Below are 65,968 nucleotides of genomic sequence, written 5' to 3'. Positions count from 1 at the left end.
CATAGAAAATTCAGGGTCTGAGGGTCTGCAGTCCCCAACAGGCAGGCTACAGAGAGATGCTCAGGAAAAGTACAGAGAGGAGCCAGCCTCACCCCAGAGGCCTTCTAGCTCCTGCCTGACAGCTGCCATTTCTGCAGCAGCTCCCCCGGGAAACCCGACTCTTACACAGCACCTCTCAAAGATGAAACTAGCCAGCACCCTGGCCGTAGGCTCTCCCTTTGTGTTTGCGAAGCTGGGGCATGAAGACCCCAAGTCTGCTGAGGTGCAGTGCAATGACTAGTTTTATGTCAACTTGGCACACGTTAGAGTCATTTTTAAAAGAGGATGCCACAACTGAGAAAATGCCCCACCAGACCGACCCGTGGATAATCCTCTGGCACCTTTTCTTGTTTGATTAGGGAGGGCGCAGGGCACTACGGCAGGGCCATCTGTGGGCTGGCGATCCTAGGTGCTGTAAGGAAACAGGCTGAGCAAGCCATGAGGCGCATCAGTTTCTGCTTCCAATTCCTGCCCTGCTTGAGTTCCTATCCTGACTTCCCTCGGTGAAGGACTCTGATGTGGAACTGTAGGCTTAAATAAACCCTTTCCTCTCCAAGTTGCTTTTGGTCATGGTGTCTTATTGTCAGAGTAGAAAGTCTAAGACATAATAATCACAAGATGTCATAATAGACAGCCTGGCTCTAAGTTAAAAGGGCCATGGCTATAGCTCTGTGGTAGAGCACTAGCCTGGAATGAATAGGTCCTGGGTTCCATTCCCAGTACCCATAGTAAACAATAAATCTTTGCCAACACAAACCCCAAAGCTGGCTTTTCCTCCTCAGGCTTTGAGATATGTTTCTGAACTATTTAAGCCAACAGAATAATGCCTGAACAGTGAGGGGTTGCATTAAATATGTCCTGGTTTTCCATCAGGAAGAAGATGGCATTAAGGAAACAAGGCCTGTGTGGTGCTATTTTACGCCCAGAAGGTCACGGGTAAAAGTTACCATTACAGAATATGGGAAGTTCCTAGCCTTGAGGTAGTCAAGAGGGAGAGAAAACACCCCCAGTTCCTTATTCCCGAATTTTAACTGAGAGCATCCAGCGCGAACATTGTTGCTGAGCTGGGGTCTAGAGGAAAACACCTGACAGTTAACATGCAAACATAATAAAAGTCCCCCCCCTTCTGAGGGGGAAGTAGCCAGGAAGAGTCAGCTGCAGCCAGGCTGGGTGTGGCGCCTGAGTCAAAAAGGAAGGCCTAAGATAGTCATTAAATCACTGCAACCATTCAAATAAGCTAAACACCGCTTCAAGCTGTATGCTCAGACAAAGAACTGTGGGGCGGGGGGAGGCTAGGGAGGAAAGAGGAAGAGAAAGCATGCACCATACAGACCAAACCTGAGTCTTGGCTAACTTCTGTCTACCAAGGGGCAAATGCTGTGGAATCCCCAGAATGGTCAAAACACAAAGGCACAGCTACATTCAAATTAAAGGTTGGGAAGTGAACTGGGGTTTCACTTGGCTCTTTATAAAAGAATAAATCCAGGGAGCATTTAGCAGTTGGCATTTCTGGAGGGTCATTCAGCAACACTTCCATTCTGGTGCTCAAGGGCTTAGCAATTTGGTATTCTAGTGGTCTGTGCAGTCTCTCCACGCAAAGGATCCTACTGGGCCTACAGAACAGCCTTTAAATTCAGGAATCAATGGAGTTGAGGCCCAATCAGTTCAGCACAAGAGCCAGGAAAACTGGTTTTCTTTTCAGAATAAAGTTTCATGGCTTTTCTGGTTTGAAAAAAAAAAAAATCTCCCTTGTCACAGATTTATAGACGCTATAAGCTAGCTGGGAAATGACAGGATAAAGAAACACAAAAAATGCCAAGTACACAGCAATGTTCAAGCTAAAACCCCAGAGCTGCAGAGGAGCTGGGCTGTAAGCCTTTGTTCCTGGTCCGAGCATTCTGACCCGTTGTCTTCCTTTTCCTGCTTTTCTGAGTCTCCCAAGTTCTTGGCCAGGATTCCATCCCTCATCCCTCCTGTTAAAGAAAAATCACGGACAACCATTGTTTGAGACTCGGCACTAGGGCCAATAGATCAAAATGGAATCACCTATATACCACATTCAATGACATCAAACAAATTGTTAAAGTTACAGAGAAATTGGAACAACCAAATTGCTGGGGGGGGGGAGTGTCATTCTCCTCCCCACCTCCTTATCACGTCTTCAGGAGAATCAGCTTTACTGAGGGAGAATCTCCAAGGCCATGTGATTGACAGGTCCAGTTGGATAACATTTAAGAAGGGATCAGGCAATAATGTTCCAATCTTTAAGGCATACTAAAATCCATGGCTCCACTCTGGTCATAAGTAGAACTCAGAGTACAATTTTTGTGTTGTTGTTTTGCTTTGCTTTTTTGAGACAGGGTTTTTCTGTGTAGTTCTGGCTGTCCTGGAACTCAGAGATCCACCTGCCTCTGTCTCCCAAGTGCTGGGATTAAAGGTGTTTGCCACCATGCCTGGCTCCAGATTCCAACCTTTCAATCAAAAAAACAAGTCGTTTTCCTTTTAAGGGGCCTAAACAAAACTCTGATGCCCCGCCTTTGCCTTGCGGTATTTCACATTTGATTTGTCACATTTGAAGGACAATTGCGAAGCTTCACTTTCTTAAAATTGGTGTACCCAGGGAAATGGGAGGTGGGGTCCCAAGCTGAGCACAAGGAGGGGGTCATCCTCCATGACCTGCAGGTCTCTCTGGCCAGCACACTAAATGTCCCCAACAGGCCAGTTTGCTCAGCATGAAGTTCCGTCCCTGTTTGACTCACTGTGACATCTTCCCTGTTTCAATCCTTACAACAGAAAACAACCACATTACCCAGTTTTCTTTGTGCTCTCTTCCCCAGCCACACAGGGTAGGGAAGCAGCTTTGAAGTGGGTAGTCTGGTGTGTTGTGTTCTTTTCCACCTGCGAGCCAACCTCTGCTCCACTCATAGACTACCACTCTGCTTCGTACAACAGTGTTGCCTGATTATCTAGGACCTCGGAGACAATTAAGTTCTTCATATGGGCTGTAACTGTGCTTTTTGACACTCCCTGCCCATCACTGCCCCTGTTCCAGGACGGTGTGGAATTACCTCATCATTTCCAGACGTTTCTGCCCCCCCCCCCCATTTGCCGTCCCCTCCACCCCAACCCCTGGTGGGTTCTCTAGGTTTAGCAGGGCAAACTCCAAAGTCTACCAAGACAGCCATACCAGGGCACATCATCTTCAGCTTGCTAGAAAGGTCCACTCCTGTCTGTGGAGTAAGGAAAAATGAGGATGAGGATGGAACAGGGGAGCAGCCCGAGGAAAGACCCTTCCAGCAGCTTATTAACCTCCAAGTCCTTGAGAGCGCTTCGACCGTTTTACCTGGCAACATTTCACTTTCATCCTGACAGGTGTGTTAGGCCAGAGTATCATTAGAAAGTTTTTTATTGAGGAGGAAAAGGGATCAACAGTCACCCCACACCCCACCCCACCCCTAGGAAATCTGGTGGCGGCTCCCTTGCTTTTATCTCTAGTGGCAATTCTGAGTCCCAAGCACCCCCACCCACTCCCACCCCCAAGTCTTGCTTCTAATGTTGGCTTACGGGCTCATAAGAACCTGTAAGGACGAAAGTACTGTAAGTTTTTTGTTTGTTTGTTTGTTTGTTTTCCTGTAAGAATCTTAAGGGAAAGGATCCCGGACAGTGGGAGGGAGAATGAGGACATAGGATAGGGATATGTTCAACGCAGAGGTAAATATACTCACATACATGTATGTGTGTGTGCATGTATATGAAATTGTGAATGACTGTTTAATTTTTACCTAGTATTACTATTGTGGAATTGTGGAGTTGCCTCGCCACCTTTACATGGGTTCAGGGACTCGAACTCGAGTCCCAAGTTTACCCACAGAGCCATCTCTAAAGTCCTAAATAATACATTTTAAAAAGCAGCGTAGGCTCAGCATCTGCATTATAAAAAAAATGAAATCAAGGATGGCGATGCAATTCCACACCACCCAGGGGCAGGGGCAGTGGTAGGGGGTTGTGGTAAGAAGGCAACATTACACCTGCTGCCCAGCGTGGGGACGGGGACCGGCCAGTGGGCTCCTAAAAACATCACCGATGCGCTCAAAAGGCTGATGCCTTCCTCCTGCGCCTGGGTTGCGAGAGTCACCCCCAAATCCACGTTCATTCATCTACACAGTAAGGGGTTTATTTTCACTTCTCGCCTTCGTTTACAAAACCTAACCGACCGGAGGCCGGTGCGTGTGCGGACGAGGCCGGCACGGACGTCTCTAGTCGGCGGCCCGCGTGCGGTCCAGCACGAGCAGCGGGATCTCCTCCAGGCCCTCGGGCCGCTCCCCTCGCCGCAGGTAGCGGCGCCGCCACTTCGCCAGCCTCTGCAGCAGCCTCTGCAGGCCCGGAGGTCCCCACACGCCGCGCTCCGGGGCGGCCGCACCCGGCCGTGGGAATTTGCTCTTCCTCCGGCGCGCCCCCCGGGCTCCGCGCGCGAACAGCCGCCGCCAGCACCAGAAGCCCAAGCCTGAGCCGCTGTCGCCCGCCGCTCTGCGCGCCGCCACCTCGGGCTCCGCGCCCCGCCGCAGGCGCGCCACCTTCTCCAGCAGCTCGTGCTTCACGCCACTGCGCCGCAGCCCCCACGCTTCCGCCATGGGCTGGCCCGGAGCGGACGATTCGGGAAATCACTGGCCGCTCAGCTCTGCGGTGACCCCCCAGGACACCTAAGGACCTGCGTCCCTCCGCGGCCTTCAGGGGCTGTGTGCCCGCAGTCGCCCCACCTCCGTTTAGGTTGCCAAGGAAACGTGGAGGGTGACTCCACAATGCCAGCCTAGCTCTGGAGGAAACCCTAGGATCCAGAGACCCCCTAAGCATCCTGAGGTCCAGGAGTCAGGGCGCCAAAAGTCAGGCACAGTGGCATCGTGTGTAATCCCAGCACTCGGGGGTTCCAGGTCAGCCTGGGATATCATGAGCCCCTGTGTCAACCAAAAGAAGTAGGAGGGGTGCAGGGACTGAGCTCTTTCCTTACGGAGTGACTTCAGCCATAATGAAGAAGGATCCTGAGGGCCTGCTCTGCCTCACTATTAAGCAACATTAGGACAGGGCCCTGGGTCTCTGGCTGCAATGGTCTGGAGATTTAGTCCTTATGGATTTGTCGATATATTGTAAAATATATTTATAATTTAGCTTATGCTTGGCAAAGGCAAATGTACTATGAATAGATTGCTACATAATCCTGACAGGAAATGATTCCCGGGTGAAGTAAGAGTTGTTTTTCCTGGTTGATTAAACGGAAAGGAGAGGATAAACCATCGATTTGGGACAATATCGCATGTAGGTGATGAAGAACCGAAGTTCCTCCATTTTGTCCTCTGCCTCCATCTTGTGCCTTGTGTAAGCTATTTTCCACAAAACATCCCCGTCCTCAGAAATGGCTAGGGGCAAAAGTAACAGGGTAGCCGGTAGAAAGTACAGTTAACCGCAGAACATCCCCACCCGAAGGTCAGCCGATAAGAAACTTGATAAGCAACAGGTGAGGTTTCAGAATTCTGAAAAGTCCCTAGAGGTGCGCAATCGGGACTGAACCCGTCACCCCACACTCTGCTAATGTAACTTTTTTGGGGTTTGCCTATAAACCATGCCCTCAAGAAGAGCGCGCTGACAAGATCCCTGCCGGCTTGTAATGTGCACACAATACACTTGCATTTGCGTGAGTCAGTCTCCCTGGTGGTCTTTTGGGATCCCCATCGATTGGGCATAACAGGTGAAGGGGTTCAGAAAGTGTCATCCCCAAATATGCCCCTTGGACAAGTTGAACGTTTAGAACTAAAAGAACCAGCTACTTGGGAAAGCCTCTAACTTTGCCTCAGTTGCCCAAGGTGAAGAACGAGCCTCTTATTCTGTGGTGTAAGGTACTATTTAGGCCACTTCTCGAAGGAAGGTAAAGCCTCCTAGAGACTCGCTCCCCACCTCACCCTGCTGTAATTACCAAAATGAACACCACCTAGATCAGAGTGCAAACTGAAGGCAATTTAAGGTTGTAAAAGTGAAAAGGTGGTTTGTATGATGATACGCGTCTCTGATTCCCACACTGCAGAAGCTAAGGCAGGAGAATCATGAGTCCACGAACACCCAGGGCTACACAGCAAGACCCTGCCCAAAAGAGAAGAAAACGTGAGAACACAGACTGTAACTACATCCATCTTCTGGATGGAGACATGGTAAACATGCCATCCACAACCAAGAGCCCCTGCTGTAGTCATATGTTTCTGTGCAACACCAGGTACAACTGTAATTAAAATAGTTTTTCTCCTGTTAGTCTGTCTTATGTCAATTTAACTCAGAGCAGCTAAGAACCCCAAGCCTAGAAAGCACTTTCTCTTCTGCCACCTCGGACCCCATATTCTTTGAACCCCAGAACAGTACATTTCTGTGCTTGCTGTTGTGCATTTAGCTTCTCCCTCCGCCTTTCCGTGTCTCCTAGTGAACCTGTTTTCCCTAGATGCTCACAGCACACCATGCTGGAAGCCATCTCATGCTCCAAAAACAAACGAAGACGATAGGAAGAAGCTGTAGTTCCTCATCCTTTCCAAGGGCAAGCCCAACACCTCCCATCAGGTCCCACCACCTCCCCCTACTACCACTGAGGGTGGGGGTGGGGAGTATCCAAACCATAGGTGTAACCAGCCTTTCTCTGTACCAACAGCCAGCTCCCAAATAACGACACAGAAACTTATTTTTAAAGATGAAAGCTCGGCCTTAGCTTAGGCTTGTCCCAGTAGCTCTTATAATTTAAATTAGCCTGCTTTTATTAATCTGTGTTTTACCATGTGGCTTTTTACCTTTCTTGTATGTCTGAATTCCTCCATGTCTCATTGAGTACCGTCTGTGCCTGCACCCCAATAATCTCCTACTTCCTCTCTCTCTGCCCATACCAGGAGGTATACAACCTAAACCTCCTGCCTAGCTATTGGCCAGTTCTTTATTAAACCAATCAGAGCAATGAACCAATCCTTTCTGGGGGTACAAATATCCAACAACAATAGGAGCCCTGCACATTTCTTTTAAGAAAGCAATATAAATCCCTGCCCACTCTTTCTCCTCTTTCCTTCCTCTCTCTCTCTCTCTCTCTCTCTCTCTCTCTCTCTCTCTCTCTCTCTCTCGTTGCTTTTGTTGTTGTTGTTGTTTTAGGAGATAGGATTCCTCTGTGTAGCCCTGGATGTCCTGGAACTTGCTCTTTAGACCAGGCTAGCCTCAGATTCATAGAGATCCATCTACCTCTACCTTGTGAGTACTGGGATCCAAAGCATGTGCCACCACTGCCCAGCTACAGTGTATATTCTTTTTCTAGAGCTTCTCCTGTGCTGGTTTTTCCAAAATAAACAGTTCAAGCTAATCCTCATGCAAAAGAGTCGTATTTAGGAGCGGCGTATTTCATCTGTGGTCATTTGAGCCGCACCGGTTCAGTTCCAGCCTCCTCTGACTGAGCACATGCTGGCTGTCCTTGCTTATCCCTCACCTTGGTGTGACTTCACCTGCCTCTACCTCCCCAGTGCTGGGATTGAAGGCACGCTCCACCTTGCCTCACCTTCACCACCATAATGCTACAGCATGGGCTTAGACGAGGCTGGAATTGAAACCCAAAGATGATTTAAAATACATGGGAGGCCCATCAAAATTCTAGCAAAATTCTTCAAAGACCTCAAAAGAACGGTACTCAACTTCATTTGGAAAAGCAAAAAACCCAGGATAGCCAAAACAATCCTGGGCAATAAAAGAACATCTGGAGCCATCACAATCCCTGACTTCAAACTCTACTACAGAGCCAAAGTACTGAAAACAGCCTGGTACTGGCATAAGAACAGACAGGAGGACCAGTGGAACTGAATGGAAGACCCGGATATCAATCCACACATCTTCGAACACCTGATATTTGATAAAGAAGCAAAAAATATCAAATGAAAAAAAGCATATTTAACAAGTGGTGCTGGCATAACTGGATATCAGCATGTAGAAAAATGAAAATAGACCCATATTTATCACCATGCACAAAACTCACATCCAAATGAATCAAAGACCTCAACATAAAGCCAGCCACACTGAACCTCACAGAAGAGAAAGTGGGAAGTACACTTGAACACATTGGCACAGGGAACCTCTTCCTAAATAGAACCCCAGCAGCACAGACACTGAGAGAAACAATTAATAAATGGGACCTCCTGAAACTGAAAAGCTTCTGTAAAGTAAAGGATACAGTCAACAAGATAAAATGACAGCCTACAGAATGGAAAAAGATCTTCACTAACCCCACATCAGACAGAGGTCTGATCTCCAAAATATACAAAGAACTCAAGAAATGAGACACTAAAAGATTACATAATCCAATAAAAAAAATGGAGTATAGACCTAAACAGAGAACTCTCAACAGAGGAATCTAAAATGACTGAAAGACACTTAAGGAAATGTTCAACGTCTTTAGTCATTGGAGAAATGCAAATCAAAACAACTCTGAGATTACATCTTACACCTGTAAGAATGGCCAACATCAAAAACTCTGATGACAACTTATGCTGAAGAGGTTGTGGGGAAAAGGGAACACTCCTGCATTTCTGGTGGAAATGCAAGCTGGTACAACCCCTCTGGATGTGGCGATTTCTCAGAAAATTAGGGAACAACCTTCCTCAAGACCCAGTAATACCAATTTTAGGTATATATCCAAAGGATGCTCAATTGTGCCACAAAGACATGTGCTCAACTATGTTCATAGCAGCTTTGTTGTCACAGCCAGAACCTGGAAACAACCTAAATGCCCCTCGACTGAAGAATGGATAAAAAAAAAAAAAATGTGGTACATTTACACAATGGAGTACTATACAGCAGAAAAAAAAATAACGACAGCTTGAATTTTGCAGGAAAATGGATGGAGCTAGAAAACATTATTTTGAGTGACGTAACCCAGACACAGAAAGACAATTATCACATGTACCCACTCATAGGTGGTTTTTAAACATAAAGCAAAGAAAACCAGCCTACAAACCACAATCCCAGAGAACTTAGACAACAATGAGGACCCTAACAGAGACTTACATAGATCTAATCTACATGGGAAGTAGAAATTATAAAAAGACAAGATCTCCTGAGTAAATTGGGAGCATGGGGACCTTGGGGGAGGGTTGAAGGGGGCAAGGAAGAGGCAGGGAGGGGAGCAGAGAAAAATGTAGAGCTCAATAAATATCAAAAAAAAGTACATGGGAGAATTGAATAGATTGTAGACAAATAAGACCAATGTATTTATGGCTTTAGAATTCACAGACTCTGACTCATATAAAGAGGGGTCCTGGAACCAATTCCCCCATGGATACTGAGGGACGACTGTGTCTAGTGACAATCACTGAGATCATGTGAGTTAAAATGTCTGATGGCGCTAAGTGACAAACATCCACGCACCAGAAAGATCTAGTGGGTCAGCAGAAAGTCACCCTTCCTAGAACTCACAGTATCCAACCAACCTTCTAAATTATCGTATTTTACCTGATGAATGTTATTTCCATCTCTATTTTTAGCATTACATTCCTTCAAACGCATTTGCAAGAACAGAAAAACACATTGTCTTGGAATCTATTAAGCATGACCTACTCTCCTGACATGTTAGAGACAAAACAGTATAATTTCTCGGATTGCTCCTTTTTAAATATAGAACTTCTGGGAAGCAATCAATCTAAATGGATTTTAAATTATTTGCTCACTTATTTTGAGATGGGGTCTCCTGTAGCCCCAAATTGACCTTGAATAAGACCTTGAATTTACACGATCCTCTTGCCTCCGCCTCCTGAGTGCTGGGATTACAGGAGTGCACCACCATGTCTGGTCTACAAGGTGTTGGATATTGAATCCAGGGCTACCTGTGTGCCAGGCCAGTGCTCTGTGTATTTAGACACACTCCTGCCCTAGGCTTCACTTCTTTATAGTAAAAGCCTTAACACTTTGTAACTGGAACATTCCAGTGTGTGAATTAAGTTATTAGTACTTAGTCTTTTTTTCAAGCATGAAGTTGAGGTGCTGAAAAAATAGGATATGGTTTTCCTGGACAACCAAATTCAAAAAGCATGGGAGGATCAAGTTTGCAACAAAGTATCAAGTTGGCAGCTCGGCTTTCTACAGGGAAAGCACCTTATTTACATTCCAACTTCCATGTAAGTGATAGGCTCCATTTTAGAAGGAAACAGGTCACCTGTGAGTCCCCTTTAGACCCAACACGGCCCAAGCTCCCCTCTGGCAATATTAGCACAGACATCCCATCTACAAAAGTCAGTCAGTGAGGTGTCAAGATTTAGGAAAATGAAAACCCCACTTAGGAAGTCCAATGCAAAGCAAAAGGAATTGAGGGAGTGAGTTAAGTCAGCTTCTTATACTATAACAAAATACCCAAGAAAAATCAACTTACAAACAGGAAAGGTCTATTTTGACTCGTAGTTAAGTGGGATTATTATAATATCTACAATCAGCGGTCCTGCGGCTCTGGACCTGTGGTGGGAGCATGAGGAGTAATTTGGCCTCGTGGCTAGGAAGGAAAAGAACAGGATACCGCAGTTCCCGGACAGGCTCCAAAGCTAGAGGAACCCTGTCTTGAAAAACCATTAAAAAAAAAAAAAAGACACCAGGTCCATAATTCCCTTCAAAGACACGCCTTCCAGTGACCTAAGATTTGTCACTAACCCCACCTCCTAACGGTTCCTCCATCTCCCTGTGGGGCTGCCCTAGGGAGCCATATTTTAATGCACAGGTCTTTGGGGGACATTCAAAATTCACACCACAGCACTCATGTGCCATGTTTTCTCCTGACAGGACCCAGAAATGTGTGTCTTCCACCATAAGGGACCTTTCTGGAGACCAGGGCTGCCTCCCCAGACCCCGAGGCGTCAGTGGCCACTGGTCTAGGACAGAAATTTCAAAGGACATGCCAAGGTTTTCTTCCTGCAGAGGTTATGATGTAGGCCATTTTCAGAAAAGCATGGGAGAGCACCTCATTAGTATCCCTGGAGCCCCAGATGATGGCTGCTACTATCACTTCTGTCTCTGGGCCACTCAGGGGAACTGGAGCCAGGGCGAGAAGGCCACAGGAGATCTCCAGCTCCTGACCGCTCCAGCAGGTCTCCTGACCGCTCCATCAGGTCTCCTGACCGCTCCAGCAGGTCTCCTGACCGCTCCATCAGGTCTGCTGCTAGTCACAGGGGGCATAGGTCAGAGGAGCAGAGGGGTGGAACCCTCCCTCTTCCATAGCGCCACACAGGTTCACAGAAACAGCCTCAGAGGTAGTGTCTTCAAGCCCTCATGCATTGTGGATTATAAATTACTGTGACCCATGAGCCAAGGGCAAGATCCTCCCTTTCTGAGCCTTCAGTCTCTTCGGTCATAAGACTGGGATTGTTATAACATCAGTTTCAAAGGCACAGAGATTAAATGGGAAGTAGGAAAGGGCTTGGTAGGTGCTATGAAAAGTGAGATGGTAGTGAATTTGTGGGGAGCCTTGCACGTGCTGGCTAGCTTTAGGTCAGCGACACAAGCTAGAGTCATCAGAGAGGAGAAAACTGTAATTGAGAAAATGCCTCCGTGAGGTCCAGCCTGTGGGACATTTTCTTAATTAATGCTCAACGGGTGAGGGCTCAGCCCATTGTGGGTTGTGTCCTAGATTCTAGAAGAAAACAGTCTGAGCAAACCATAAGGAGTAAGCCAGTGAACAGCACCCCTCCAGGGTCTCTGCATCAGTTCCTGCCTCCAGGTTCCTGCCCTGCTTGAGTTCCTGTTCTGGCTCCCTTCAATGATGAACAGTGATATGGAGTGTAAGCCAAATAAACCCTTTCCTGCCCAAGTTGTTTGGACATGGTGTTTCATCCCAGCAATAGTAACCCTAAGACACTGTGTGACATTTTAATGTCCAGCAGAGAGGCATCATGCAGAAAGTACTTAGCAAGCATATGAGGATCAGGAGGTGAGTACAATCATTCCAGAAGGTGCTGTTCCCCTCCCTCCCTCTAGCTTCTGTGGGCATAGCTATGTGACAGAGGTTTACTTCACATGCAGAGACCCTAGGTTTGATCCTCAGCATTGCAAAAACTTCAAATTTCTAATTACATGTATATGGTGGTAGCGGTGGTGGTGGAGGAGGAGGAGGTGGTGTGGAGGAGGTGATGGAGGTGGTGGTGGTCGTGGAGGTAGTGGTGGGAGTGGAGGTGCTGGTCGTGGTGGTGGTGGTGGTGGTGGTGATGGTGGAGGTGGTGGTTGTGGAGGTTGTGGTGCTGGAGGTTGTGGTGCTGGAGGAGGTAGTGGTAGTAGTGGTGGTCATGGGGGTGGTGGTGATGGTGGTGGAGGAGGTGGTGGAGGTAGTGGGGGTTGCCATGATGGTGATGGGGTGGAGTTAGTGGAGATTGTGGTCATGGGGTTGTGGTGGTGGTGATGGTGGTATTATGTGTAGGTGATTGCAGGTGCCCATAGAGTCATGAGGGCACCAGATTCCCTGGAGCTGGAGTTACAGCAGGTAACTGAACTCTGGTCCTCTGCAAGAGCAGTATGTGCTCTTAGCCTTCTCTCTAGTCCTAGATCTTTTTAAGGTATTAATGAGAGCAAGTAAACCATCTCCAACCTTCTTTCCTTGTTTTAAAAGAAGTAACCGTGACATTGAGCTTTCGTTTCCCAGCAACCATGCTCCACTGAGTCTCCAGTGTTTTGACAATCCTTTGATGTGTGAGTCATATTAACGGTGTACTGTAAAAACTTCCTGCAAAAAAATGCAGCTTTGGAACGAATCAATGGTATCTTAGTGCCTTGCTTAACGTTCCTTGGCAGATGGGTGATGTCTTCAGATCTATTTGTTTTCGAACAGGATCGCCTGATGTTGCTAGGCTCCTGGGCTCAAGCGATCCTCCTGCTCCAGCCTCTAAATAGCTCAGGGGGCTACAATTATGCATCACCACACCTGCTATGCACCTCTGCTAGGAGAGTGCTTTTATGTGTTTGGTTGTGAGCCTACTGTGAGCCATCTCTCCGGGCCAGAACAATGCTTTTGTATGCTTCTCAAAAATAAAATAAGCCGGGCGGTGGTGGCGCAAGTCTTTAATCCCAGTACCTGGGAGGCAGGGTAGGTGGAGCTCTGTGAGTTTAAGGCCAGCCTAGTCTACAAGAGCTGGTTTCCAGAACAGGCTCCAAAGCTACAGAGAAACCCTGTCTCGAAAAACCAACATAAATAAATAAATAAATAAATAAATAGAATGCAGGCCTCTGGAAGCAGCTCAGTGGGAGGGCACAGGGAACTCTAGTTCAGTTCCAGCACTGAGAAGAAAATACTTAAAATCGTAAAAGAAACAAGTCACATCAAATGTTGTGAATATTTTGTCCTACTTTATTATATTTGAGGATCTATTTTAAACTGGGCGTAGTGGCCCATGTCTTTAATCCCAGCACTCAGGAGGCAAGAGGCAGGCAGATCTCTGTAAATTCAAGGCTAGCCTGGTCTACAGAGTAAGTTCCAGGATAGCCAGAGCTACATAGTGAAAGCATGTCTTTAAAACAAACAAAACAAATGTATTTAAAATCATGTGTATATATGTGTATCTCTGTGTGGGGATGTACCTGTGTGTGCAGGTGCCCATGGGCAGAGGCATCAGAACCCCTGATGAAGCTGGAGTTACAAGTGGTTGTGAACCACTAGACCTGGGTGCTGGGGACCAACTCAGGTTCTCTGCAAGAGCAGTGCCAGCTGCTAACCTCGTGATCTCTCTAGACTATGCTTTTGAAATTATGCATTTGTGATGGATGGTGGTGGTGCACGCCTTTAACTCAGCACTTAAAGGCAGAGTCAAGGAGGCAGAGTCAAGCGGATGTCTGAGTTCAAGGTCAGCCTGGTCTCCAGGGTGAGTTCCAGAACAGCCAGGGCTACACAGAGAAGCCCTGTCTCAAAAAGAAAAAAAAAAAAAAAAAAGAGCAGGCAGTATCATCCCACAGCCTGGGATAAATAAATAAAAAGGAGAAGGCAGAAGGCAGATAAGCTGAACACCCGAGCACCGGCCTGGAGAATGAGTGTGCCCAGCTGCAGCCCGCCACCGTGGTGGACTGTGCCCTTAAACCTCCCCCCAAAGTCAACCCTCCCTCTCTTCCTAATTTGTTTTCTCAGATGTTTTGTACAGTGATGAAAAAAATAACCGACTCGGTATAAAGGAGTGTTAGCTCCCGGGAGGCTACCTAGCCTCTCTCGGGTTTAGGGTCATTGGTCTGGAGATTACCAAAGCATTCAAACCAGATGTTTACAAAGGTGCTTTGTAAACTGTAAAGCTCTACAGCGTGGTCCTGCTTTAACGTTGCAGAGATAGCAGAGGCGCCAGCAAAGAGAGAATGAATTGTGTCCTGAACGGGAGACTAAGTAATCCACGCCATTCTTCAAGCAGGCAGCCTTCCTGGAGCAGACGCCCATAAAACTGAGCTGAGACAAGAGAGATAAACAAATAACGTTCAAGTTCACCACTGGAAAACCATGTGTTTTGTATTGGGTTTGGGGTGGGGGTTCTCGGGCTCACACCGGCGGGCGAGAAGTGGACTGTAACTCAGCCGCCCCCATCCGAGCCTTTGAACTTGCTGCTCGGATTCCTGAGCTGTGTGTGACGCACATTTCCGACCCTTACCAACGCCTCACTAAATCGTAATTCTTTTAAGATGAGATGAAATGAGGCTGAGAAGCGACAGAGTTCTCTTCAGCTTAGACTGCCGGGAGCGGGGAACACGGTCTTGCTGTGTTGCCCTGGTTGGCCTTGACCTCGTGGGCTGAAGTCATTCCTCTCAGCATCCTAAGTTGCTGGACCGCAACTGAGGATAGGATTCTAAAGCTAGAGGAAGTGCAGGTCGGTTGCGAGTTTAGGTGGGGAATTTACAAATGTCCAACTAAACCTGAACATCTTCCCACTGTGAGGCCAGGCCACACCCCACAGTGGCAAAGTCAGGCCCTGTGATTTTGTCACCAACAGATGCCTATCCACTCTCTGCACATGTACAAGAGTGTGGGTAGCCATATTTTTTTTTTTTTTTTTTAGCCAGCAAACCCCAAAGAACACTTTGCTTTGTCTCCTCGGCTTTGTGGTTCCAAACACACGCCCCCATGGCTGGTTTTTTAAGACACAGGTTCTGGGTCTTGAACTCGGAACCTCATGGTTGCACAGCAGCTCGCTGAGCCGCCTCACCGCCCCACCACAGGTGCTTCTGTATGGTATGGCGGCTGCTTCACCTGTTGCATCACTGCCTAAGGCTGTCTGTAGTTATATTATTGTTATAATAAGGAAGTATATTATATTATTATACTCACAGTCTAGTCTTGTTATGGAATGGGAATCAATCATATATCTAAAAAATATGATGGTATAATAGATATGCTACATAGATGTTGCAGCGGTGGGGAGCACAGGCTGCTCTTGCAGAGGACCTGAGTTTGGTTCCCAGCATGCACATCAGGCAGCTCACAGCCACCTGTAACTCCAGCTGCAGGCATCCGATGCCTTCTTCTGGCCTTCAAGAACAGTTGCATTCATGTGCACACAGACACATATGCATATACATAATTTGGGAGGGGTTGAGACAGAGTTTCTCTGTATAACAGCCTTGGCTGTCCTGGAACTCACTCTGGAGACCAGGCTGGTCTTGAACTCAGAGATCTGCCTGTCTCTGCCTCCTAAGTGCTGGGTTTAAAGGTCTGTGCCATCATGCCCGATTGATACTGCCCACTCTGTAGAGTGGGTCTTCCCTCTCAGGGAAACCCTGCTGGGAATGCTCTCACAGGCATGCGCAGAGGCAGGTCTTCCTGGTATCTAAATCCTGTCAGGTTGGTAACCAAGCTCAACCACCACACAGGTCAAGGACAGCAAATTCCATGAGGGCATGTTGGGCACTGGCCTGCAGGAGTGACACACTGGAAAGTGAAGTGACAGATGAAAACATGGGAACAGACACAGGGACAGCACGGAGGACTTCTTTTATGGCAAAGAACACAGAAACGTGCCAATATTTGCATCACGCAGGGTCATAGCTCAACACCAGGCAGTTGAGAGCTAGCTGTGTGAGGTAAGCAGGTCTTTAGGGAGGGACACCCTTGGAGAGGAAATTAGGATTCCAGTGGACATAGAACCCATTCTCAGATGATGAGGGGGGATGGAGTTATCATCGCTGACCCTTCATAATAGCCACACGCACGCATGCGCACGTACACACACACACACACACACACACACACACACACACACGCACGCACACATGCACACACTCACATGTGCACATCCTCCTACCTCTCCTGCCCACCTTGGAACAAATTCCTGCCTGCTTCATTTCTCCCACCTGCATGCGGTAGTACTAAACAAATTCCTACAAAACCATTGGCCAAGTGTGGTCACCAGGCAGAGTCCCTCTGCAATCCCACGGCCAGCACAGCTACGGATTCAAGACTGCACGTTTGCATCAGGGGTGAGGAGGCCCATCCTGGGGATCGTCCAGCCTCTCAAGTCATTCACCTGTTGCTGATGCTTACCCCGTGGGAGACACAGGTGAGCAGCTAAAAGACCACAAGTCACGTGCTCATGGTTGAAAACCTTTCCCTTTTCTCCGCCCGGGTCTTTGCTGCATGGCCTCCACGCTCCCGTGGGCCACTCCACAGCAAAGCTGCTGGGCCTGTATCCAATTATCATGATGCTCACTGGAGGCCCCCTGGAAATGAAGGGTTCTGCCAAAGCTGTCACTGGCTTGGCCACAGCTTGGCTTCCATAGTTGGGGACCCCAGGGATGCTCCTTAAGCCCCTGAAGCTCAGCATCCATCCTAGAGCCCAGAGCTCGGCACTCACAGCCTCATTTGACCTGTGACCCTAAAATGCCCTGTAGACCTGTTCACACAAGGGTTCTGTTGTTTTGGTTTTGGTTTTGGTTTTGTTTTTCAATCTACACAGAAGACTAGCAGAACCTGTCTGCACCCTCTCTCAGGACTCTCTTCAGAATTAAACACACACACTCTAGTAATCCACAGGCATTGTCTAACAGATCTTATCTTTGTTTTTTGAGACGGTGTCTCACTGTGTTGTCCTAGCTGGCTTGGAACTCTACACAGCAGACCAGGCTGACCTTGACTGAACTCATAGTGATTCTCCTGCCTCTTCCTCCTTAGTGTTGGGATTAAAGTAGTGTGCCATTACATTTGGCCTTAAAATTTCAAACCAATAACATCTGAAAATCAGGATAGAGCCTCTGGCAGAAGGGTCGTAGCAAAGAAAACTACACATCTTCCTGACACGTTTAAGGAGCCACGCAAGGCAGCAGAGAATCCCCTCCCTGGGGTTCCTATCTCAGGGGTTTTCTTAGGCCTCCCTCTGCACCTGGTTAATGTTTTTATTTATTTTCTTTTAATCTTCATTATAGTCTCTGGGATATTTTGGGTGCATGACACAACTAAATACCAAGTTTTTTATTTGTTTGTTTTGAAGCAACTGAACTTACAGCATTTAGTGAATCAGGAACTCGCCAATGGAGAAAGCATGGGCGGGTGTGCCGTGGCGACACCTGGTGGCGAAACAGACAAAACCGAGGAGCCTCCCTGAACAGAAGTGACTTCTATTACGATTTTTTTCTGCAACAAAATTAAATAATATAAAAAATAGACGAGGGAGCGGAGAGAGTAAATAAATCCTAAGGGTGGATGAAAAGTCCCTGTGCGCCTGGGAGGCAGAGGCAGGCAGATTCCTGGGAGTGTGAGGCCAGCCAGGGTTACAGACTGAGACCTATACCAAAAGAAAAATTAAAAAAGACAATAGCAACCAACTCCAAGGAAAGGCCCTATGGAATCCTACTACTTTGTAAAATAATTTAAATATACAACTTTAAAAATATTTAAATTAAATAATTAAAAATATTAAAATTTGGTGTGGGTGGTGGCTAATGCCTTTAATCCCAGCATTCTGCAGAGGCAGAAAGATCTCAGAGAGTTCAAGGCCAGCATGGTCTACACAGCAAGTTCCTGGATAGCGAGGACTACATAGAGAGCCCTTGTTTAAAAAAAAAAAACCAAAAACAAAAACAAAACAAAAACAAAAAAAAAACAAATACCCTGCACGTGTGGACAATGACACCCCCATTGCCACCACCCCACCCCAGGATAAGATATGGGATGTTAAATGGAATCTCTGTATCAGGTGTGGGATCCCTCCCTGTGAGTGACTGACCAGTGAGGCCTCAAAAGTCTCTATAGCAACACAGGTGCTGTTCTTGGTTACCCACCAGACCCGGAAGATAAGACCCCATTGCTAAAGATACAACATATTTTGGTTGCAGGACATGAAGAAATCAAGCTGAATGAAACGGACCTATAAACATCCTCCCTGATGCCTAGTTTTTATGATCCCAGAAGGCGTTGTGCAGGATGCTGGGGGAATAAAAGACATCAGTGGTAACCCTGCAATCAGTACTGACCCACCCACCGAGCAACAGGTGCCTACTGGTGCAATAGTGGCATGGAGGTTAGGGCGGTAACTAATGACATTTGGACTTGAGGGCTGTTCCACAGGAAGGAATTCAGGCCCGGTGTTGTAAATCTGGTTAAAGCCCATGGCTTGGACTGGAGACATGGCTCAGCCGTTCAGAGGTACACTTGCAGAAGACCCGAGTTCGGTTCCCAGCACCATGTCGAGTAGCTCACAACTACCTATAACTCCAGTTCCTCTGGCTTCCTTGGACCCTGCACACATATTCATAATTAAAAATAGTAATCTTTTTCTGTCTTAATCCCAAGGCTAGAGAGGTCGCGGGCCCTGGGGAGGAACCTCCTACTACTGTTTTACTAAATGCCGTGTTGTCGAATTACCTCATATAGACTAGGGCTCTCCTCAGCTCGGTCAGTGGTCAGGAGTTATTGCAAGACTCATAAGTGGTCAAAGTTAAGAAGAAGACTATTGAGCGCTCATCCATAAATGGAACATCTATATCAAAACACACGCCCTCCCCACCCCCTGACCTGGAAACGTCTCTGAAAAGGGAGCAGAAGCGTCTAAGAGCCGGAGAAAGGGTAGGAGTGCTTTCTTCCAGGCATAGCGTAGACTTACTGTGACTGTCACCCACACAAAACAAGGTGAAGAGAGCGTTCAGCATTCCAACTGGCTGCACTAACTGGACTCAGTGGGCTATTATTTTTAAAAAGTTTAAAAAGAGAGGAAAAGAAGGGGGAAGGAACAATTGGGGGTATTTGGGAGACATGGATGAGGTGAGGGTCCCAGGCAGGGTTGGGAGGAGGGAGTTTGAGGTGCACACAATTGAAATGCATCTTTTACCTGTATGAACTTATCAAAGAATAAATAAGAGCTTTGCTATTAAAAATATTAAGTATTAAATAACCCATGTTTGGGAGTCAGAGGACAACTTTCTGGGTTCTCATTTTTCACCCTGGGGATCCTGGGGAGTGAACTCAGTCATCAGGCTTGGTAGTGAGGGTCCTCACCTGCTGAGTCATCTCACCAGCCAACATGAAATTTTTTGATTATTTAAAAAAAAAAAGTTAACAGGAGCGGTGGTGGTACTTGCCTTTAATCCCAGCACTCAGGAGGAAGAGGCAGGCAGATCTCTGTGAGTTCGAGGCCAACGTGGTCTACAAGAGCTAGTTCCAGGACAAGCTCCAAAGCTACAGAGAAACCCTGCCTCGGAAAAAACAAAACAAAACAAAACAAAAACACCATAATTTAGTTACTTTTTGCTGCTATGATAGACACTATGGCCAAGGCAGCCTATAGGAGGAAGGGTTGACTTGGCCTTATGCTTCCCGAGGGACCAGAGCTGCTCCCCATCACAGTGAGGAAGCGGTCGTGCTGGAGCATACTGAGCCTCAAGCAGAAGGCCGGGAAGGCAAATGAAGAGCAGGGAGAGGCCACCCCCAGGGACACACGTCCTCCAGAAAGGTGACACAAGCCTCAGCCTCCCCGAAAAACACCACTATCTGGGACCAAGCATTCAAGTCACACTGAGCCCCTGGGAGACATTCTCATTCAAACCACAGCGAGAGAAATGGTAGGTGTGCACTTTTTAAATTGACTTTTAATAGGAAATCGCTGACTTAAGCCTAGTGTGTGCAGTTTTTGGCTGTTGGTGTTGTTTGTTGTTTTGTTTTGTTTTCCCACATTCATGTCTGTGTGAAGGTGCCAGGTCCTCCAGAACTGAAGTCACAGACAGGTGTGAGCTGCCTTGTGGGTGCTGGGAATTGAACTCGGGTCCTCTTGAAGAGCAGCCCATGCTCTTAACCTCTGAGCCATCTCTCTAACCCAGTGTGTGCAATTTTTAAGAAAAGTAATCGTTTTCTATGTACCATTTTTTGGTGGTTTTGTTTTGTTTTATTTTTAAAGTAATTCATGCTACTAAAAGAAATCCCTGGGGGGCTGGAGCGCTGGCTCAGCACTTAAGCCAACTGGCTACTTTTGCAGAGGACCCAGGTTTGATTCCCAACACCCATGGCAGCTCACAACCACCTGCAACTCCAGTTCCAGAGAATCTGATGTCCTCTTCTGGCCTCTGTGTGTGCGTGCGTGCACACACAGACACACAGACACACACACGAAATTAAACTTCCTTGCCTTATGCAGAATTCTGGGACCTAAATATTAAAAGGTGGCTTCAGATAAACCCGGTTTAGAAAACAGCATCTTGAACCTTCAAATCCTATAGTAATTCTGTACCTCTGATGTATGCCCCCCTTCCCCTTCCTTCCTCCTTCCCCTACTTCTGGAATTAAAGGCATATGCCATCACCCCTGGCTTAAATCTTATTTTGAAATTATAGGTTTACCTAAAATTTCCCAAGACCTAAAACTTGGGGCTCTTAAGAACACAACACTGAGAAGAACGGTTATATTTTTTAGGAAGGAACATCCAGGGGTCGGGGAGATGGCTCAGGCAGTAGGGTGCTTGCCTGAATGATGAAGGATGAAGATCTCGGTTCCACCCTCAAGTGGGGCAGCAGCACCAAGCCTGTAATCCAGTCCTGGGGAGGCGGACAATAAGATGCAGGCTTGCTGGCCAGCCAGCCTAGCCGATTTGGTGAGCTCCAGGTTCAATGAGAAGTTCTCTCTCAAAAACCAAGATGGAAAGGAATCAAGACAAACAACCAGTGTCAGACTGTGGTATACACACACACACACACACACACACACACACACACACACACACAAATGTATGACACACACACATGTACACACAGTTTTCCCCCTCACATGGTTCCCTAGTAACCTACAAGATGAAGGCTAAGGGAAAGCCAGTAATAAAAGTAGCCAAGTGTTTTCTTAGTTGTAACCCTTCCTATGTTTGCTCCAGAGGAAGAGGAAGCCACACCCTGTACAAGACTGCCTAGATAACAGGCTTTTGCACAATCTGCACTTGATACCCACAAAGCTCCTTGTTCTTCTTGGTGCCAAAGCTGACCTGGGCATGGATGGTTTAACAGGAGCAGTGGGGCATTTAGTATGAACCCAAAATCGGTAGCCTTCTCAGTGTGTAAATTTCTCCAAATTCAAGCCGAGTTTGGGCATTGTGTTATAGCATTTGTTGAATGCTGAGTGTTGCAGGTAGCTGGGCTTGGGTAATTCCTGAAAGCAGTCTGTATTAGTTACCATTCTGTTGTTATGATAACGCCATGACCAACTTAGAGAAAAGTTTATTTTGCTGTACAGTTCCGGAATGGGGTTAGACCCATAATGGTGGGGACAGCAGGACAGCAAGCATCTGGATCAGGAAGCTGAGAGATGACAGCTTGAGCCTCAAGCAGAAAGCAGAGAGTGTGAGCTGGAAGTGGGACAAGGCCATGAATTCTCAAAGCCTGCCACGAATGATGCGCTTCCTCCAGCAAGACCGTACCGCCTCCCCAAATGTTGCTTCTGACCCCGGAACAAGTGCTTATAGGTGTCCCGGGCAAATCACCACACAGTCAGCCTCCTTAGCATGACCTTATCATTTAAGCTGAGGTGGACAAAGCTGGGGCATCCTCTAAGGAAGGCCGAGGCATCTGAATTCTGGTTATGCTTTCGGTGGCCACTGAGATCCAGCTGTGAGATGCTCCCTGTGTTCTCTGATAGCGCTGTAGCACAGGTGAGGTTCAGCCTGTCCAGTCTGAAGCAGCAGCTTATCGAGGCCTTTAAGGCGAATCAGAAAACAGAACACTCAGGTTTAGCAGCACAACATTGCCGTTCTGTGCTGGATTATTGACGATGGAATCCGAAAGCTGCAGGTCCCCCAGGCTTAGAAGCGCCTGCGACTTGGAAAACTACGATAATGTGGTGAAGGATTGGCACATTTACAAGTCAGTTCTTTCTGTACATGCAAGGAGCTGAAAATGTTTAATCAAGGCAAACAGTCTTATCTGGGTGAGATCTAAGGTCTGACAGACACTCACCAAACTTAAGGCATTCCCTCCAAACCTCCCAGACTCTCAGAAGCCTTGCGGGGGAAATGGGCAGGAGAAATACTCCTGATGAACAGCTCTTCCCAGCGTCTCGGACAACATTCACAAAGTTCTCTCCAGGGAGCAGAGCATAGGCCTGCGGGTGATCACCCAGTCTGAGGTTTGGCAGCAGTTCCTAGGGGGATGTTCTCACTGCCCTCCTCCTCTTCCACACCCCACCCCCCAGCCCATGCCTGGCAGCAGTTCAGAAGTTGCTAGAGCCCCACCATCACAAAGCTGTTGGGGACATCTAGTCCTGAGCCCAGGGGGTGTTCACAGTGTGCAGTGTCCAGTCTCAAGAACATTTCATTAACTGCGTGGCTGCCTCTCTGTGCTTGAATGGGGCTCACGTCCTCTTAGACTGAGGCTGGCGAGGTGTATTTCTTGGCCCGGGATGTTTTCCTTAAGAGGAGGATCCACTGAGCTAAACATTTGATTTTGTGCAATTTTCTGCACCTGTGTTTTATTTAAAAAAAAAGAAACTTAAAACCATACTCGACAAAAATTTACAGAGTTAGTGGGATATCTAAGTCGGTAAAGAATCTGGCTGCCGAGCCTGACATCTTGAGTTCTATCCTTGGGACCCACAAGGAGGGAGAGAACTGTCTCAAATCGTTCTGACCTCCGCCTTAGCGCCCTGACACTACACGCACACGCACGCACACACGTACAAACATTTAATTGTAGAATGTTTTGGTAACATACTCAGTGGAGCTTTTGTAACTGGTTTTGCCTTTCTTTCCCAATGAACAATATCTGTAATAAAAACATTGGCCACTAGGCTGCGCAATTTACCGCCCATTGCGTCTGTGCTCACAAGTAAGGGGGATTTTCAATGCTTGCGATCCCTCTTGCGTATCAGGAAAAGGCAAGGTTAAGGTTATGTATGACCCTTTGATAATCTACGGAAGTCAGTGGCGATGCTGGCAAGTGGAACAAAAATTCTGTAGCTTTCCCCTCCTTCAAGCTTGGAGTCTGTGGTTGTAGCTGAGAGTGTACGTGATCAGCCTGGGTTTGAGTGTCTGCATCGAAAGACACAGGATAAAATAGACTGGTATTTGTTTTTTAGAAAGACTGTCATATAGTACAGGCTGGCCTCAAACTCACTGTGCAGTTGAGGATGACCTTGGATTTCTGAATATCTTGCCTCTGCTCTCAAGTGCTGGGATTTCAGGCGGGCACCAGCATGCCCTGCATTGGTGCTGGAGATGAAACCACGGCCTCTTGCATGCTGTGCAAGCACTCTACCCACCAAGTGAGTTCCATCTCCAGCCTGGGCTGTAGATCATTTAATAAGTTACTACAACAAAACCTCCTAAGCCTTCCCAATCAAACCTCAGGACTGAACAAGTGGAGACTGGGAGGAAAAGGGCTTAGGGAGCAAACAAACAAACAAATGCAATTTTTAAGAAAGGCAAAATAAGGGCTGAGGGAACAGCTCTTGCGCCGCATGCGCATGCATTCATGTTGAGATAACCTTGCTCCGTCATCCCAAAGCCTCACTACTTGCTAGCTTCATAGTAACCCCAGTCCTCCATTATGACTCCAGTTAATAAATGTGGGAGGGATGGAGGAAGCTACAAATGAAGTCACAGTTTAAGCTGAATTTCTCAACAGCTGCTAGGAACACCGGTACTGAGAGGGTCATGCTGACCCCAGGGGTCTTCAAAGGCTACAGCCCCACCCTGACCCCCCATCTTTGAAAGTGAAAGACAAGAAGCCCATGGCACCATTCTGGAGCAGTCTCACCAACACAGTTAAACCTGAACGCAGAGAAGCTGCCAATGCTGCGGCCTCACAGGAATAAGGAGACGAAGGAGCAACTTGGAACCAGTCAGCCATCCCCAACAGAGAGGAAATGATAGGGGAAAGTTGTCTGCTTTCCTCTTCGAATAAATGGCTAGTGGGAAAAGGCAGGCAAGAGGGGTGGCAAAAATATCCTGAAAGAGTGAAGCCAAAGATAACTGGGCCATGATTTGAAGAAAGAATTGTTTGCTCAGAAGTCAAGTAAGGGCAAATGCAAACTGATCCAGCTACAGTATTGGCAATTTATTAGTAGGAATAATCCATTGAAGCTATCTATTTATAACACTTCTACCATCTAGCAGGAACTGAGCATGAAGGCCACATCTACAACCCTAATACTTAGAAGGCAGAGCCAGGAGGAGGTCAGTCTGGCCGGGGTAATGAGTTCCAAGCCAGCCTAAGCTACTGAGTAAGACCCTGTCTCAGTAACAAGAAAACGGAAAGGAAAAGGAAAATATTTAGCAAAAATTAAATGGGGAACTGAGATGGTTCTGCAGTTAAATCCCTTCATTCACAGACATCAGGCACCCACAAAACCCACAGAAATGCCAGGTAGACATGTGACTGATCCACCTGTAATTCCAGCACTCAGAGGTTGAGATGGGATTCCCAAGGCAAGTTGGCTGGACAAACCAGCTGTCAGCAAGCTGCATTGTGTGATGCCATTCTGGGAGAGACGCGAATTGTCCCTTCACCCAGATAAGGAACTGATGATAGACCAAAGTAATGATCCCAAGTCCAGCCTGGGAAACCAACGAGTTTACTGGGGTTGTTACAGGAACAGGGATGGCTGCATCACTGAAAGCCCACCCCAACATGGGTGACAACTCATGACAGCTGGAACCCTGGAGTTCTGCATGACGTACAGGCAGACTGTCAGGTGGAGAGCCTCCTCTGCTCAAGGCTCCTTACTGCTCATGTCACCTTGGGAAGGGAAGTCTTGCGATTCAGGTTAGTTTAGGGGACTTCCAGACACTTCTGAGTCAGTTATTTCCCAGGTCTTCAGGTCGGTCCTTCCAGAATGGAATGTTTCAATTCAGACACAAATGCTACACAACTGCTCAGGGAGTAAGGTGGGGAGAGATCAATGAACTCCCCCATTCAAACCTAGGTCTCCATATGCGCATGCACTCATGTAGGAAGCACTGAGGTCTTTGTGTTCACAAATAAGCACTGGGGAAACCTGGAATATTAAACACACAGAGAGCTCTTTCAAGGGAAGGGATGCATCACCTGTTACCTGGCCAGAAGACGGGGAGCAGATGTGGTTAACAGCCTGGTAAACTTTGTACTATCTGTGTGGCAGAGAACACACTGGATCCTTCCCCAGAGCTTTATATTTTCTTTGTTGTTGTTTTGTTTTTTGAGACAGGGTTTCTCTTGTAGACCAGGCTGGCCTTGAACTCAGAGATCCGCCTGCCTCTGCCTCCTGAGTACAAGGTTTAAAGGTGTGCGCCACTACAGTTCCTTCTAGGTTTTTGTTTTGGCATTCTTAGGGATTTTTGGTTTTGTTTTGTTTTTTGAGACAGGGTTTCTCTGTAGCTTTGAAGCCTGTCCTGGAACTAGCTCTTGTAAACCGGGCTGACCTTGAACTCAGAGATCCCACACACACACACACTCACACCCCCCACCCCCCACCTCTGTCGGGCGTGTGTTCAGATCTTAAATAACACTACTTTCCTTGTCCATCACAGCTAGTGCTCTGTAGCCCAATAGTTAAGAACAGGTACCAAAGTACCATGTTTTATCTATTCAGACACTGGCTTACCGGGCCATCTCAGGGAACCACATGTGGGCCCCACCCACCATGACATTAAAGGTATAGGAAAGGAAAACAACCCCTCATTCCAGAAACAGTTTAAATTGTGCCTATAGAGAGCCAAGTTTATACATAGCTAACAAAAATTGCTATGAAGATGACTTGACATTTTCTTAGCATGTTTCTCTCTCTCTCTCTCTCTCTCTTTTTTTTTTGGTTTTTTTTTGGGGGGGGTTGTTTTTCAAGACAGGGTTTCTTTGTGTAACTTGTCCTTAAACTTGCTTTGTTGTGTGGCCTCGAACCCAGAGATCCACCTGCCTCTGCCTCCTGAGAGCTGAGATTAAAGGCATGTGCCACCATGCCCAGCTAAACCATTCCTTTCTGAGAGAGATTTCAAATGAGACTATTAATGAACAATTTTAAGGTGTAGAGTGTGACCTTCTGCCTTTCTCATCTGGGAGTGCTTTCCTGAGAATCTCACAAGCAAGATTATAAGTCATGTTTCCAGCAAAACATGTGCCTTGGCCTCCTTGTGACCCTGGGCACAGTAGGAGTCCTTTCTTTACCTTTCTTTGAAATGTTTTGATCTTGCCAGACTGTAAATCTATACAGTGCACTTCATGAACTATTCTATGGCTTCATTTACTAAAGAAAAGTTTCTGAGATAAATGAAAACACACTAAAACATTTTACTCAGTCTTTTAAGTGATATGAACAATATAACTTCAAGTCACCAAAATCATGTACAGCTATCAATCAGATACTTAAATGCTGCTGTTGGACTCTAGTGTCCAAACCGAGAAGGAGTCGCCCCCAGAGACCACCTCATACACCACAGCCGATGCAAAAGCATGAGGATTTTATTAATTCTGTCACGACAGGGTCCCCCAGCATTCGGGAAGCCGAGAGACCCTGACTAGCTGGTACAGTCTACCTTTAAAGGAGAAAGCCCCATAGAAACAAGACGGGTTGTTCCTTGACCATTACGATTGGCTTGTTCGAGAAAGGCTAATACCAATAATTGACTGGAGAACTATTGTCAGATCAGATGAGGTAAGAGGTCATTTTGACCCCGTTTCCCAGGGGACTGAGTCAAAACATACGTGTATGGGTAATTGTTCAGGAACTGAGTACGTGCATGTGTACCTGTTAGGTCCTTGGTTTCCAGGGGAGGAGGGGAAGCACTAAGGCACGGAGACTGAGAGGGTTTGGAATTGTCAGAAATGGCTTCAGAATTGTCTAAAATCTTACATTCCCTCCTCTTATTTGGTCATATATCTCAATCTTGAGATATTAGTAAATTTGGGGAACTAATTGGATCTGTACACAGAAATTAACAAACCAGTGTTGTAGAGAGCACCAGGCCCTGTTGTAAGAGCTGATATGGGTGAAACTGCCAGGTGAGGCTATTTTCTCATAATAGGGAGGTCCTGCTGACACGCATAGCCAGCTTGACATAATCTTGCTGGGGTCAGTACTATTTAGCAAAGAAAAGGCTCCCATTATCAGACTAAACAGTCGCTGGCCTGTATTAGAGGTTGCCAGCAGTGAAGCAGGGGTTGCAGAAGGGTTCTTAGCACTAGGAGTGGGGCCCAGGGCCCTGGCAAGGCGGGCTACCTCAGCAGGGGCTAGCTGGTCCTGGTCAGGCAATACTGGGTTGGACTCTAGTACTATGGTTATGGGAAGTGTTATAACAACTTACAGGGTGAACAGAATCCCTATGTCTTTCATATAACCGTGAACCCCAAGTATTGCCTGTTAACCATTTCGTGTGTTTTGCTAACCCCCAACCAGGAGACATTGACATTGGTTTTACATCATCAGACAGCATAACAAACTACTTTAGCCACCCCCCCCCACTACAGAGTTTGCTTTTTTTTTTTTTCCAGACAAATATATCATTTAGGACAAGAGTTTCCAGGGGTTTGCTCAGTATCCTCTCAAGAGTCTTTTGCTAAAACACATAGGTCAAAAGTTAGCTGGGGGAACCAGGTATTCAGGGGATGAACTCCAGTGGCTAGCCTTAAGGCTTGTCCAGTCTCAAAGTTAGTCAGGGTCCAGGTTAAGTCCTAAGGTATAAACATCAGGGCAAAGATCAGCAAGCCTGGCAGAATCAGGCCTTCTTGAGAGTATTTTGGGTACGCTGAAGCTTTCATTTGGAAGGTCCTGGGTCGTCCTGTGGAGGTGCAGGCTTGACGTGAGACACGTGGATCCAGGCTGCAATACCGTCCATTTTGAGGGCAGTAGGTGTCATCTCCATCCAGGTATGGGTGCGAGATCTCCGGATGCCCGGGCTGACGTTGGGAAGTGCCAGCAGAGAAGCAGGGAGAGTAGCTTAGTCTAACGGGCAACAGCAGGATTAATTGGGGCCCCCTTAGGGAGGGTCTAGTCCGGCCGGCAGCAGCAGGCTCTGGTCAGATAGTACTTGGTTTTAAATACCATCTCATTGGAAATAGACAAGAGTCCCAGGTAACCTCGGGTGCATGGGGGGGGTGGTGGGAGGGTTGGTGGAAGGGGAGAGGGTTAGAGAGAAGGGAGTAGTGGAGGAATGGGGAAAGCTAGGTGGACTAGGATGGGGGGAGGGAGGAAGGATGGATATGAGATCAGGGAAGAATATATCTCAACTAAGGGAGTCATTTTAGGGTTTACAGGAGACTTGATTATAAATGGGATCCCAGGTCCAAGGAGAGATCCCCAGACTGTTCTCTAGACAGAGGAGAAGGTGCCTGAACCGGCTTGGCCTATAACCATACTGATGAAGATTTTGCTTATCACCATAGATCCTTCATCTGACGATGGATGGCGATACAGATGGAGACCCACATTGGAGCACCGGACTGAGCCCCCCATGGTCCAAATGAGGGGCAGAAAAAGGAAGAACATGAAAAAAAACTCAGGACCGCGAGGGGTGCGATCACCCACTGATACAAGGGGACTGATCCAATGAGAGTTCACCAAGTCCAGTTGGACTGGGACTGACGAGCATGTGATCCAACCAGATTTTCTGAATGTGGCCGGATCTCTGAATGTGGCTGGTCCGGAGCCTTTCTGAAAAGCCACTGACAATGACACTGGAACTTGTTTCCTCTGCATATGCTGGATTTTTGGGATCCAGTCTGTTCGGATACTCACCTTCAGGGACCTGGAAGGAGTGGGGAGGAACTTGAACTTCCCACAGGGCTGGAAGCCCTGACTGCTCTTAGGGATGAAGAGGGAGGAGGAGGGGGAGGGGGGAGTGGGAGGGTGTTGGGAGGAGGGGCGGAAATGAAAACTTTCATAATTTAATAAACTTTAAAAAATAAATAAATAAATAAATACCATCTCATGTCCCAAGTCCTTCCCGATACCCATGGAGACAGTCCCATTGCTCGCCCCTGGGAGACAAGTGGGGGAGATGTCATATGTCCCTGTGCTCCACATGGAGCATTGTTTTGGGGAAGTATAATTTTACATTTTCAGGCATCACAGTATAAAAATCTAGCTTTCCCAAGTGGCATATGTGTTCTGGACCCCTGCACCCGAATATTTCCTCCAGGGGAAAATCTGCCAGCCTCCAGGGGCAGCTGTGGGGGATATGCATCTCGGATATCCCAGGAGGCTAGCCCTGCTACTAGTTGACAGAAATCAGGGGTGAGGGCAGGGGTATCAAAGCAAGGACTTGAGGAGACATGGATTGCAGGTATGAGCGGGCGGCTGCTGTTCTGGCTGTGGGGTGCTGTGTTTTTTTTTATGTCCCTCTGGATACACCCTAAGCGCCAATTCTGGAACGAATGCGGGATTTCCTGGTGTCAGGGTGGCCAGGGGTCTCTATGCCTGGGCTTGGAGATCTGGAGAGCCCTCAACCGCGCCTGCAGAATGGGTTTGTGAGCAGATGGGTCATGAGGGGCCTTAGGAAGCCAAGAGCGGGGAGGTCCCCCATATTGGATCTACATAGAACAGGGCAAGGGGGAGGAGCTGTACTCAGTCTCTAATGCCAGTTCTAAGGCTTAATTTGTATTATTTATTTATTTATTACCTGTCCTGAACTCTGGGGTCTGTATGCATAATGTAATTTTCCCCAGTCTTATCCATGTCCTGACTTTTCTGGGCAACAAGGTAGTTTTACCATTAATTCCGATTACCTTGGGCAGGCCAAACCTCGGGAAGATTTCTTCTTTGATCTTCTTAGTCATGGTGAGAAAAAGTTTCTCTGCCATCCGTAGTTCGTATCAAAAGGCCGATGTACCTTTAAGAAGACTGTTAGTTCTGTGTCCCCCGCCCCTCCTCATGGGGTGGCACCAGTTGTTGCCTCTCAGAAGCCCACCTCCATTGACTAGGAGGCTTGCAGGACTCCTCCTGCTCAGTCCGGCAACAGAAGGGTCGTTGCCCGCAGTGGCAGTGGCGACGCTGGGCGCGGGCTCCTCGGCCTTCTCCTGGCCAGGGACTCTGGCTGCTATTCCTTGCCCCTTTACCGTGCGGCTCTGGTTAGCTCGCAGGCTCCACTCCTTGCGGTTCTGCCTCATTGGCCACTGAATTTGTGCTGCTGGCCTTGGATCTGTTCTAAACTCCGGTGAGGTGGGGGCATCCACCAGCCTGCCTGAGCCTCTCCAGCCTGAAGTGCCCTTGGTGCCCGCCCCACCTGTTACCCTGGGGCTGCTCTCACCTGGCTCATTGCTGTCTGCAGGGGCCTTGCCCAGCGAGGTGGCAAAGGCTGAGAGCAACCTGCTTTCCCTGCAGGGGAAATAGCAGGGGGAGTGAAAACAAAAAGGCTTTTGATTCCAGATCTACAATTCATAAGGTGGTTCATTGATAACACAGAGTACTCAGTCCATAGTCAAATGTTTTAGACATAGTGAAAGGGAATCCCTCCCCTTTTTAAGCAAGTGGGGGAATTTCAGTACTGTCATTGTGGCAGCTGCATAGACCTCTCAGGTGGGCAGAGCACCGCTTCAGTAGCCGGCTGCATTTGGCGTCATTCTCCGACCGCTTCTGCTCAGCAGCTGCTTTGGGAAGTGTCTCAAGCCCAAAGCCCTATTTTTAATCGGCCCAGGTGGTAGCAGCTTAAGTCCATATTTAGCCATTCAGGGGCTACTCTGTCTGAGGTGCACAGTCTCTGAAGCTGTCGTCTTCTGTTGCATCCCTACCTGTCTAATTTTTTTTTTTAAGTCCTGGAGGGAGCATCTCTGCAGTCCCTTTATTCTCTGCAACTTGCTACAAATGTCTGACGCTGACTGACCTATAAAAGACATCATTACATTGGCTTGGCGATTTGCCTGCAGGAATGCTATCAGACCTTTGTTACTATTGCTCTTACCTTAGCCAAATTAGCAAATTAGTGGGGTGGTTTACAGACCCCCCTTTTAGACCCGCCAATAAGAATCTGGTATTAAAGACGAAGCTGCTCCCTACCAGCTGGAGTATTGAAGTCCCATTTGGGTCAAGTCAGAGGGAAGGCCCATTCTCTATCATTCTGTGATTGGGTTGGTCTGATGTCAGCTCCTGGGATATTCTTTTAAACTTTAAAGAGAACTCACTGTTGTTGTTTTTTTCTCTGTGGTTAGGAGCACCTGTAAGAGCTGCTGGCAATCATCCAAGTGGGCTTGGATAACCAGAACAGATTCTATAAGCTCGGTTATGGTCTGAGGGTCCCAAGAAAAAGAAGGGTTATAAGTAAAGATTAGAGGCAGAAAAAAGCAGTATTGTAATTGACCTGCTACTGAGCAAAAGGGAAATGCTTGGGAGGTCACTCTCTCCCTAGTGGACGTCCCTCCCTGTCCCAGCATAGATGCTGAGTGCTGAAGTTTTCAGGGCTAGGACCCGACTAGCAGGGCTCCTCAGGAACGAAGTGTTTCCTCTGGGGGAGGAGGAGGGAGAAGTCTGCCATGCTTGGCTGGATAACAGGAAGAACTGGAGGTGCCTGGATTCTGGGTTTCTTTCGCTCCTGTACAGGAAAGAGAGAAGACAAAGGGCTTAGGGAGGGGCCAGCCACCGTATCGCCTCCTCCAGCGGTGGGGCTGCTTTCAGACTCAGGGGAACTGATGATGGCCAGGGGGCCAGTGCCAGGTTCTGAATTCCTGCAGATAGATTTTAACAAAGACAAACTGACATACAAAAATAAAAATACAAAGAAGCAGACACAAACTCAAAACCAGAAGCTGGTACTCTCACCACCACTCTGGTGCAGAACTGAAAATACATAAAAACAAAAAGACAGACATAGACTCAAAATGCCCATGAAACGTCTTTCCGGGCAAGGGATCTCAGGACACGTCTGTCTCCTCCCTTAGCCCCATTTTAATACAGACCCTGCACAAGTACAATTCTCAAATTACTTATTTATAATTATACAAAAACAGAAACATAATACACAGACAGACATAAAAATGAGCTCATTTCTTTATATCTCCAACTGGGTCTAGAGTGTGTCTGGGAACGACTCGATTCCCAGTCAGGGAACCAAATGTTGGACTCTAGTGTCCAAACCGAGAAGGAGTCACCCCCAGAGACCACCTCATACACCACAGCCGATGCAAAAGCATGAGGATTTTATTAATTCTGTCATGACAGGGTCCCTCATAATTCGGGAAGCCGAGAGACCCTGACTAGCTGGTACAGTCTACTTTTAAAGGAGAAGGCCCCATAGAAACAAGACGGGTTGTTCCTTGACCATTATGATTGGCTTGTTCGAGAAGGGCTAATACCAATAATTGACTGGAGAACTATTGTCAGATCAGATGAGGTAAGAGGTCATTTTGACCCCGTTTCCCAGGGGACTGAGTCAAAACATACGTGTATGGGTAATTGTTCAGGAACTGAGTATGTGCATGTGTTAGGTCCTGGGTTTCCAGGGGAGGAGGGGAAGCACTAAGGCACAGAGACTGAGAGGGTTTGGAATTGTCAGAAATGGCTTCAGAATTGTCTAAAATCTTACACTGCAAGATCATGCCCGGTCTCTCTGCTTAACCTACTTTCCCCAATAACCATGCCCCTCGTAACTTCTGTACTTAAATCTACATTTAAACCTTTTATTTTTTTATTTTTTCTTCTTTTGAAAACAGACTCTCTGTACAGCCAAGATGGGCCTAAACCTCATTCTGTAACCCAGACTTGCCTCAATCTCAGTAATCCTCCTGTCTCAGTGTGTTGGTATTATAGGAATATCCAACCCTGTCTGAACACAAACATATGCTAACACAGAATAAGTAATAAACAGACAAAAACAGAATAGAATAAAGGATCAAAAAGAAACCCACACAGCTAGTCAGTTTTCAAGTTTACCTTTATTTTTATTTATGTGTTTGTGGAGGCCAGAAGAGGCTGTCATACCCCCAGAACAGCAAGTGTTCCTAATGGCTAGGTCATCTCTCTAGCCTCGGTCAGTCACCTTATGTTTACACTGGAGGTAAGACGGACTCTCCAACAAAAGGTACTAGAACACTAGACTAAAATAGCTGTCTGTGGTGGTATACAACTTTAAATCCATGCACCTGTAATGAGTTTAAGGCCAGTCTCGTCTACCAAAACTACATAGTGATACCCTGTCTCTAAAAAACAATAGACAGCTGATCTGAATAGACAGTAAACACAGTGGGCAGCATAATCCATAGATTCAATCAAGCAGAAAGAATATCAGGGGATGAAGAACAATGTTGATAAAATACTGCATTCAATATCAACACAGAAAAATAGTGAGCATGAACACAAGGTTCAAGCATCCCAGTCTATGACCATGAGATCTAAAAGCTGGGAAGTGGTGGCGTACACCTTTGATCTCAGCACTCATGAGGCAGAGGCAGTAGGATCTCTGAGTTCGAAGTCAGCCTAGTCTACAAAGAAATCTAAGACAGACAGGGCTATACAGAGAGACGATCTCTAAAAACAAAAACCACCAAACAAAACTAAACAAAGAAAGAGATATCAAATCTAAGACTATGCAGCTAGGAACTCACACATGTACGCTAAAGGCATAGAGAATTTTTTTTAATGATTTATCATTTGTATCAGTGTTTTGCCTGCATGTATATTTTGTGTGAGGGTGTTAGACCCTGGAGTTGCAGGCAGTTATGAGCTGCCATATGGGTGCTGGTATTTGAACCCGGGTCTTTTCTTAACCACTGAGCCATCTCTCCAGCCCCAGGCATAGAATTTATTCAATGAAATTGTAACAAAATTTCTTGTGTGAGAACGTATACTTATTTCTCTAGAAGTAGACATTCACACACAAGAACACTTAGGACCCTAAGTAAACGTGACCAGAGTAGAACTCTCCACAACACTTTATCATCAAGAAAACAAGGTAAAGCAGCTGGGTGGTGGTGGTGCACGCCTTTAATCCAAGCACTTGGGAGGCAGAGGTAGGTGAATCTCTGCAAATTCGAGGCCAGCCTGGTCTACAAGAGCTAGTTGCAGGACAGTCAGTGTTGTTACACAGAGAAACCCTGTCTCAAAAAACCAAAGACCAAAACAAAACAAAAAGAATACAAAGCAAAGAAACAATATGAGGAAATGGGGGCCGGGGAAGGGGATATAGTAAATCAGCTAAAAAACATAGTAACATCAAATCTCTTATTAGAGACTTATTTCAGGCCCTCTAAATATATAACTGCTGTCCCGTGCTACATCTAGCAACACTATAACTATACAAGGGGTGGGGGTGGGGAGCAGATTGCTCAGCGGGTAAGGGAGCTTGCTACCAAGTCTGATATTCTGGGTTCAATTCTCAGAGCACACATCGTGCAAGGAGAGAACTGACTCCCAGAAGTGTCCTCTGACTTCCTCATGCACACCATGGTGCATGTACTAATACACACAAAGCACACAAGCCTGCAAGGAAATAAATAGTTCTAAAAAGGTCTGTGAAAGAATGCACTGATAGATGTGACCCTACATTGAAAAGTTAAATATCTGAAAACTGAAAAATTCCATAAACAAGATTAGCAAAGCAACTGAACTAGAAGAAACTAGCCGTACAGAGTCTGGCTATGAACTAAGACCATCACAACTGGTCTGCAGGACACTGCAGATGGAGCCCAACACTTCCCTCATGGCAAGCGCATGCTCTATCGCTGAGCTACAGCACAAAAGCTATGGAAAGTTGATTCTTACAAAAGGAGTAAGCAGGGGTTGGCAAGACAGTGCAGAAGCTTGCGGCCTAGCCTGAAGACCTGAGTTCAGTCCCCATGACCCACATGGAAGAAGTGTAGCAGGCTGCTACTGAACTACATTTAGACCATCCTATCAAAAAACTTACTAAGAGCAGGGCGGTCGGTGGTGGTGCACACCTTTAATCCCAGAGGCAGATCTTTGTGAGTTCGAGGCCAACCTGGTCTACAAGAGCTAGTTCCAGGACAGGCTCCGAACCTACAGAGAAACCCTTAAAAAAAAAAAAAATCCCAAGAATACTGTAAGTGCTGTCTTGGGTAAACAGGTCTCTGGAACAGCCATATAAATTCGTAAGGTGAGGGGCTGGAGAGATGGCTCAGAGGTTAAGAGCACTGGCCCCTCTTTCAGAGGATCCGGGTTCAATCCCCAGCACCCACATGGCAGCTCACAACTGTCTGTAACTCCAGTCCCAGGGAATCTGACACCTTCACACCAATGCACATGAAATAAAGTTAAATAAGTTATTTTAAAAAAATAGAAAAATTCGTAAGGTGAACTGGTCTCTGAACCTGCCCCAAATTCCTGAACAATATGACCCTGAGCTAAATAAAGGTTCACTGCCAGACCATTTAACTGTTATCTCTCCGCTTCTGTAAACAATTGCTTTCGGCAAATGTCACAATTGCATTCATTTCATAAAAATTCTCAAGAATGAACAAAGATAGAAAAGAAAGTGCAGCTGACAGGGCAGGCCCACTACAATCATACAGAGATGGCATAAAAAAGATGCATGCAATAGATTGGAGGCTTTTTACCACATGGATTCTGGCAAGTTATGGTGGGTTTTAAAATCTGTGTGTCCTTCCGCATTGCTGGTGGGAATGCAAGCTGGTACAGCCCCTTTGGACGTCAGTGTGGCGATGTCTCAGAAAATTAGGAAACAACCTTCCTCAAGACCCAACAATACCATTTTTGGGTATATATCCAAAGGATGCCCAATCATGCCACAAGGACATGTGCTCACCTATGTTCAAAGCAGATTTGTTTGTCATAGCCAGAACCTGGAAACAACCTAAATGCCCCTGGATGGAAGAATAGATAAGGAAAATGTGGTACATTTACACAGTGGAGTACTACACAGCAGAAAAAAATAACGACAGCTTAAATTTTGCAGGAAGATGGATGGAGCTAGAAAACATTATTTTGAGTGACGTAACCCAGACACAGAAAGACAATTATCACATGTACTAACTCATAGGTGGTTTTTAAACATAAAGCAAAGAAAGCCAGCCTACAAACCACAATCCCAGAGAACTTAGACAACAATGAGGACCCTAAGAGAGACTTACATAGATCTAATCTACATGGGAAGTAGAAAGTATAAAAAGACAAGATCCCCTGAGTAAATTGGGAGCATGGGAACCTTGGGGGAGGTTTGAAGGGGGCAAGGGAGAGGCAGGGAGGGGAGCAGAGAAAAATGTAGAGCTCAATAAATATCAATAAAAAAATCTCTTTAAAAAATGTGTGTGTGTGTGTGTGTGTGTGTGTGTATTAACCGTCCTGGGTATCAAGCCCTTGGGTGTGCTCAGCAAACACTCCCCCACTGAACTATACCTTCCACCCTCCTGTGAGTTATCAACTTGTTTCTTGAGACACAGTCTCATTCTGTACCTGGCCTTGAAATCACAATTCTCTCAACCTGAGTGATGGGATTCCAGGTGACAGTCAATACACCTGCATCCAGTGTTATTTTAAAGGACTGAAATTTTATGTATTTGTGTAGTAACTTAATTAAGGAAACAGTTTAGAAAAACATAACTGCCCTTTTGCTTTGTGAACTATAGTTCACATGGGAAAAAGCCACACCCATGCATCCTCACCTCCCCCCCCCCCACCGCCCCCCTAAGTTAAAACTTCTACAAGGTCAGTTGATTCAACTGTGACAGTAGAGACCTGGAATGTTGCAGGCCTGGAGTCAAATTATCTAAAGCTATCCTTAGCTTCCTCAACAACCATTCACCTCCCACTTCTATGTTTAGCCTAACATCTATCCTTGTACCTATCCTTCCAGAATGTACAAACAGAATACTGGTTTGCCCAGTCCCAAAGACCGTCATCATATAAAATCGAAAGCCTATAGCCAGAGGTATCCCGTACCTGATGCTTCCACCGGTGTTTTTGTTACCATATAAACTTCATAAAACTGTTATATGTCGAGTGTGGTTTGGGGACAGGCTGAGTCCATGTACTTGGGCCATGGTCATTCACTCATATTTGGCTCCAGAGTAAACGCTATGCCCTTTGGGGAGAAACTGATTGTTATCATCCACACCTTCAGGGAGAAGGGTGACAGCTGAGCCAGTTACTTCTCACTACCCATTGTTAACAAAACAGTTTTTAAACAAGTGAAATGACATTACTTCCTCGGTACTTTCCCAGTTACATCCTTCATACCTTAGTGGAATATTACTACCTTAAATATTATACTAAATATTTAAGTAAATACTACCTTAAATATTAATACTTCCTAGACAAGAATTCAAAGCCTGGCTAGCCAAGAATTTCAGCAGACCAGAGCACCCCAAACTGTCAATACAGCAGTTCCTTTTCTATTCCCTAGTAACAGTAGAGCCTTTTACACTCTCTAGCGGTTCAGTTTTTTAAATTAAAAAAAAAAAACTTTAAAATACCAAATCTACCACGCATATACACAAAAATATAAATCACTTTTCCATCTTGGTATTGTCGGAAAGCAGTTAATAAGCATGAGAGACAAAAAGGAGCCGGGATGGTAGTTAGGAACGCTCTTGTGCACTGTGCACCACGCTAGAGACAGAATGACTCTGCACAATGCCAGGTTTGAACGTTTTCCGGGGAGGACCGTTTGGAACGGAAGAGGCCAAATCGGGAAGAGGTAAACAAAGAAAGAGGTTCAAGGCTGGATCCAAGGCATCAACCCGGGAACCGAGCCGCTACCGCCTGCTGCACGGGCTGTCACTCAGCCCAACGACACACACGTTCGGGGCTCATCCCCGCTATGTCGCCGTGGCATCACCCCACGGCCTCCCTCCCGACGGAAGACACGCGCGCCTGGCGCATGTCCCCAGCTAGCGGCCGCCTCCATCTTGTCCCGGGTCTCCTCCACCCCAGCGGCGCGCTATTTTTATCCTTCTAAACCTGGGGAGGGAGGGAAGGAGCACGGGTATGCCGGGCGCCGGGAGGCCGCCGCGAGGGACCGAGGCAGAGGACGCGGGCAGCCCCCAAGGTCACCGAAGCCGGGACAAAGGACACGTAGGGGACGGGGCCTACAGGAACAGGGCTAGGCGACTTCCGGCAGCGCGGGCCGTCACCCCGGACTCCCGCCCTCTCCGAGGACAAAGCGGAGTGCGACGCGCGGTCCCGGCCACGCCCTCGGCGCGCACCCGGACGCCCGGCACGGGAACGCGCACAACGGTTGGAAATGGCGGTTAAGGCGGAGGAGGGACTGGGGGAAGCGAACTTTCTCGGCGCTCCCTGGCTCGGGTCACCCGCCGGCGAGACAGGAGCCGGTGGCGCTTCTCCAGGCTGCTTCCTCTCTCATCCCATTCCTGATGGCCGGTTTCGGGACTGGAAAAACTGTGGTTGGGGCCACGGAACAAAGGAGGGGGCAACGGCGGGCGTTGACGCAGCCACATGAACTCTCCCTAAGATGGCGGCCGCGCGGGAGAGTGGGCGGGGCCCTCAGCTTCCGTCGCTGGCCGGAAGTGACGACTGGCACCCATGGCTGCCGCAAGAGAGCCCCAGGAGCCGGAGAGGAAGGTAAAGCACGCCGAGGGGCACGCGAGGGTGGGCGCGCAGGAGGACGCCCCGGTTTTCTAGCCCGGTCCGCATGACCGCGAGCGATTCTGGCGGTCTAGTCCTCACATCCCTATGTGAGTGTCCAAATTGCCAGCTGATGCACACAAGAGCAGACCCCCAGAATCGGAATGAAAACGGCGACTAACCTAGCAATGCATTGTACTTAGGTAGCAAGGGTTAGTAGAGGTGACACGTGTCAGTATCTCGGTATTTATGAGGCTGAGACACGGACAGACCGGGCTAGCATGTAACATACTAGCACACAGGTAAGGTAGATTCGCTAATGCATTGAGTACTGCGTGTATTGATTAGGCTGTAATCGGACAGTCCCCGCTCTTTGTGAAGCCGACATCCTACTGGGGTAAACGGAGATTACCGTCCTGTTAGGCAGTGAACAGTTAGATATAGAATTGCTACCAGCAGGTTGGTATGTGGAGAAAGCTCCTATCAGAGCATAGAGGGCCTTAGTAGCAATGGTTAGGAGTGCATTCTAAGTACAATCAAAAGCCATAATGAAATTTTAGAAAAAGTATGATTTGAAGGATTTTCAAAATATTTTATAGACATTCAGGGGTTGCTGCTTGAAACACAGGAGAATGGGAGTATTAGGTGCAAGGCACCTATCTAATTAGTAATGCCATAAAAAGGGCCCAGAAAAGCGGTAGCTTGATTGGGGTGAGACTGGTTAGCTCAATCCCTAGAGCCCTTGTAGCAGCAGGACTGCCATCAGATGTGTTTGCCCCAAGAACCATCCAAATAGCATCAGTACTCAAGAAAGCAAGAAGCTTGGGCACACTGGTGGAAGACTTGCCTATTAATCAACCTGTGCCAATTGACAGTTACGGTGTTCTGATCCAAACGACGTTTCACCTATGTCGGTATGTCTGGTGTACAGCATGCATGTCTGGTGTGGCGAACAAGTGTCACTCTGGAACTGGACTTACAGGGCCACCACAGGTGCTAGAGATAGCATGTCCGAAGAACTGCTGGGTCAACTCAAGCCTATTTTAGATGCATTGAAAGCTTTGGCAGCATCTACATTTTCATCTGTCCAAAGGAACACTGACCAATGGTTTCTCAACCATAGAGAATCCAACAGAGGTGGCTTGGATCAGGACTCAGCAGCACGCTTTATCTTGACTAGGTTCCCATTTTGTAGCATTGTGTCCATTCCATGTCCTGGATGTAAACTTAAGCTAGATGGACCCACTACCTCATCTGATTCCATCTGATTCCTCAGGGTGAGGGTGTTCAGGCTCTAAAGTTTAGGAATGCCATGACCTATTTTATGTGAGCTGATTTGTGTGATCTCATCCCATAAAGGTTGCAACTACAAAAGCCTGTGACATTTATGAAGACCTGAAAGTTGAGTGTGTGTGTGATCCAAGCAAATAACGAGCCAGAAACAAGTCATCTGGGAAAGCATAATTTTACTTTAATGAGAATCAAGTCACATTTTATCTTCAAGCAGATCCTTGAGCCAAAGGAGCAGTAAGACATAGGCAAGGTTCAGCTCTGCCTCCATCCTTAAAAGGACCAGACCTGCCTTCTACTTTGTTCTCCTTTCCCCATCCCCTTCACTTCCATTGTAGGTGCCATCTCTTTATGCAATCCTCTAGTTGCATTAAATGGCAGTATAGAAGACATTCAGTTATCCAGAAGGGTGGCTTCTTTCACATATGCTACATTACCAAGTTGCAATCTTGCTTCTGAGATTTTACCCCTAGAGCTCAGCTCAGACCAACCAATCTCCATTTTGCAGCAACCTTCTTGCTACAAGTTTCTGGACTGCTAGGATTGCAATCCCAAGTTACCAGTGTCTTAAGAATGTCAAACCTATTTCCATTCCATCCCCCATGCGAGCAGATGTCCTTGGACAAACAGACTATAAAGCTAGTTGTTCAAATACAAAAAATGACCTATTACTATGTTCACCCAGTGAATTTTAAGTGGCACTATACTCAAACTGATCGCCAAAGTGGTAAATTAAATAGGACACACTAGTAAGTATAACTCTATTTTCATGTTCAGTCTGATTTTTTTCCATTTTATCGTAGCCCTTTAAGCTCCTAGGAATTTTAGATGTTGAGAACATTCCATGTGCACGAGAATCTATTCTGTATGGCTCACTAGGATCTGTTGTGGCTGGACTTGGACATTTCTTGGTGACCAGTGAGTATTTCTCCTAAGCATTTAAACATTTCTGCGGCGAAACGTTTTCTACAGACATAATTATATTTACATTTGTTTTTGACAGGTAGAATTAGGAGATCATGTGATGTTGGAGTAGGAGGATTTATTCTGGTGACTTTAGGATGCTGGTATGTTTGCTAGATATTCCAGAAAATTAAGACTTCTTGTGTCCTGGCTGTCCTGGAATCAGGCTGGTCTTGAACTCTGCCCCCCTGCCACCAAGTGCTAGGTTTAAAGGTGTGTGCATGCCGCCACCACCTTCAAAAACCATTGTGGGAGGGGCTTTTGTCCTGGCTGACCCTCCCTCACTGTAGTACTGGCTGACCTCCGCCTCCTCCTCTCCTTAGTGCTACTAGGATAATCTTTTTTTTTTAATCAAAATTTGTCCTAAGACTATGTCAATGCATTCATTGTATATTTGAACAGATAAATGGCAGGATTCCATTAAGATATGAAATTAATTTAAATAGTGAGCCAAATAGAACCCAAGGGAATCCTATAGTATACATGTTCTACAACAGATACAATCATTTTAACACCTTAAATATATTTGGGAGTAGTCATAATTTATTCATATTTTCTCTAAGGTTCCATTGTAGGTATAATTTTGCTAAACAAAGAATCCAGGAGAGAATCGCCAGAGAAGGAATTAAAAATAAGATTTTATATGAAAGCACCCACCTTGATCCTGAAAGAAAACTCAAGAGCAGTAACAACAGCTGAGCAACCCTGAGCGTAGAGAACCCAAAGTGAACTACTTACTCCTCTGGAGCACCACAAATGTATATACTGTGTTCAATAAAAAAAAAACCTCATTGTGTGTGAATTGTATGTATTGTCTCACTTGCATGAAAACCTTTCTGGCTTGGGAGCCAGTACAGTATGCTTGTTATACACTGCACAACTGTCATGCCAAAAAACACGGGAGTGTGAAACTTTCCTGTGTGTTGAATGTACGAAACCAAACTGAAGGAAAAACTGCACTTCAACAAGGATATCCATTACAGTAGGATAGTGGTCCTACTGCTGTCAGAATGACCCAAAGGACAATGTCTGAAATTATTCTGTTCTTTATCCTTCAACAAGACTGTTTTCCTTTTGATCACCATGAAGGGTGGGGTGCAGAATCGCATAACTACCCAGTCAATGATGGTTTTCACACATACATGTATAACTAAGTTTTCAGTCAGTAACCACCCCAGGACTCAGCCACTGATAAAAGAGAATTTGCAGTACTTGTCAATGGTGAAATGGCCAACCTATTATTCTAACAAGCTGTGGACAGACAGTGAGTGTTCTTATGCGCTCAGATTTAACCTAACAGGGTTGTTGATAGAAGTTCTAGCTTTATTATACTGCAGTTATCGTGCATCTTACCGTGAAAGAGAAACCTCTCTTGGCCAGTAACATTTCCAGTATCTTCACTACTTACAAAGTTCAGTTTCACAGCAGCACAACTGAATAAAAAGAGCCACAAAGCATTTAAGTTTTCTTGGCTTCCCTGAAATGTTTTTTATTATTTCTGCAGGCACTAATGTTTTTAGTCTTGTACTCATCTCACTGCAAGCATCCCAATGCTGGTATTACAGGTATAATTACTATGGACCCACTTAATTCAACCTACTCATTCCAACCCAAATGACACCCAAGCATCCTGCACACCAGAATCTCCATGCTTGCCAGAAACCTTTGCTAACTTTCCATTTCACTCAGAAACTGGGTGTGCCTTTAGTAGGTGATTTTGCATCAAGTCACAGCCACACCACATGTAGGTTCCCAAAAGGTCAGGCTTAATTTTGAGTTACAGTACTATGTATTTACGAGGTAGGGTCCAAGATAAACCATGTCCACCCCAACCCAAAATTACATTGCAAATTTTAAGCTCAACCTACCTTCAATGACCTCTTGTGCACACTGACTGCTTCCTTCATGGTTCAAGTAGTCCCGAATTTCATACTAGGTGATATAGGAGTAGGTACCAGCTAAATAGCTGATTAAAATAGAATTGTAGTGTTAGTGGTTTTGAAGTTTCTTTTGGTAGTTTTATCTAACATCCTAGGCTGTATTATTCCTTTCCCTCCTCCCTTAACCCCTCCCTCTTTGATTCCTTGCTTCTCCATCTCAGTAAAAGGACCTCAGGTAAATTTAATACAACAGCTTTTTTTTTTTCCTGGACTTGTGACTTGTTGACTGAATTTGGCAACAATAAATCTCAACTATGCTAAAACCAGTATTTGATTTGCAAGCATCTTTTTAGTCTACGTACCTCTAACTCCATCGATGGTTTCCCTTTGCTTCGATTATATAATGCGGAGGTCTATATTATAAATTCAGGATTCCTGTTTATGCACTTTTCAGCAAAGAGCTAAGGATCAAATAGGGTTTGAATCCTTCTATTCCTAGATAAAAATCTGTGACAGGTGTCAAAGCACCCCTTTAAAAGTCATGTTAATATACACTATTCTTTGGGTACGCAGACCTTAGAAAGTAGGAAAATTAAACAATTTCTATAATTCTGACTTATAACGGTCCTCTAGAATCAATTTTGAAGCAGCTTAATGGTCTAGTAATTATCAGGTTAATATAATAGCCAGTATCCATTACTACCACCCAAATACTGGTATTTTATACATCTTATAAGTCCAACTTTAAATATTTTCAACTTTTGAGAAAGTGAAGCTAATGCAACAAGAAAAAATTAGAATACTTTTCAATGTGTTACAGTTTACAGTTAAGTATAAGCACTACTAGATTAAGATTAAAAGTTACATAATCCTGTCTCAGCTGCCCAACTACTGGATAAGCACCATGTGGCTGAAATTATTTGAGTGTTTTTCAACTGTATTTACTACACCCAGTTTCAAATGAAGACATTGACCAAAATGTGACGGCTAACACCTGGTTAGACAAATATTTCTATTGTTCACTTTTAGTGTAGAACAAGGTTCTTGAATCTCTAACCACCTGTTTATGGACAGCACTGGAAGACTAATCTGCATCTACTCAGTATAAAGATGTTTGAGTAAATGCATCTATACCATGATGTGAAAACATGCATTGCCAGACAAACTTAAAACTTACTGAAGTTTTTCTGCACCTTTTTCCCCCTAACATTAGTCGAAACCTTTGGCTGCCTATTCACTGGAAGTCATTAGGTTGCCTTTTGAGGGTACAGCTATTTTAACTATATGAACCCAAAGAGCTGAAATGTCTAGGTGACATTTTATTATAGTAAATGCCCCAGGGATGGCACAATCCAAGTTCACACCACACTTTCCCATTAACTTTTAGCATCTTCTAGGTTTCAGCTTATTTCTCATTTAATCTTCAACTTCAATGTATCAATCACCTCATTACTCCAAAAAGCCCTCACAGCCTATTTCCCAAATTTTCTAAGGCTGTTATTAGTGTCAGCACAAAAAGAAAAATTGGTAAATAACCTAAAGGCCACTGTTTGGCAATAAATAGACCTGAGGGTAATGTCTTAAAAGTTGGGTTGAGTCTTTAAAATGTATTTCTGCAAACCCATGAAATAGTTCAATTGCCAAATACTTCACTTCTGAAAAAGGCAGTATTAGGAAAGCTTAGAAATTGTCCCATCCTTAGTTGCAATAGCTTTGTAGAAAGTGATCCTGAAAACCTAGCATAACTGGTTAATATACAAGCAGCAATTAATTTGAATACCTATTAGAATCACTGGAACACATTTAGTTGGGCCCCTTTACTCTTCAACACAGCAGTCACATGAACAGACTAAGAAAAAGGAGATGAAATTTAAATCAACACATTGTTTTTATTACTAAGCTACAAGAAACGAAGTATGCTGGAACTCTATTCTTGTCACTTGTCCATTCTTCCCCATCTCAACTGGCTAGGTACTTAGTTGACAAACTATTTTTATCTAGATATGCTTTTAATAATTTGAGTTCACACCAAATTTTGGTCCGTGACTTCAATTTTTGGTCAGTACCAACTTTTAGGTGTCCTCCAAGTGTAAGATTTTTTTCTAGTGGGTAAGTTATTTTCTATAGTTTCACCCAATGAGATGGGTTAAGGAAAGCAGGTGAATAATTCAATGCTGAGTTGTTAGCTCACTCAAACCCAAGTAAATTCCAGAAATTAACTTACAGAAGTTGAACAGGGCATTATGTCACTGCCACACAAGGTGTTCAATTGTCCAAAAGAAATAAATGCCTGCAACCTTCTTAGAGGATGGTTGTTCAGAATAAACAGTATCCTGACTCTGAATACAGTAATAACCCCATATGCAGGCTCAGTTGTGTTCAAATAAACTTTTCCCTCATCGACTTCCTTCTCTTGCTAAATTTTGGCATACAGAAATTCCTCAAGATTGTATTTAGATAGGTGACTACAGTTACCTGCCTATCACTTTTCTTCAACACCCGTTAGTCCACTGGCACAGGGTTTGTAATTTTAAATTTAAGGTATTTCATTTTCTAAATACTTTTACTCAAAGGGGAAATACGAGATCATTCCTAGCCAAGTTCTTACTTTGAACCCACTGTTTGGCATGAGACTGACTCTTGTTTAACAATAAAACACAGTATACTTGGAAGACCTCTGGTTTTAACCACTATTCTATACCAATATCCAAAGGTTGCATACTCCTTCAATCAGCACTATAAAAATCACTTCCAAGAGGATATCAATGAAAAAGAGACAAAGGCCAGTTCAACATGAGTTTGCCAAAGTTCTTTGAATATTTGTCTCTTACAAGCACGTACCCATACCAAATAAGAAAAACAAAAATAATAAAACCTAGGGACTAAACTCTAAAGCACTAACTGGCTATGCTTTCCCATCTTTACATTTATTTATCTGCCCCTCTGCTGAAATGCTAAGCTACAAATCATGCAAGAAAAAGGTTCCCCAGGGAGAGTTACTGAGTGTTTTAGATAATAATCCATTAAGGTTTGTGGTTTATTTTAAGTCCTTTTAAGTAATCTTGGTCTTAACTATGTCCTCAATGGATAACTACATCTTGGCTCAACTATTTTTAAAAAGTTACAACTTAGCAGTTTTCCAATGTTACTTCCAATACCCAAGTCCAAGAATGTTTAATATAGAAAAAACTTACTCAAATCTCATGAATTTTACCAATTAACATTGTTCTCGTCTTTCTAGGGGAAACTGAATGAATACTGGAGTGCAATCTGCTATAAATTCTGTTTGTTTTAATAAAAATTACATTCATATAAAAAATTAGGACTTTAAAGCTTATTCTACATTAAAAAAATATTCGCACTGATGTACATACAACTATGCTTTTACAACCAACTGTATACTACCTAAGAAGTATTACCTATTAAAGTATTTTTGTGCAGGATAGTCTGTTAGACTTGCAATAATTACATTAATGAGCAAGCGTATAAAGTCAATTTCCATTAACAGGAAATCTTTAAATACAAAACATGATCTAAACAAATATTAAAAAAATACTAGTTGTTTTCTATAATAAATCTAAAAATTGTCTTAGTCAAGGCCCTCAATATGTACTGCGGTCCTTCTCAGACTATGCCAATTTGTTCTATCTTAATATACTTTTACACTTCTTTACTATTTATCTACATGATTTTCCTAAGTACCAGTGTTGATCAATTCCATTGCTTTTAAGTATTTCTAAGCAAATTCTCTGCCACTGACCTACAATAGCCATTTCCCCAGCTTTTGTTCAGCAGGCACTGTGTCTTCAAAGAGTACTTTTTACTGGGGGGGAGGAGAGGACCTTTAAAGGGTCCTCACTATGAAATATGTAGTCCATGCTTGTAATTCTTCTGCCCCTCTGTAGATGAGTTTGTGATACCATGCTCAGTTTGATTGAAAGCATGTCTTGAACCAAAAACAATCTCCTGTTTTCTTCTCATCAACACTTATTTCAAACTAACTTCAATTTTGCTCACCATTGGGCATTAAGTAAAAAATTCAGATCTGCTTTTGAATGCATTTGCTCTTATTAAATCAAAGAAAATATATAAGCATAGATGCAATTGTTAGTGTAGATCACTCCCCCTTGAAAGCATTTTAATTTTTCCTTATTTTTTTGTGCCATATATACATCATATCCTACTTTATCAGTTGACCCGTTTTCTCCTGTTCCTGGAGTCTGTAGGTTTACATAAGACTTGAAAGGCACAAATTAAAATATTGGGATCAACACTGATTGATCTGAATTAAAGTTTGAATTATTCCCCAGGTTAGGACCATATTCCTAATAATGTATCTATATAGCAGTCACTCACACCAGGGATTATTAGCAGTAAGTTTATTTACTGCTGAAGCCAAATGCCAAGCAAGACCTTTCAGTGTCAATTATTTCTATGGCCACCTGTTTCATCTAACTAGCTTGTAGCAACTTCCAGGAGCAAAGTATACCAAAACTCACATTAAAAAAAAAAAGATTTAAAATACCTAAACGAAATCCTACAGCAACCAACACAGGAAACCTGAATTTACCAGAAGCAGGTTAAAAACACTGGCATGCTAGACTAAATTCTAATTTTAGTTCTACAGTTTGACTCCTGATTCCTCACTTCATAGTGAGGCTCCTTTAGAAGATTTAAGTGTTCTGTGCAAACCCAATAGAATTACAATTTGGGGATCTAATGTTATCACATAGCTAAGTTAAGTTAGCAGCATTGTGTAGTAGTGAAATCAATGACTGGCTTGCATGATGGCTTCTAAAAGCATCTGTTCCCAAAGTTTCATGTATCATATGTATATAATCAGGTGAGGACAGCCATTTGCATTTTGTAAACATAATCATCTGAACATTAACTTCTCCCAGCCAGTACCTTTGCCCCTCATAAATGTTAAAAGTCGTCTTGGGGGGGGAGGGGAAGGGAAGAATTCAGCTCTATATTGTAAATTGTCAGTGTACATTTAAGTTTTTAAAACCTAAATGTTCCAAAGTACAAAGTAAAAGAATAAGCTGTCCAGAGAGCACACACTTAAATTTCTCCTCTTGGGAGTTGTAGTATAAAGGGATTTTGAACCTTGATGGCGAGAATCCCAAACAAGAGTAAAATGAATTCTTTTATTGCAAACAAATGTCTAAATTAATTTCTCCACCCACTTTCTTTAGAAAGAAAAAGAAATCAGCAGGCTAAGGAGATACCCATTCAAGAACTGACATGATTAAAAGATATAAATGGGTGACTCACAATTTCATTAGCTTACAAAGATGGTGGAGTTAACTACTACAAGCACACTAGTTACAGTATTTTGTGGGAGAAGGGCATACAGACATAGCTAACTTCATATAGATCCCATTAGACAACTGGATTTACAACAAGTTTTTTTTAATAAGAAATGGGCAAAGCCAGCTTTCTTTTCAGAATCAAAATGCAGAACAAATGGAAAAATTTATGGTATTTAACCTTCACAAGTTTGAGCCTCCACATATAATGCAACCAAGTTTACATTTTTAAAAGCCCTTCTACATACACTCCATCTTCTCAAATCTTGGTTCCAAATTTTATCTTCATTCCCAATTGTTCCAAATTCCGTTGTTGAACAGAAAAAAAGAATAGCCTTCCCGGTTTGTCAGAAATTTCTTTCACTATTACCCACCAGTTCACAGAGAGGATGGAGTGTATCATGAGCAGTACAGAATCTTGTGCAATTCATGAGGACACTTAGTCCTTCCATGAATCTGGTTGCTAACATTGCTATTTTATTGTGACAATGACTCCCGACTGTTATTCTCTGTGAGAAACGGGGGAGTAAATGCTTAATAAAAGACACCAGGTACAAAGCAACATTTTACTTTTGTTGTGATAAAAAAAAAGTCACATTTTACAGATAAAATGTAGAACCCTGAAATACTGACACATTCTCTTATCGTGCACAATGCTGAGGTTCTCTTACGATTCACTTTAAAACTGCAATTAAAAATGTACAAAAAAGAAAAGAAAAAAAAAATCAACCCACAAAGCTTCTAAAAAAGGAACCCGCAGGCACTTCCTCTTGTGGAATGTTTAAAAAGTTAGCCTACTAAAGAAAACAGTCGACTTCTTGTGAAGGTTTTGGAGAAATATGTATCAGTTCGTTTTATTTGGGTATTCAATAATATCCTTGGTGATAATGCTGACTCCATGGCTTCTGACCCCAGAATTGCTGTAAGAGAAAATTTTGTTTTTAAAGAAAAAAACATCAATAAGCCACTCAAATTGCTTTTAGGAAATGACAATGATCTAATTCAGAGTAATTGCTGAAAACAAATTTATACTTGTCACACTTAATTTCTACATAAACCAGAGACTTAATTTTTATTTTACCTATTACCCATATTATTTACCAATACACATTACAAAAAGAAACACAAGACTTGGGTTAGTTTATGTAATTTAAACTATTAAAAAAAGCCATATAATAAAACCATATGTATTATTACTTTATCTTAAGACTATTAAACTCCAGCCTAACCATGGTTATAATTTATAACACAGTAACAATAGACAATATGTCCTACTAATGTATATAGTACACTTCCACCTGATTCTTGTAAACATAAACACTGCAATTTATTAATCACTTAAGAAACTACTTACACCCTGCTGCCACTGGTTGTAGCCCTGAGATTGGTTTTTGTAGCCACGATTGTTTCCTCGTCCTCTGAAGTTCTATGAAAGAAAAAAAAAATCCGTAAATAAAGAACTCTGAAGCAAAGGTTAGACAATTTTAAGGAGCATTTAGATACCCTTTATAAAGCCCCGCCCATGCTCATTGTTGTTACTGTCAGCGTATCTGAAAGATCAGTAAGTTGTTTTGCAATTATGTCAATGCCACCATTGCAAATTTTGTCAACTTTCTACACCAAATTATAGATGTCAGCACCTCTTGGAGTCATTACCTGGTTATAGTTCCCTCTGTTGGGCATTCCACCTCTGTTGTAATTCCCTCTGTTTGAGTAACCACCTCGGCCAGGAAAAACAGGGCCACGGGGGTATGGATAGCCTATTCCACCACTTCCACCACCGCCACCTCTCTGTGGCATATTGCCTCTCCTATTATATCCGCCACGATTCCCAGGAGCTAAACACAAGCAGAGTTCAGTTTAGTTATTTATGCTGTACAAAGTACAATTCCTACTGTTAACTTATAGCATTAGTGAAAAATAACACCAAATTTTAACACTTGTATACCTAGTGTAAATTTTAAATTACATACTAGTTAAACACGGCAGCATAGAATTAGCTAAGAAACTTTCTTCTTGGCTACTCCACAAACTTAAACTGTAAAATCCTCAGTCATTTCTAAATTTCAATTAAGTAAAACACTAAAATTAACTTGCCTCCACCTCTGAAATTGCCACCTCGCATATTGAATCCTCCACGTCCTCTATGGCCACCACCTCTGTTGAACTGGTTCTTGCCACTCTTATTTTTATTGCTCTTCTTTGAGCCAGTGTTTTGCTTCTTTTCTGGTGGGAGCGCCTTTTTGCTTTCTTCTTTATATTGCTCCAAAAGCTTTTGGGCTTCCTCCTTCTGAAGTTCAACATAGGTTATTTCATCAAAGCATTCAGCCACCTCTGGCAGGGTGAAGTTTCCTACAGAGAATAAAGTCAGATTAAGTTAAATTTGCAAAACTACTGTAAATCCTACAACTTCTAATTATCTCTGATATCTTTAATTCTTTCAACCTATTACATTATCTGGTCATGGCTTAGTGACAACCTTTGAAGAGTAAGCCAAACAAACACTGTTCTATTTACTAAGATTAGTATAATCTTTAAATGTACTGGGGGTAAGACAGTATTTCAAGCATAAACCACAAAGATATTAACAATTTTTTAAAAAAATTTCATGCCTTTCATTTTAAGGACAGCATGTTCTGGGAGGTCTTTCCCCTCTACTTCTGCTTTCTTCTGTGTCCTCTGCTTATAGTCTTCATCTTTTGGGCAAACGACAACAGCTTTCCGCTGGAAGCCTGCAAACAGGCACATTTTCCTCCGCTGGGCAGCAGCAGACACATTTGTCTTAAAGGATAAAGGGAAGCGTTAGACCATCTTCAACCTCATCAATTAACATTTTTTTCTTAAAACTTACACAGCTACTGTTTACCTGATCCAGAATAAAATTCCGCTTCTTGCGGGCAGCAATCTCAATAAACTTTCCAAGACACTGTGGAGCTCTCTGCAACAGCGTGTTCAGTTTCCCAGTGTCTGCCATTTGCTTCTTAAAACCTGCCACCTATCAAGAAAATTTTAATTTGTAACAAATACTTCAAGTTATATTTTTAGTAAAAGCTTTGAAATACATACAGGACACCGGGTACCATTTAAAACATCATTCAATTGCATCTTTTCATTACTACATAAAAATGCAGCTTTGGGCCAGGTGGTGGTGGCTCACGCGACCCCATTTGCTTATAGTGCCAAAATCAATGCTAGGGTGCAGTGTGTACTAGGCAAGTAGTGTCCTCCCTTAGAATTATCCACCACTCTGCTGGACATTTTTATTTCAATTTTACTTACCATCATTTTATCCATAATGGTATTTGTTCCAAGAATGTTGTATTTCCCAGGATTCTCAGCTGCATGCTTAGTAACCCAGGTAGTTTTTCCAGCTCCTGGCAGGCCAATCATCATTACAACCTACAGTAGGAGTAGAGAGACACTCGTTTACAACTTCACCATTCATCAGTATTAATATCATAACCTCCCCAGCTTTTATCCTTGCTCAATATTATAAATATTTTGCAGATACCACATTAACAACAACTCACTTCACAATCCTTCTTCTCTTCGGGTCCCTTTGGTCCTCTAACTCGGTCCTCTAAGGGGACATTTTGGATAAATGTACAGTCTTCAGGTATTGGAAAATATGGCTTTTCCTTCTGACCAAAATTAAATTCAACTGCACAGTTATGGCAGAGAACGTGTGGGAACAGTGGCCGGTCAGCAAGAACTTCCTTACTGATCTTGAAGGCAACACCAAGATCTTGTCCATTCTTCGCATAGGAGAGTTCAACTTCATCAGTTTCGAAGTTCTGTTGAACACAATTTTTATAATCAGCTTGAATCTATTTGAGTTTTCTAAACTTGTCAAGGTACACAGAAGTACATTCACCCCACAGTTAACATGTTTAAGCTAAATGTAAACTAATGTTCATAAACACAAGACATGATCCACGACTTAGAGGGTATTTTTCAGACCATTCCTGTTTTCATGTCAAATTGTGTTAGTGATCCTTGAAACGTGTCTTCCTCAAATTCAACTGCTTTTTGTGGCCAGGGCTCCTCTGTCAGGGCTATTCCTGTTGCTAAACCTAGAGCTTGGGCTATACTGGCTGTTTCTTCTCAGTTCCCACCCAAACTCAGATACTGCTGTGCTAAGATGTTACATAGGTGCAAGGCATCCAAACTCAGGTACTACTTTACCCAGAGCCTCTTTTTCCTAAGCCCCTCCTGTCTTTAACCTAGATCTAGCATATAATCACACTGATAGAATTTCTTTAATTTATACAGTTACTGGCATTTACAGAGAATTTAACTTACAGCAAAACATGTAATCACATCGTTTTCATCAAACTTCTCTCCATAATCTTCTGTCTCGCAGTTGCATGTTTTTATTCCTTTCAGAGAATATCCGTAAGAAAATTCTTCTTCACCTTAAAGGAAAAAACCCCAAAAACTTAAAATCAGGGCCTAGGCAGTTCAGGCCCACCTAACCTATTTAAAATCCCAAAATAGCATTAGTGAGCACATGACAACCTGACAGCTGTCTCTTTACTAAATGCTTAACTGACAGTCCGCTATAATATAAACAGTAAACTGATAATTTACGTGTCAAAGGTAGTCTGTTTTAACTATCTTTAAAACTACAAAAGAACAAGAAGAAAAAATTGTTAAGTATCCTTGCTTATACTTTCTAACTGTAAAATAGTAACAATGAATGGATAAAATCACCTTCTAGGTCTCACTTAATAGTGTAACCATATCCTAAACATTCCTGCTTCCACAGTATTCAAAATATGAACTTTACCAAGCAACATTCCACTTGTAGTTAGAGACCAGCCAATGCGGACTTCATGTATGTCAATATCTTTTGTGTATAAATGCCTGACTGGGATCTTCTCAGTTACCTGAAAAATCAAACAGCTACATGATTAAGCTGAAAACCCAAAAGCAATTCCTCGAACTCTTAAGTTTATTTCATTTGGGCTATGGGACCAACTTCTTCCCTCGCTATTAAAACAAAGAGAAATAAGTCAATCTTTAGCCAATTACATTCCCCTCTCAGAACTAATAAGCGGATACATGGAACAAAGGTCTTAATTAATGTAAACTTACAGAAATACCTTAAGTGAACTAGTTCTGTATATTCTAATATTAAAAAATGTAATGGAAAACAGTCTCCTAAGGCCCGCTTACTTCAGAGGAAACATAAAAGGTCCCTCTGACTGGGGACCCATCAATCAATACAAAGTTGCTGATACGTCACAAAATTCGATTTACCTTCATCTCAAAACAGACTTTGCCCTTTGACACACCATAAGATGCTCTTCCTCCAGCCCAAAGAAAAGCAAAACTCTCCATTGTAAGGGAAGAAGCACTGAGGCGGTCTCTTGATATTTTAAAATGCAGATCACAGTTATCTGAAATTATATCAAATGCCAAATTATTTTTGACATCCAGTGTATCTCAGCTATGTAGAAAAAATTTGGATGTTTTTCATTTATTACTGAACTGTTTTTATATCATGCTCTTGTTCCTACTCTTATTGAGCCCCCACTCCCACCAAGGTAGACTTAATCATACACTAAAAAGTCAACTGCCAATCAATGCCGATGTTTCAAGTGCTCTAAGCATGTTAAAATGATTGAGAATGCAACATCAATACATACCTGCTCTGCTCTTTACCTTGATTTAGAGGCAAGCAGTAGAGGGCAGCAGGAAATCAAAGTGAAGTATGCCAGAACCAGGTAGAATTTACCAGTGACAACAATAAAAACTGAAGGGAAGCCACCACCAAATATTTTGAGAGAGCTGTTCTTTCTGTACTTGGTAGACTGACACCAGGGCTCTAAAATCAACTCATTTCTGAAAACTTGTAAGCCAGTTCAACCAAGAATCTTGGCGGTCTAAAGTGTTAATGTGTAGTCTTTTAGGTCTGCTTACTCTTCCTGGTAAGGTATCACAATTAGGAATTAACTGCTGCCTGGATTATACAAATCCAGCCTTGAACCTATTTGTCTCTGGGTCACTAGAGCTCATCATGCAGCTTTCTTAGAATTCACCCTTGACAACTAACGTGATATTAGAAAGTTGCTGGTTTTTATTGAATTCATCTGCAGTTTGGAATTCAAGCTTTGTTCATAAAATTCCTGATTGCTGACAATTATTTGTGTTTAAAACAATCCTGGCTGACTGGATCTAAAACTCTTCTTCCTAACTAGCAATGTTCTCTTCAATCACGTTTTAAGCACCCTGTGAATTTTTACACTTCGGGAAACAAAACTTCCAAATTAGCTCTTTTCCCTCCTTTCAAGACTTAACTGACTGTAAAAGGTATGCAGTTCGAAACTAGTCCAAGCTTTACACTGAATTAACTCATGACTCTGAACACAATTTGTATAAAGGAAAATGAGAATTCAAGTTTCAACCCCTTCCACCATGTGAAACCTTTTAACTCTTCACTGAAGCACTTATTTTTTTGTTCTGCTCACACCAAAATGTTATACATCTTTTTCAAATACTAAACTAACGAACTTCTTTAAAGGATCAAAATATAAATCTGACAGCTATAGCCCATTTCATGGTTTGCAATACTTCATACTCAATTGCAACCCAACTGGGTAAAGTAGCATATTTACAGCGCTGCCATTGATACCATTCGCTGCTGAAGAAAGCTAGTGGCTCAGATAGCCCACTGCTGCTGCCCCAGGTCTTTGGAAGAAATCAACTTATGTTAAAGCAGCAGCTACTGAACTGGAATTGAGAACAAAAGAGCAGTTATTGAAAAGGTAATATTACAATCCTTAGAATAGGGAATATACTGTGTGCTAATGGGAAAATCATTAGTAAGTATTCAACTAGCCCAAATAGCTCACTTAATATAGCGCCACAAAAATAAAAAAATATCATTATTACCTATCTAAGTTCAAGTTACAGGCAGGTTTTTAAAAAACAAGTTTCTGAAAGCTGAACAAAATTCGGTATTAGTTTTATATCCCTAAGTACTGGAAATTCCAAGTCATAAAAATATTACCAATTAATAGTTTTAAAATTACCAATACGACTGAAGTGGCGCTAAATATTAAACTACTGTACCCTGAACATGACTATTACCTTCCTGCTTTAAATTCCTAACGGGGTGTTTCTCCACTTTGAGATCACCACCTTTCCTTACACTTAAAAACCGAAATAACTGCACTTAAGGCTGAGAAAAGAGCGGGAGAGCGGGAAAGCCCGCTTCACTTACAAGTATCAAGACAAACCACTGTGTCATCGAAGTGTTCGTCTTCTTCTTCAACAGGTGGCTGAGGAGACTTGGCTCTGAAAGACACAATTGTCTCCTGATAAAGCTGTTCCCACCGTGCATAACGAATGGGGTTCAAATGGAAACTAGGTTAGGATCCTCTACCTGCTGTACTTGTTTTCTTCAATGTACTCAAAATATCCTCGGCCATGATCTTCCCGAGGTCTTTTAACACCTCTCTTTTTATCTCCTCCTTTCTGTTCTGTTTTGCCGTCTCCTACAACGACACAGATCACCGCCTAAGAGTCAGGCCCCAGGCTAACGGAGAAATGTACTTCTTTCTGTTTCGACCCTCAAAAGCTGTTATTTTTTTCCTCCACACTGGATCTATGACTTTAACCCACGAAACGAAAGCGAATTTAAAAACAAAACAAAAAAAACCCAAAACCTATCGGCCCGAAATTGGCCTGGAGACAGTGACGCAGTTCAAAGACGCTACTATTTTTTTTTTTTTTGCCAGCCTAAGGTAACCATCCAGAAAGCATTTAGGGAAGAGAACCGGGCGACGCAGGCAGCCGTCCGACCCCACGTGCTCCTGGCCGCGCGCAAGCGGGGGAGGGGTAGCGTGGGCCCCCCTCCCCCATCACGAGCCCGCGTGCCCCGCCGCCGCATTGTACTGAGCTTCCGCCCCGCTCCCCGCGCCCGGCGCCTCCCGCCGGAAGTGACGTCACACCGAGCCCCTGCGCTCCTTGCACAATACCGCGGCGCTCAGCCGCCAAAGCCCGCCCGCCCCGGGACCTTCCCCCTCCCCCCACCCAGACATGTGCCCGAACCGCGCGCACGCAGCGCTCCAGCGGCCGGCGCTCCCGCCCGCCTCCACCCCCCCTCACCGCGGCAGCTGCAGCTCCCCCCCTTCCCCGGCGCCCGACATACATAATGGAGGCGCCGCCGGCATGGCGAGCAGATCCTCTCGGCTGCCCCGGGTTTCCCCGCCCCCCCCTCCTGGGGGCCCCGGCAGGCCTGGGGCACGGTCCCCACGCGGGCCTTCCGCCGCGCGCGCCTACAACGCAACACTCACCCGCCGCCTTCCGCCTTCTTACCTCCCGCCTGTTGTTGGCCCTGCCTCGCCCCGGGCGGCGCCACCGTCACCGCGAAGAGCGAGGTGGGGCCGCTGCTCTTGCCCGCGGCCTCCTTGCCCGCCCCGCGCTGTTGGGGGGTCTGCTGCGCCGCCGCCGGCGGTTGGGACTGCTGCTCCCCGTGGCCGTTCTCGTCGCCCGCGCCCTCCTCCTCGTCGCCGAGCTCGTCCTCCCCCTCCTGGAAGCCCTGGTCATCGCCGTTCTCGTCTTCCGACGCCGCCTCCTCCTCTTCCATCGCTCCCGCGTCAGCCGCCCCCGCCGCCCCGTTCTCCTCGCCCAGCTCCATCTGGTCGCCGTCCAGAGCAGCGATGCCCTCCTCCTCCTCATCGTCTTCGGCGCCGGTCGCGGCCTCCTGCTCGAGGCCTGTTTCCGACCGCCCGGCCGCATCGCCACCTAGGTCGAGGCTGCCGTTCCCGGGCTCCATGGCGGGGCGGCCGCCGGCTTCGTTATCCAGCGCGGCCTGGAGTCGATCCATGAGATCGGCCTTGAGGCCCTTGTCGGAGAGGCGCCGCTTCTTGAGCTCCTCCTTCAGCTCCGACACCTTCAGCTTCTTGACATTAACCGGAGATGAACTCATGGTGAGGGCCCCGGTTCACCGCTGACTGCTGGCTCCCTCGGCCTGTGGCGGCGGCTGCTGGTCGGCCCGGGCGGCGGCTGCGGCTGGAGATGGCTGAGTGCTGCAGAGCGGACCCGCCTGGTGTCGAACGGCGCCAATTCCTTTCACCGAGTTCGCGAGGAAAGACGCGGAGACTCGCCTGGCGCGAGCGAGCACGCAACGTCCTCTCGCAGGGGCGGTGCCGCGCACATAATATAGGCGCCCCGCCCCCTGCCGAGGCGAGGCGCGCCAGCGCGCCTGCGCGCGGATGCCCCGCCCCGCCCCCACGGGCCGACCTCCGCGCCGGGCCCCGCCGCGCAAATGGAGGCTCAGGAAGTCACCTTTCGGTTAAACCGACCGGCCGCAGTGGCCACCGGCCTTTCCGGCTTTAAGGTGGCCGCTTTCCACTGCTCCCGTCGCCGGGAGAAGGCTCTCTTCCGCCCGCCTTAGGCCCTTTCTTGGCATTTCCCATTCGAGGACACCTCCTTTCTTCCATATTAGTTTGGCTTTTTTTATTTATTTTGTCTGTTCCTCCGGCTCTTGGTTTAAAACTCCAAGTTAACACTGCTGCTCTGTAGAGCACACATAAGCGATTGTTATACTGAAGTGGATTCTTTGTTTTTCTTTCACTTGATTGCGGTTTAATTTTTACAAGTCCTGCCTTGCTAGTCGGACTTCTAAGTTCCTCAAGGGCGAGGCCAGAGCGTTTCTTTTGTCTCTTTCATACCCAGTGGTGCAAGGCCTGGGGAACAGGCATGCTGTGCTGCTCCGTGCCGCACGGCACACGGAGTTGGGCCCTGTGCACCTCTCACCGCATTTACTAGTGACCCTGGAGTAACCCTTAGAATTGCATGGAAGTTTCCCCTAGACGACTGACTGTAAAGACGGATCTGTTCCTCCAATTTAGCGATCCCTTATAAAGATGACAGGGACACCACCTAGATTATGCACCTTGATGCTCTCCGTTTTTTCTCACACACTCTAAACTTAATCATGCTAAATTGCCTACAGACTTGTAAAAATAAGAAACTGGGAGTTAGTAAAAAGAATACACTTGCTATAGTCCTATCAGTTGCCCAAGGGAAGCAGAACTATTGAAAGCCAGCCGGGGCTACATAGTAAAGTCCAGGCCACCTTGAGCTATGTAGCCAGAGACCCCGTATTCAAAAAAAAAAAAAAAAAAAAAAAAAAGAGAGAGAGAGAGAGAGAGAGAGAACTGTTACTCTTTTACTCTGTAATTAAAAATATGTTCTTGAAACTTAATGATGGAAATAGAATTTAGTTTCTACACAGGAACCATCCTGTGTAGATTGTGCCTAAGCTAGGCCCGGTGGCACATGTGTATAATTACAACACTTGGGAGATGCAGGCTAGATGATCAAGAATTCAGTGTCATCAGTGTGGTGGTGGCAAATGCCTTTAATCCCAGCACTAGGGAGGCTGAGGCAAGCAGATCTCCAAGTTTCAGGTCAGCCTGGTCTACAGAGCTATTTCCAGGAAGCCAAGGCTAAACTAAGAAACACTGTCTGGGGAAAAAAAAAAACACAGAAAAAAGGGGGAACAGTGTAACCCTTGACTACAGAAGGAGTGGGAAGTGGGAAGCCAGTCTGGGCTACCTGAGCCCCTTCTCTACAAAAGCCAAGGACTATGAAATGTTAGACTATACCGGCTGTTCCGTGCTCTGGTAGTAAAGCTATGGCTGGCCCTGTCTTCTTCCTGTACATCTGAAACTTGGAGGTACAGAAATTAAATCTATCCTATTTGGCTAATATAATTTAACCGATTAATAAAATGATTGATTTGGTTGGTTGGTTTTCTTGAAACAGGGTCTCCCTATGTAGCCCTTGCTGTCCTGGAGCTCAACATATAGACCAAGCTGGATGAGACCCTCCTACCTCTGCCTCCTAAGTACTGGGACTAAAGGCATGTGCCACCACACCCCAATGAAATCTTTTATTGTTGCTGTTGTCTTGTTTGTTTTCGAGACAGGGTTCTCTGTAGCTTTGGAGCCTGTCCTGGAACTCTGCTCCGTAGATCAGGCTGGCCTAGAACTCACAGAGATCAGCCTGCCTCTGTCTCCCAAATGCTGGAATTAAAAGTGTGCACTACCATCACCCAGCGATGAAATCATTTTTAAAAAACATCTTATCTTACTCTAGAGTTGGGAGTAAACAGGAAATGTTAATATCTGTGAAATGATTTGAGTTGAAATCAATGAAATAGTGCAATCTGATGATTCTCAAGTTAGTGAAGGTCGTGGGGCAGCCCTCAAAGCTCCAAAACTCACTTAATCCTTAGATTATAATGTCTCTTAAACCTAAAGATAAACCACAAACTCGAATTTAAATGCTTGTTCAAAAATGGAAGAGAGCTAAAGGAGGCTCTCTTTACAAATTCATAAACTGGATTATTGTCCCTTAAACATCATATAATTTTATTTTTATGGTTCTGTGTGCTCTCAGATGTTTATGTTTGTAAATAACAGTGACATGTAAACAACAATCCATCTAAATTGGTAAAAACTAAACTGTAGCGGGATGTGGTGGTGGGCATATTTAATCTCAGTGCCCAGGAGACAGATCCCAGCAGATCTTAGTGAATTTAAAGCCATTCAGAGCTACATAGCTACAAAACCCCACTTACTAAAAGGATTCACATAGCTAATAAGACTAGATTTATTTGTACCAACCATTCTTAGAGCATTGTTGGCTTCAGTAATGAATGTGAAGTGCAATTTTAGATGCACAGAAGGCTCCACAGTTTTCTATCCAAGAGGTCTGCAGATCTGTAGAGCCCAGTGGTGCAGCAGAGCCTGTTCATGCTGCTCACTTTGTGCCCAGAAGCCAAGACCTCCACGCTCACACCAGCACCACTTTGCTCCTTTGTGCTGCCCTAGACAGAACCAGAGAGGGAAACAGTTTTCTCGGTGCTCAGAGAACCAATCATCTTCCTTTTAAACATAGTTACCACTTCAGATTTTATTTTGCTGCTTAAAAACTGTAAATGGTAACTGAATTCTAGTGACTTTTTTACTTTATATATGTGTATGTATTTATACACATAAATGACATATATATGTTTAAATTGATGTATATGACACGTGAGAGCAACCTAGGGCCTTGTGCCTTTCCCCTGAAATATATCCTAACCCCACTTTATTCATATATGTGTGTGTTTAGATAAATATATATTTTTTATATAAGAATATGTTAATATATTTATATATGATTCTATTCGTATAGAAATATATTGTTATATATAAATAATATATTAACATTTATATATAAGAATATATAAAATATAAAAGACTATATTAATGTATAAGTATATTCTTACATACAAATATATATGAGTATATATAAGATTATATATTGTATATAAGAATATATAAGTATATTTATATATAAGAATATATTAATATATAACCATATATATACATATGTATTGAATACATATGTATATTCTTGTTTGCTTTTCAGACAGGATCTCATTGTGTGATAGTGGTGGCTGCTCTGGAACTAACTATATAGCCCGGGTTGGCCCCAGATTCATATTTGTTCACTCCAAGTGCTGAGTCAAGAACTTAGAAGGTTGGTCAGTGGAGATAGCTCAGCAGTTAAGAGATTGCTGCTCTTCCGAAAGGACCCAGGTTCAATTCCCAGTTAGACAGCTCACAGCTGCTTATAGCTCCAACTCTAGAGAATCTGAAATCCTCTTCTGGTCTCCACAGGCACACACATATATGGCATACACTCCCATATATGCACATAAGTAAAACAATGAAGAAGGAATAGTCTTTCAGAAGGTGACAAGACTGCTGGAGAAGTCTTCCAACTGTAAACACCATCAGGAACTGTTGTCATGTACCAGATGATTGTGGTATCGAAAAGCACGAAAGATGGCCAACATGAGAGACGATAGAACCGTCTATAATTCCAGCCCTTGGAAGGTAGAAGCAGGAGGACCAAATGTTCAAGGCAGCCTCAGATACATAGTGAGCTTAAGGCTAGCCTAGGCTACAAGAGATTGTCTCTCACTATTCCTCAAAGTAGCTACTGAAATCTGAATTAATAAAAACAAAATCCAAAACTCATTCTTCATCACTCTAAGCACTTTTTGGTATCCTCTGTAGCCGGTGGCCTTGTACTGTATAATATAGAATAGACTATTTCCATTCCAGACTTCCTCGGGACCGCAGTTAAACCAAGCATCCAGCTATATATATCTAGCTGTGACTCAACACTTGATTTTTAACCAAAAGGACGAACAGCAATTAGATGTGACTCAATTGACAGGCTACATGGAAAATTGCCCCCAGGGATGGGGAGAAAAGTGTGTCAGATACGTAGATAGGTAAATATGTATTTAAAGACCAGCGTATGCCCCTGTAATTTCCAATTTATCTATATAACAAATATTTACTGAACATTTGCTGCGTGTCCAATACTGTACAGTATGCAGCCAAAACAGACGTGCACAACACAGTGCCAGCTTGAGTTTGGAGAGAGCTGCCATAACTACGATGCCATGAGACCTGATGAGGACAACCACATAGCAGGCATCTTGACCAGCTACATAGTTCCCATGGTGCAGGTCCGTACACACACTCACACCATGTGAACAGTCACTCAAAACCAAAGCCCAATCAAACCTCACGCCCACCCTTCACGAAGCCACTTACAAGCAGTAATTAGCAGAGATCATATCACATATTCATCATTCTAAATGTGGATTTCTGCTAGCTGATCATTGTACGTAAGCACTTCATCAAAAGCTGGGGAATAGGGGCTAGTGGTATCGCTCAGTGGTTGGACATGCTGAGTTCAGATACGCAGAAAAACTGCCTGGGGTACAGGGGTAAAATTGAACTCTGTTCTAATTGTCAAGACACTGTGTACACTCGGCTCTGCACCTCTGAAATGCCTTCCTATTCCTACGCTGCATCAACTCAACACCGCTCACACTCTATATAAATGATTTAAGTGCTCTGTTCTAGTTGGTTAATTTGTGATTATTACCTGGAATAATTAAGTACTTGCTGTGTACCAGCCACTGCGCCAGGCTTTTTATACAAAACAGCTCTGATTTTCATGGCAATCTTGCAAGATGGGGAAATATTAGCCTCAATCTACAGAAATGGAAACAGAATCAGAGTGTTTAAAATGCTGGCCCAAGGTTATTAAGTGATGAAGCTAAGATCACCTAACTCTCCTGCTCAGGTTCTATTTCCTGTATCAAAAAGTTCAATTCGTGGGCTGGGGATGCAGCTCAAGTGGTTCAGCACTTAGCCTCAAATGCCTAAAGCCTTAAACTTAACCCCAAACCCTGGAGAAACTGGGTCTGGTGGCAAACGCCTGTAATCCCAGCACTTGGGAGGTAGAGACAAAGGGGAGCAGAAGAAATTCAAGGTCATCCTTTGCTACTTTGCTACATAGGGGTTTTGAAACCAGCCTGGAACTTTAAAAAAAGAAAAGTGCAGAACGAATTGCCCTGTAGGAGAGCTCCTGGAAGGGAAAGACCGGCCCTCCAGGTAGGCAGCACCGTCCAATGGTCTAGTGTCCTGGACGGAAGAAAGCAGGAGAGAGCGTCAGCCACCACGTGTGACCTAGGCTCCTCTGTTGTCATCTATGACCCCAGCTTCTCCAGCCTTTCAACTGGACTCACGATAGAACCCCCCAGGAACTTTGGGGTTCTCAGTATCCAACTGGGCTGGGTTATCGGTCTCCTTGCTTTAGGGTCCCCGACTTTTATTTAAATTATTACATGTGTTTATGTGATACATTATTACATTGTATTTATTTTGTGCGCGCGCGTGTGTGTGAGAGCTTATGTGTCCCACAGCATGTATGTGGAAGGCAAAGGACTGCTTGAGAAAGTTGGCTCTCTCCTTCCGTGCTTTGGGATCGGGTGATCAAACTCAGGTTGTCAGGCTCGCTGGCAAGTGACTTTACCAGCTAAGCCACCTTGCTGGCGCTGGTTCCAGCTCCTTGAACTGAGAAACTGCTGGATTTTTCTGCCTTTCCGGCATCACATAGCCATTCTAACCTAAAAAAAATCTGCTTTATAATTATGCATCTGCTATAATATACATACATATATATAACATTTTTTATTGACTCTGTTCCTCTAGAAAACTGAAGCTATTTAACATGCGAGAAATGAAGGCCACAGTGACAGGACAAACAGATCCATCACTTTAATCTTTTTTATTTATTTATTTATTTATATTTATTGGTTTTTCTCAAGACAGGGTTTCTCTGTAGCTTTGAAGCCTGTCCTGGAACTAGCTCTTGTAGACCAGGCTGGCCTCGAACTCACAGAGATTCGCTTGCCTCTGCCTCCCAAGTGCTGGAATTAAAGGTGTGCACCATCACCACCCAGCCCCCTCTGTCTTTAACCTATCAAATGACAACCTCTTTGGTTCTAACTACTCCAGAGTGTTAAAAGTCACAAACAGGAAAACCCTAAATTATAAAATGGTACTGAAATGAGTGCCATTCATCCAATAATCATCTCTTTACCAAACCTAGACTTTGGGAGTGAAAGGAGATGGAAACGGCCCTTTTACGTATCCTGAGACTGAGTTACCGGTAGCATAGTAGTTAATAAAAAGCTTTGCAACTTCATTTTGACAACTCTAGGAGGAAGATATCAATATTTGCTGTTTAGTAAATGACCCTTTTTTTGATTGAGATGAGGCAACACCAAGCCCCATTCATCTCTGCTCTGAAGACTGTGTATCTGTGTAGCCCTGACTGTCCTGGAACTTGCTCTGTATCTGAGGCTAGCCTTGAACCCAAAGATCTTCCTGTGCCTGCTTTCTGAGTATTGGGATCAAAGGCTTGTGCCACTGAGCTCAGCTAGTTCTTAACTCTTGGGTGTTTATCTATTGCATAGGAGTCAAGCACTGGTTTTTTTTTTTCCTAAAGAAAACAGAGCGCTGGGTTACTTATTTATGTTACTTCTGCAGAAACACTGTAATTATTGTAGAAAAAATTAAAACTAGGGCCAGCAAAATGTCTGAATGGGTAAAGGTGCTTGCCACCAAGCCTGACAACCCGAGTTCAATCCCCAGAACATACTAGATGGAAGGAGAGAAGTAACTTCTGAAAACTGTTTTCTGGCTTCCACACATATGCAGTGGCAACATGCACATCACCATGTACAGAAACATATACACCAAGACATGTAATACAATTTTATTTTTAAGTATAAAGGAGCGGGCCAGGTATGGTGGCACACACCTTCAATTCCAGCACTTGGGAGGCAGAGAGACAGGAAGACATTTGTAAGAGGCCAGCCTGGTCTATATAATGAATTTCAGGATAGCCAGGGCTATGTAGAGAGACCCTGTTTCAAAGATGAGTAAATAAAGTCAGGCAGTGGTAGCACACTCCTTTAATCCTACCACTCGGGTGGCAGAGGCAGGTGGCTCTCTCTGAGTTCAAGGTCAGCCTGGTCTACAAGAGCTACTTCCAGGACAGGCTCTAAAACTACACAGAGAAACCCTGTCTGGAAAAATAATGATAATAAGTAAAGATACTTTTTAAAAGACTGAGTTTCTTTTCTTTTTTAAATTTATTTGTTAAAATTTCATTTTACATTCCAACCAGAGTTTTTCCTCCCACTCGTCTTCCCTCCCCTTGCTCTTCTCACCCCTCCTCCCCTGTCCACCTCCTGATCTGATTTTCAATTATGTGTGTACATGTAAATGGGAATGCTTGTGGAGAACACAGGTGTCAAATTCCCCTGGAGCTGGAGTTAAAGGCAGTTGTGACTGTCCAAGGTGGATGATGAGTCCTTTGGAAAAACAGTGCACTCTTCTAACCATTGAGCCATCTTTCCTAGCATTAATCTAATGTTTTAAAGTACGAAGATAACATCACTAGCTGCCCATCAAATAAGACAGTCTCTTTTTGGTAACAGGGATGAATTGGCATGATTGTCCACTCGAGTCTGGGTGGTAAAATAACCAACAAAAAGGCAGTATGTGTGGCAGGTACTAGGACAGAGAATGCAATTTCACTTTGGAAGAGTTTAGCTGATCTAGTCTTCCCTATCAGAAACTGAACTCTGTACTCGGCCTGTATTGCATAACAAGGGTAGACCAGTAGTCCTGCAGCAGATGAGTTTAAAGCTAATTCTCTCAAATTAAGATGAGTAATGTCACCAGCTAATTAAGTACTTTGTAAACAGAATCTTCATTCCTGCCCGCCTGGGAGGAGCAGAGGGAATTCATCTTCTTGCCTCCAGGGAGGACAAGAAGTAACGAGTTGAGAGATGGAGGCCAGTTAAGGTTTAAGCATAGACTTGAGTCTATCCAAGACCAGCTGTAACTTCTTTTCCTGGAAAAGATATGATGGGCTGTAAAGTGGGGCTCATTTCTCATTCTTTTTCTTTTGTCATGTCTTCAACATCTGGGGGGATTATTTTCTTAAAGAAACATGGGTGGGCATGGTGAAATGAGCCTACAATGCTAGCTAGCACTTAAGAGGTAGAGGCAGAAACATCAGGAATTCAAGATCAGTCCCAGTACACAAGGGTCCCTTGAACTCTATAAGTGACACAGTTTCAAAAACACAAGAGAGAGAGAGTGACAGAGACAGGAAGAAAGAAAGAA

The 65,968-nt window shown here is 44.6% G+C and overlaps 3 protein-coding genes and 1 long non-coding RNA gene across 4 annotated transcripts; 1 reads left to right on the top strand and 3 right to left on the bottom strand.

The window, feature by feature from the left end:
* Nucleotides 1-3,602: 3,602 nt before the first annotated feature.
* Nucleotides 3,603-5,185, bottom strand: C5H1orf202 (chromosome 5 C1orf202 homolog). The gene has a single exon (XM_085687643.2). The coding sequence runs from the start codon at nucleotides 4,668-4,670 to the stop codon at nucleotides 4,296-4,298; it is 375 nt and encodes a 124-aa protein (XP_085543769.1). The 5' UTR covers nucleotides 4,671-5,185; the 3' UTR covers nucleotides 3,603-4,295.
* A 21,722-nt stretch (nucleotides 5,186-26,907) lies between these two features.
* Nucleotides 26,908-37,004, bottom strand: LOC148121988 (uncharacterized). The gene is made up of 2 exons (XR_015737845.1): nucleotides 30,187-37,004; nucleotides 26,908-28,359 (listed from the first exon to the last, which is right to left on the bottom strand). It is a non-coding gene; the product is annotated as an uncharacterized LOC148121988 (long non-coding RNA).
* Nucleotides 37,005-38,769: 1,765 nt separating this feature from the next.
* Nucleotides 38,770-42,002, top strand: Cox20 (cytochrome c oxidase assembly factor COX20). Its single transcript, XM_048436455.3, has 4 exons — nucleotides 38,770-38,944; nucleotides 41,041-41,155; nucleotides 41,241-41,304; nucleotides 41,764-42,002. The coding sequence occupies exons 1-4, from the start codon at nucleotides 38,906-38,908 to the stop codon at nucleotides 41,897-41,899; spliced, it is 354 nt and encodes a 117-aa protein (XP_048292412.1). The 5' UTR covers nucleotides 38,770-38,905; the 3' UTR covers nucleotides 41,900-42,002.
* A 6,214-nt stretch (nucleotides 42,003-48,216) lies between these two features.
* On the bottom strand, nucleotides 48,217-57,533 carry Hnrnpu (heterogeneous nuclear ribonucleoprotein U). Its single transcript, XM_085687642.2, has 14 exons — nucleotides 56,718-57,533; nucleotides 55,783-55,894; nucleotides 55,621-55,694; nucleotides 53,655-53,794; nucleotides 53,182-53,281; nucleotides 52,695-52,807; nucleotides 51,923-52,186; nucleotides 51,672-51,791; nucleotides 51,259-51,387; nucleotides 51,005-51,173; nucleotides 50,490-50,744; nucleotides 50,049-50,230; nucleotides 49,747-49,818; nucleotides 48,217-49,312 (listed from the first exon to the last, which is right to left on the bottom strand). The coding sequence occupies exons 1-14, from the start codon at nucleotides 57,328-57,330 to the stop codon at nucleotides 49,259-49,261; spliced, it is 2,397 nt and encodes a 798-aa protein (XP_085543768.1). The 5' UTR covers nucleotides 57,331-57,533; the 3' UTR covers nucleotides 48,217-49,258.
* Nucleotides 57,534-65,968: the final 8,435 nt, after the last annotated feature.

The sequence above is a fragment of the Myodes glareolus genome, chromosome 5 (assembly GCF_982192425.1).
Source record: "Myodes glareolus chromosome 5, mMyoGla1.1, whole genome shotgun sequence".
Lineage (NCBI taxonomy): Eukaryota > Metazoa > Chordata > Mammalia > Rodentia > Cricetidae > Myodes > Myodes glareolus.
The sequence above is the reverse complement of the archived record's forward strand: the minus strand, read 5'-3'. Positions and strand labels throughout refer to the sequence as shown.

Excerpts from the sequence above, each read along its gene's own strand:
- Hnrnpu (XM_085687642.2), bottom strand. The coding sequence starts at position 57,330 with ATGAGTTCATCTCCGGTTAATGTCAAGAAGCTGAAGGTGTCGGAGCTG. Across the intron at positions 55,695-55,782 it reads GAAGAAAACAAGTACAGCAG|AGCCAAGTCTCCTCAGCCAC; the intron begins GTAGAGGATCCT and ends TGTGTCTTTCAG. Across the intron at positions 49,313-49,746 it reads ACAACCAGTGGCAGCAGGGT|CAATTCTGGGGTCAGAAGCC; the intron begins GTAAGTAGTTTC and ends TTTCTCTTACAG.
- Cox20 (XM_048436455.3), top strand. The coding sequence starts at position 38,906 with ATGGCTGCCGCAAGAGAGCCCCAGGAGCCGGAGAGGAAG. Across the intron at positions 38,945-41,040 it reads CCCAGGAGCCGGAGAGGAAG|CCCTTTAAGCTCCTAGGAAT; the intron begins GTAAAGCACGCC and ends ATTTTATCGTAG. Across the intron at positions 41,156-41,240 it reads TGGACATTTCTTGGTGACCA|GTAGAATTAGGAGATCATGT; the intron begins GTGAGTATTTCT and ends TGTTTTTGACAG.
- C5H1orf202 (XM_085687643.2), bottom strand. The coding sequence starts at position 4,670 with ATGGCGGAAGCGTGGGGGCTGCGGCGCAGTGGCGTGAAGCACGAGCTG.